Source organism: Vigna unguiculata, chromosome 3 (genome assembly GCF_004118075.2).
Source record: "Vigna unguiculata cultivar IT97K-499-35 chromosome 3, ASM411807v1, whole genome shotgun sequence".
In the NCBI taxonomy this organism is placed as follows: Eukaryota; Viridiplantae; Streptophyta; class Magnoliopsida; order Fabales; family Fabaceae; genus Vigna; species Vigna unguiculata.
This window is the reverse complement of record NC_040281.1, coordinates 7,498,116-7,565,000: the sequence shown is the minus strand read 5'-3', so window position 1 is coordinate 7,565,000 and position 66,885 is coordinate 7,498,116. Positions and strand designations below refer to the sequence as shown.

The 66,885-nt window shown below is 29.2% G+C and overlaps 6 protein-coding genes across 8 annotated transcripts in view; 4 read left to right on the top strand and 2 right to left on the bottom strand.

Annotated features, from left to right (window-relative positions):
* The first annotated feature begins 3,473 nt into the window (after nucleotides 1–3,473).
* LOC114179479 (ADP-ribosylation factor GTPase-activating protein AGD12-like) lies at nucleotides 3,474–9,300 on the top strand. Its single transcript, XM_028065829.1, has 10 exons — nucleotides 3,474–3,764; nucleotides 4,291–4,386; nucleotides 4,951–5,032; nucleotides 5,271–5,346; nucleotides 6,053–6,216; nucleotides 6,603–6,714; nucleotides 6,905–7,021; nucleotides 7,161–7,256; nucleotides 7,867–8,148; nucleotides 9,123–9,300. Exons 2-9 carry the CDS (start codon nucleotides 4,359–4,361, stop codon nucleotides 8,146–8,148), a joined length of 957 nt encoding a protein of 318 aa, XP_027921630.1. The 5' UTR covers nucleotides 3,474–3,764; nucleotides 4,291–4,358; the 3' UTR covers nucleotides 9,123–9,300.
* A 115-nt stretch (nucleotides 9,301–9,415) lies between these two features.
* LOC114179145 lies at nucleotides 9,416–10,091 on the bottom strand. The gene has a single exon (XM_028065378.1). It carries the CDS (start codon nucleotides 10,060–10,062, stop codon nucleotides 9,583–9,585), a length of 480 nt encoding a protein of 159 aa, XP_027921179.1. The 5' UTR covers nucleotides 10,063–10,091; the 3' UTR covers nucleotides 9,416–9,582.
* A 13,055-nt stretch (nucleotides 10,092–23,146) lies between these two features.
* On the top strand, nucleotides 23,147–28,230 carry LOC114179093 (nuclear transcription factor Y subunit A-7). Of its 2 annotated transcripts, XM_028065308.1 has the most exons (7): nucleotides 23,164–23,387; nucleotides 24,102–24,156; nucleotides 24,286–24,391; nucleotides 26,687–26,829; nucleotides 27,150–27,251; nucleotides 27,349–27,513; nucleotides 27,612–28,230. In XM_028065308.1, the coding sequence occupies exons 3-7, from the start codon at nucleotides 24,334–24,336 to the stop codon at nucleotides 27,798–27,800; spliced, it is 657 nt and encodes a 218-aa protein (XP_027921109.1). In that variant the 5' UTR covers nucleotides 23,164–23,387; nucleotides 24,102–24,156; nucleotides 24,286–24,333; the 3' UTR covers nucleotides 27,801–28,230. The 2 variants fall into 2 exon arrangements, with proteins under 2 accessions (XP_027921110.1, XP_027921109.1); XM_028065309.1 differs by lacking the exon at nucleotides 24,286–24,391 and having other exon boundaries at nucleotides 23,147–23,387.
* A 14,420-nt stretch (nucleotides 28,231–42,650) lies between these two features.
* LOC114179032 (translocase of chloroplast 159, chloroplastic) lies at nucleotides 42,651–46,850 on the top strand. Its single transcript, XM_028065221.1, has one exon. The coding sequence runs from the start codon at nucleotides 42,812–42,814 to the stop codon at nucleotides 46,565–46,567; it is 3,756 nt and encodes a 1,251-aa protein (XP_027921022.1). The 5' UTR covers nucleotides 42,651–42,811; the 3' UTR covers nucleotides 46,568–46,850.
* A 5,118-nt stretch (nucleotides 46,851–51,968) lies between these two features.
* Nucleotides 51,969–58,094, top strand: LOC114174879 (homeobox-leucine zipper protein ATHB-14-like). The gene is made up of 18 exons (XM_028059609.1): nucleotides 51,969–52,601; nucleotides 53,662–53,821; nucleotides 53,976–54,088; nucleotides 54,178–54,268; nucleotides 54,543–54,638; nucleotides 54,742–54,855; nucleotides 54,962–55,045; nucleotides 55,160–55,315; nucleotides 55,407–55,481; nucleotides 55,569–55,675; nucleotides 55,756–55,945; nucleotides 56,086–56,274; nucleotides 56,362–56,442; nucleotides 56,537–56,671; nucleotides 56,808–57,133; nucleotides 57,287–57,398; nucleotides 57,481–57,630; nucleotides 57,772–58,094. Exons 1-18 carry the CDS (start codon nucleotides 52,387–52,389, stop codon nucleotides 57,916–57,918), a joined length of 2,541 nt encoding a protein of 846 aa, XP_027915410.1. The 5' UTR covers nucleotides 51,969–52,386; the 3' UTR covers nucleotides 57,919–58,094.
* Nucleotides 58,095–62,993: 4,899 nt separating this feature from the next.
* LOC114178967 (pinin-like) overlaps nucleotides 62,994–66,885 on the bottom strand; it is a 4,244-nt gene continuing 352 nt past the window's right edge. Inside the window, exons 2-11 of one of the 2 annotated variants that reach the window (XR_003603415.1) lie at nucleotides 66,864–66,885; nucleotides 66,643–66,708; nucleotides 66,253–66,426; nucleotides 66,055–66,168; nucleotides 65,710–65,781; nucleotides 64,555–64,638; nucleotides 64,352–64,452; nucleotides 63,958–64,042; nucleotides 63,307–63,719; nucleotides 62,994–63,221 (exon numbers count right to left, since the gene is read on the bottom strand). The exon at nucleotides 66,864–66,885 is cut by the window's right edge and continues 83 nt beyond it. Coding sequence is in view for 1 of the 2 variants with exons in the window: in XM_028065126.1 (XP_027920927.1) it covers nucleotides 63,378–63,719; nucleotides 63,958–64,042; nucleotides 64,352–64,452; nucleotides 64,555–64,638; nucleotides 65,710–65,781; nucleotides 66,055–66,168; nucleotides 66,253–66,426; nucleotides 66,643–66,708; nucleotides 66,864–66,885 (1,060 nt within the window). In the remaining variant the exon portion in view is untranslated. Of the gene's footprint in view, nucleotides 63,720–63,957; nucleotides 64,043–64,351; nucleotides 64,453–64,554; nucleotides 64,639–65,709; nucleotides 65,782–66,054; nucleotides 66,169–66,252; nucleotides 66,427–66,642; nucleotides 66,709–66,863 lie in introns of both variants that reach the window. The other variant, XM_028065126.1, reaches the window with a different exon arrangement.

Genomic DNA, 66,885 nt, shown 5'->3' with positions numbered 1-66,885 from the left:
TGTATCATCATATCATTATATTGTTATATCGTTATATCATCATATTATCATATAATCATAACGTTATATCATCATATTATCATATAAGCATAACGTTATATCATCATATCATTATATTGTTATATTGTTATATCATGATATTGTTATATAGTTATATCATTTTATTGTTATATCGTTTTATCGTTATATTATTATATTGTCATATTGTTATATTGCCATATTGTTATATTTTCATATTGTCATATCGTCATACTGTTATATCGTTATATCGTTATATCGTTATATCGTTATATCGTTATATCGTTATATCGTTATACCATCATATCGTTATATTGTCATATTGTTATATCGTTATATTTTCATATTGTCATATCGTCATACTGTTATATCGTTATATTGTCATATCGTTATATTGTCATATTGTTATATCGTTATATCTTCATATTGTTATGTCATCATATCGTCATATTGTTATATCGTCATGTTATTATATCATTATATCGTCATATCGTTATATTGTTATATCGTCATATCGTTATATTGTTATATTATCATATTGTTATATTGTTATATTGTTATATCGTCATATAATGATATCGTTATATTGTCATATCATTATATTGTCATATCGTTATATCTTCATATCGTCATATTGTTATATCATCATAATGTTATATCGTCATATTATTATATTGTTATATCGTCATATTGTTATATGTTATATTTTCATATCGTCATAACATTATATAGCCATATCGTTATATTGTTATACTATCATATTATTATATCATCATATTATTATATCATCTTATCGTATATCGTCATATTGTTATATTGTTATATTTTTATATCGTCATATTGTTATATCATCATATTATTATATCATCTTATCGTATATCGTCATATTGTTATATTGTTATATCTTTATATCGTCATATTGTTATATCATCATATCGTCATATTGTTATTTTATCATATTATTATATCGTTATATTGTCATATCGTCGTACTTTTAAAATTATAAAATTATAATTTAAAAAATTTTAAAATAATAAAATCATTAAATTACATGTGAAGAAATTGAGATGTGACATAAAAAAAATAATAATTACATCAATCAATTAATAGCCACATCACCAAGCTAGCAAAAGAGTGAAGATTCAATTAAAAAATTTAAATTTAATAAAATCGATTGAGTATTCAATACACTATACAAATTTAATAGAGATTCAATTCAAAATTATCAAATTTATCAAGAACTTAGAACATAATTAAATCTTAATGTGAGTTTAAATATAACATTGGACGAGTTTATTTATTCTCCACGAGAAATAAAGTCATCTTATATATAAAATAAATTTCACCTAACAAAAGTGATTTATTAAATTTGAATTAAATTTAAAATCTTTTAAATATTAAATATGTGTTGATTTTAAAATATTTTTTCATTTCATGCTATGTATAATAGATGTTAACACACATTGGTAATAGGAAATTTATTTTAATTTGTTTTTGATATATTCTTAAAATTATTTTATACTATCAAATCAACATATTAAACATTATTAATTTAAATAATTATTTTAATGTGGTTAATTTTAAGGTTTAATTACTCGTATAGTATCAATTTTGGGGCTAGTGTATCAAATAGGTACCCGATTTTAAAAAAGTATCAATTGCATCCCAACTTTTGAAAATTGCTTCAATTAGGCCCCTTTCAGACAGAGTTGACTAACGCCGTTAGTCAACATGCCACGTGTCAATCTGTGTTTTTTTTATTTTTTTTTAAATTTAATTTAATTTTTTTAATTTTTTAATTTTTTTTTTAAATTTTAAAAAAAAATTAAAATGCCACGTGTCAAGTCCCTGTGTGTGACATGGCATTGTCAGTGCCACATGTCAGTATTACTATCAGATGTCATTATGTTGATTTCAATTTAGTCCTCATTTATGTTTTTTCGTTTCAATTTAATACCTACTTATGTGTATTTGATTCAATTTTGACCTAATATTTTTTAATAATTAAAATATTTTTTTATAAAATTAAAAGTAATTAAGTATAAAAGTTTTACAAAAATTAAGTATTTGATATTTATATTAAAATTTAGTGGTAAAAATCATTTTATTAAGTCATTTTTAATAAAAAGAAATTAGTATAACATTCATACCAATAGAAATTTTGATTTAAAATTAGTAAGACACAATATTGTTCTATTTTGAAAAAAAAAATATAACAAAACATGAGTACTTAATAAAAAAGTAATTAATAAAGTAATATGTTAAAAAGTCGTTTTTAATAAAAAATATTAGTATAACATTTATACGAATAATAAATTTGGTCTGAAATTGAGAGAAACATTATAAATATTAGTACTTAATTTTGTAAAAATATTTATACTTAATTATTTCTAATCTTATAAAAAATAGATTACAATAATATTTTAATTATTAAAAAAAAATTGGGACATAATTGAATCAGATACGCATACTTAAGTACTAAATTGAAACAAAAAGACATATATGGGGACTAAATCGAAATCAACACAATAAAATCTGATAGTGACACTGACACATGTCATTATAATGTCACGTTGACAATGTCACGTGTCACACACAGGAACTTGACACGGGGCATTTTTATTTTATTTTTTTTAAAATTAAAAAATTTAAAAAAAATCACATATTGACACGTGGCACGTTGACTAACGGCGTTAGTCAACTCTGTCTGAAAGGAACCTAATTGAAGCAATTTTCAAAAGTTGGGATGCAATTGACACTCTTTAAACACCGGGTACCTATTTGACACACTAGCCCTAAACTAGATACTATAGGAGTAATTAAACCTAATTTTAATTCTATTAAAGCGCACTATTAAATCGCATGTATTAAATCGCATGATTAAATGATAATACGAAAAATCATTGCATTAATGTATGGCAATTTTTGTTTTCTTAATCCTTAAATATTTCCCCCTTCACTTTTCTTCTCTTTTAAAACAATGGAAATTGACATTTTCTATCTTATCCCAAAGAAACACAGATTTAACATACTTACATGATCTTTAGTAAAATAAAATGTTTATCAGTTTCTTAATTCGTACATTAAGACTATAATATATATTGGTGAAAAAAGGTATGAATAAAATGAAAATCTATTATTCTGTTTGGATAGGCAAAATAAGAACGAAGAATAATGAAAAGCAGTATAACTTATTTTATCATGTTCTATTGTTTATTTTTATATTTTCTTAAATTATTATTTTCATTTATTTCCATAATTTCCAACTAGCTAATACAATCCAGAGTGGATTAATTAAACATGATTGAGATTAAGCAAAATTAATCTTTTTTAATCATGCAGTGACAGTTAATTAACTACAATAAGAAAAACAATTGTATGAACATTGGTGATGCCAACAAATTTTGACATGAAATGATGAAAAGACATATCACAAACCTTCCTTATATCTCATTCTCTCTTGTGGATTTCAAATTCACCTCTTTCGATTCATTCATTCACAGCTATTTTTATTCTCTTCTTCTTTTTTCTCTGTAATCTATCTTTGCACTCTCAATTTTTAGTTTCTCTCTCTTCTTTTCATTTTCTTCTCCTTTCCCTCGTGTCACCTCAAGAACATAATTCGTTAAGTGCAAACGTTCTTTCAGAAAAAAATAAAAAAATTCCTAACACCCAGAAATCCGACATTTTTTCACCCTTTGACGACCATTTGCATTCGCTGTAACCGAGGATATATCGAATTTAAGGTTCCTGATAAATTTTTGTTGTAGCTCTGGTTCAGTACTTTCTTTATGAACGTTCTTCTTCTCTGTTTTTTTTTGTTGAATTTTTGGGTTTCTTCAATTGAAAAATGAAAATGGGGTAAGAGGTTGCCCCCATTGTTATCATTTATATATTTGTTGCGAATGAATAATGTACGTAAATGCTTGCAAAATTCTAATTATACTGTAAGAAAGTTCAATATTCAACACGCAGAGGAGAGAACAATGATGATGTTTTCATATAATACCAAAATTTGCTTCTTTTCTAATTCTTGGTTTTGATGCTTGAACTTTCTATCTTCCCCTCCTTTCTCCTGAAAGATTAATCTGATGGGTAATTCTATTGATGACGTTAATTATTCAAATACTGGTTTTTATTTAAATTATTTTTTTGGGGAATTGGGGAACTAAAGATTACTGTAGAAGGAAAGTGGTGTTATAATAGGATTATGTGTGGCTTCTTGTTTTGTTGTTGTCTATAACGAGATCTTTCTTTCTGTGTTTCTTTCAGGTTCTTTATTAGCTTGGCTGCTATTACAGGAGTTGCAGTTTGAACTATTGCTGGCTTCAGAGGTGGCAATGAGTGAACTTGGAAGGCCTGTCTCAAGTATGCAATGATTCTTAATTTCATGCTCTCACGTGTTTAACTGTTTTATCCCTATTAAAGTCAGCATAAGAATAACTAACAGAAAAATGATACTTTGATCCATTTAACAACTATATCATAATAAGAATAATAATAATAATAATATGAATAGATGATTGATGAGTTAGATGAAGCTGTAATCTGGTGGTATATTAGGCTAGGATTGTTGATTTAAAAAAATCAAAAATAAAACTGGAAGGGGTACAAAGTTTTAAAAATAAAAATCATCTAAATGCAGTTTGAAAACCAAGGCTTGTGGCTGTTGTCTTTTTTCAAAGCCTTGATGCAAAATAAGCCTTTAAATAAATAGCCTTTTAGGTTCGGCAAAGAAGAAAAAAGAACAGGCTTATTTCTTATAATAGAATGAACTCAAGCTTCTTTTATGTTTGAAGAGAAACACCATAAAGATTTGATACCAATGAATCATGAAGAACAAAACAAACTCACTTATTCTGATTTCCATGTCTAATTGTGAAAGTAAAGTTATTTTCTTGAGAAGTTGAACGATTGGCAGGTCTCTTACAGGTAAAAGAAGGTTGAAGGATTTATTGCTTCAAAAAGATAATCGTTTTTGTGCTGATTGTAATGCTCCAGATCCTCAATGGGCGTAAGTATATTCACCTATGCACCTTTTTTTTTTCTTTTTCTTTTAGTGGTTTATGGTCATGATCACTGATTATAATACTCAAAACTGGAGTCTGAATGTTGACTATTTTCTTGAAGGATTTCTTATGATCCTTGTGACTAAGTTATAAGAAGCTAACTACATGAATTTTGCTAAAATAGAAAATATGGGATGCATTTTACCTCCTAATTGTGAATCATTTTTCTAATTGCTTCTGCAGATCAGCGAATATTGGAGTTTTTATATGCCTAAAATGCTGTGGTGTGCACAGAAGTCTTGGCGCTCATATATCAAAGGTAAACTGTTCCTGACCCACTTTACTTAGAAGGTTTTATTTTTACCAATGAATATATAAACTGAAATCCTTCTTCTTTTGTCTAGAACAAAATGAGAGACTAATAATAACCTACATACATGGCATGGCTAGTTATTTTTTGAAATGGGTTCAACTTGATTTGATGAGAAAAGAACAAACAACCACACTTACATGTCTGTAACTATGAAGTGGTCGGGTGAACTTTACTTTGTTTGGGTGCATTCCTTTGTTCATATCTACTGTCTTATCTTGTATGTGCTGGCAGACCAGCCATGTTCTTTTCACATTGTCATATAGGCTTAGTTTTTTCACATTTTTCTGACATGATCTAAAATAAAATGTAGAAAACTAGGTCTTTTTAATTCTGAATTTGTCCAAATTTATACATGATGCAAGTGAAATTTTATATCAAAGATAGCAGAACCAACCAACTTACAGGTACAGATTCTATCTGTAATAATAAGAAGTAAGAAATGAATCTCTGTAACTCTTGACTAAGAAGTAAACTAGCTATTTTGATGGCGTGCCTAAGCCACTAAGGCAAGGTGCATGAAGTTTTTCATTTTTTAAATCATATCTTGCCCTGCTTGTTTTTCAATGAGTTGTGTCTATCTAGTAAATAGTGTAAAGAACTAATTTATTTGGCCATGAATTAAAGCGTTAGAACATTTTACTTTTACTTTCAGGTTTTGTCTGTGACATTGGATGAATGGTCAGATGAGGAAATAGATGCAATGATTGAAGTTGGAGGAAATTCTTCTGCTAATTCAATTTATGAGGCTTATATTTCACAAGGAAGTGTAAAACCAGGACCAGATGCCAATCATGAGCTGCGCAAAAATTTCATCCGGTTAGATAATTTCTCATCATTCTTAGCATCATTTTGCTAGTTTTATAAATTTATGATATTTATGATCACCACAGAGTGGGTAAAGCTTTTAGGCTACTTTTGATGATATTGACATGAACATCTATGCTCTCTCTTTCTCATGTTTTTTTTTACCATTTGGCTTTGCTGAGTCATTTATTTTCAAGATTACGTTATTTTCTGCTACTATTTGTAGTGGCAGTTCATTGTCCTAGGTTGATCATTGACTGATCAAAGGTGGGGTTGGGATATTGCTCATTGCAGCATCATCAACGAGACCAGTATTTTTTTATTCACAATCTATGATACCAAAATTATCAATGCTCAAGTTAAGAGTGACATTTTAACTGTGGCAATTTTTACTGCAGGTCGAAGTATGAACGTCAAGAATTTGTTAAACCTAGTTTGCGCATTAAGTCGGGAAGAATGAATAGTAAAGGGATTATGGATAATTTGCGAAGTACTAGCGGTTCGCATGAGGTGATTATATTTCATATTTTATTTCCTTTGATTGGAGGAGTTGTGTTTGTTTGTTGAACATATGTTGTGTTAGCATATCAATGTAAAAACTACATCTCCACTGAGTTAAGTTGATGTTATACTCCGATGAAAGCTTTGTAATTGGAGTGGTTTTCCTTGGATGTTTGACTGATATTTATGGTCATGACAGGACGGAAAGGGAGGATTTATTGGAAATTTGAAGGTAAAAGTGATCAAAGGCACAGATTTAGCTATCAGAGATATGATGACCAGTGATCCATATGTTATCTTCACACTTGGCCAACAGGTTGGTTGTTCTCAGTTCTCATTGGTATATATGCTTGAGAAACTTCTTTTCTTTATGTTTTAATTTTAATTTTCATTTGAAGAGTGCTAGACATTGATAACTTTCTTTCTGAATTGGCTTTTTGGTGCTACATCTTCAGACTGTTCAGACAACTGTAGTAAAGAGTAATTTGAATCCAGTCTGGAATGAAGAACTTATGCTGTCTGTCACTAGGCCATTTCCATTATTGAATTTGGTAAGGTTGAATTTCATCTTGTCTTTGTTAGAAAATGGAAACAAACTCTTTGTCTATTCTACATTTCTGCTATATGCATCCAAATCACTCGAGCTTCCTTCTTCCTAATTCTTCAACAATGGAGTTCAGATTCTTTATTGGGTTTTTCTGTGTTGTCCTCTAATGTGCCTTCAAAATATATTAGTGTTGGTACTTTAAAAATCTTTTCAATATATTTTAAAACATTAAAATTGGTGCTTAGCAGTGTATTTTGAAGACACAGGCAAAAGAAACAGTACAGCAAAATCCAACAAAGAATCCAAATACTCAACAATGCATGATTCTTTTTTCATTGTAAAACCAAATCCATATGTTACCTCAACCAAACCCTACTCAAAGGTTCCTTCTCTCTTACACCCATTGCCTACATTGGAAATCAAATACTACTTTCCCCAACCATCCTCTAATGGGACTATAGTTTGGAGCAAGTAGCCACCCGTTTGGGGTATCTTATTTGGATCTGAATGTGTGATGCTTCTAGCTGTCTTTGTATGTGTGTGTGTGTGTGTTATGGTATGAAGATACAAAAACATGGGAAATTATCATAACCGCTGGTTACATTGCATTGCAGAAGGTATTTGATTATGACTTTTTTTCATCTGATGATATAATGGGGGAAGCAGACATTGATCTTCAACCCCTGATTTCATCTGCAATGAACTATGGAGATCCTAGTATGTTTGAGGATATGCAGATAGGAATATGGATGAAATCTCAAGACAATGCGCTTATAGATGATAGCGAAGTCAAAATTGTTGGTGGTAAAGTTAAACAGGAGATATTAATCAAGCTCCAGAACGTTGAATCTGGAGAATTAGAGTTAGCACTTGAGTGGATGCCTTTTGATCATTAGGTAAATTACTGTTAGTTAAACTTTCCATTTTCTTATCATGATTTTTCTTTTCTAATTCTGTGCTGTTTTTGGCCATCATTCTATGACACATAACTAAACATTTTGTGTTCATTTCTCTAATTCTTACAACTAAATTATTAAACTACACCTAATGAAGTTTTTGATGCAGAAATAATGGATTTTATTAGCTGCATGTCAGTTTCCATGTCTCTGTTTCAATACAAAAATGCATTCTTAAAAAAACCATAATATATTTGAGCTTAGATATATTTTTCCACTTTCCTCCCGCTGAATATATATCCCTTTAAGTTTACAAGCATGAACACTATAAAATTTCTGTGAGAAAATATATTTGTTAATTTTTGTCCCATGTTTCATTTTGAGCGAAATGTGAAAATTATTCCCATTTTCTGCATAATCCCGGTGTTGTTTAATAACTTTCTGTTTTACAATAGTAGTCATTTATGATTTTTTTTTAAATGATCAAGAAAATATTTGAATATCTATAGTTTCAAGAAAATATATAAATATTTAACTAAACAACACTTTAACTTTATTAACGTTTTCTTTACCTTGCTTGGTGCAGTAATACTATAAAAAGGTAAAGTTAAATACAAAAATGAATGATAAAAAAGGGTAATTACTTGACCAAGAGTGTTGTTTGAACAACATTAATTGCCCGAATAACCTAATTTTCCAAGATTTTGTTGATTTGAAATTTGACTATCTGTATGAGTGAATCAATATTAGATCTTAGATGCTCAAAGGTTTAGTTGCTGTAATTGTGCCCATAAAAAACAGTTTATCTGATTAAAAAAACATTTTTTTATCTTTTATATAAAAAAAACAATTTCTTTTGTCAGAAAACTTAAAAAAAAGTGACTACTTATTCAAATTTTGAGTACACAATGTTGTCATTCATTTTACATATTTTTTATCAATTGATGTTTATGTACATTTCCTCTTCATTACAGGAAACACTAATCTAGAACTGAACGAAGCATTCTTGGATTTGGATTGAAAGGAAACCGTATTTGAATTCCTGATCAGTAACAGTACGACGCGTCAAAAGGAGAAGAAAAAGAAGAAATTTTGGGAGGGCATTCCTGTGATATAACGAGCACGTATATTCCTTATAAGGTCATGTTTGTACACGCATTTTATAATTATTATTTTGTACTTTTTTTATCTTAATAATATTTATAAAAGTAATTTGTTTAATTATATGCGTTGGTTATTTAACAAAGAAGAATAGAAAAACGTGAAATAAATAAAAAAAGTATATATATTATATTATTATATAATAAAGTCATAAATCTAACACCGTTACGCTACGCTTTACATGCAACGTGGAATTAATCATACAACACTACTGAGAAAAATGAACGAAGCAATGAAAAATCAAAATCAAAATGTGAACAATAGAGCGCAATTCTAAGGGTTGCGTACCACCAATTGCAATTTGTTGTTCTCCACTTCATCATTTTCACCTTCATTCCCATTCTCGACGCGAAACGCTGCGTTTAGCTTCTTCTGCTTTCTGTTCCGGTGCTTGAACAAATAGATCAAGCCCGAAACCACCAGCAGAACCGCGCCGGCCACGCCGCAGACCAGGCTCGCCACCGTCAGCGCCTTCCCCACGCCGTCTCCTCCATGGCCTCCGGCGGACTGCCACCACGCAGGCGGGGAGGCGTCGCCGGAGTCCATGGCCCGCGGCAATGCGACGTCTGAGGAGGAGGACATGGCCGGCGAGGAGTTGGCGCTGTTGAAGAAGGAGCGCATCTCCGGCGAGGAATGTGCCCCCGCCGGTGAGAGTGTCTGGAAGGTAAGGCCGTGTTCCGATGGCCGGAGCTCCCTGGAAGCTCCGGCAAGAACAACTCCGGCGAAGAAAACCAGGGCGAAGGGAACGGCCATGGCAAATGAATTTTTGGAGTGACAGTGAAGTGAAACGAAGCATATAAATAATAAATATAGACACTGAGAAGTATAATGTTGAATACGGTGTCGTTTAGGAATGATGATTAAAGTCAAAGAAGAGTGGGTTTTGTGTCTGAACCTTTGAAAAACAAGTTCATGTGTTTTTCATGAAATTTTCTAGTAGTAAAAATTAAAAATGAGTAATTGATTTTTATTTTTATTTTCCTTTCGCAAATCTTTACAGTGAAGATTTTGAAGCATTTAAGTCTGTGTTTACAATGTGTCGGAGGAAAAGGTAAAGGTTGCTGTTCGCTCTCGCCGCTATCTTCTTTGTCTTTTTACTACTCCTTACTTTTGTCTTTAAGTATTCTCGTGATGTTTTTTATTTGAAATTTTGACTTTTTTTTTTTCTTCTGATTAAATAAGAAAACTAAATGGAAATTGCACATGCACAATACAACTTTTTTAAAGGAAATGGAGTATGAGGTATATGGTTTATTTTAATGGCAGATGAAATTTTTTATTTCTCGCTCCCTATAAAATAAATTTCAATTAAATAATAGGGTTAAATATGTTTGATCCCTCAAATTTTAGTAAATTTTGAAATTAATCCATATTCGAAACTTTATATTAATTTAGTCATTCATCTTTAGAAATACGTGAATTTAGTCATTCTTACCAAATTTTCTTAGGTTTATTTGACATTTTAAACGTATCTTATGATAATATTTGAGTTAACATTAAAGCGGAAAATGTGTCAAATGGGATAAACAATTCAAATGTTATCATGAAATACGCTTGAAACGTTAGATAAACTTAAAAATTGGTTAAAATGACTAAATTCACGTATTTTTGAGGATGAATGATTAAATTGGTCAAAAGTGTTGAAGATTGACTAATTTTAATTTTACTAAGATTTGAGGGACCAAAACATATTTAACCCTAAATAATAATTGTAACCAACCAAACCTTCATAATGGACAACCATTTAAGTGCGTGTTTGATTTTGCATCAAATTTTGATTTTCTAATGTAGAATGAGTATGTGTAGTGTTTGGTTTTCAAAATCAATTAAAAAATAAAAAATCAAGTTGAATGAAAAACAACTAATTCTTTTTTCTGCGTTGGAGAATTAATTCGCTGAACCAAACATATCCTAACTTCACCTAAATATTCAAATTTTGAAAAGAGAAATTTCATCTATAAAAGACTTGTCCAAGTTCACGTTAATAAAAGTTTTAAGAATGTATGAAAATAAGAAAATTAATTAAGAAAAAATTTGAGAAAACAAATAGAGTATTATACATATATAAGAGGGAAGAAAAAGTAAAGGTGAAGTGAGTGGGAGAAGAAATTGGAAAGGAAAATTCCGAAGATGATGGCGGGTTTTACTCTTCTCATACAAATGCTTTTGTGGAGAAAAGTGGTAGAAACAAGGAACTAGGAATAGTATAAAAGAACAAACAAATAAAAAGGAAAAAGTAACATGAAAAAAAAAAAGATACAATGCATGTACAAGAAGAAGAAAAAAAGATACACTCCTACTTGAACAACTTTTGTTTTAGTACTATTTTTTTCGTAGATTATATACCTCATCTATAAAAAAGATATGTCTAGGGCTTTATTCCCCATGGTCCTTCACTTACACTTTTTTTTTTTTTTCATCATGGATTGATCTTCATGCACCCTAGAACTTTCAAGAATAAACAATTCATCTATGGTGTGTGTTACTTTGGGATGAAAAGAGAAAGAAATTAATGTAATATATGAAATAGTTTTTGTTTATTGTAAAAGGTAAAGAGTTTTACATTGTTTAATTCAATTTAAAAGTTCTACATTGTTTAATTCAATTTCTTTTTAAGGATTTAAATAATAGTACACTTTTTTTACTTTCAAGATGGTGATGAGTAATAGGAATTATCGAATTTATTACTTGGAAGAAATTGAGACATGAAATAGTTATTATAAAATATTATAACTCATCACTTCATTGGATTTAACCTTTATTAATCATTAAATATAATTAAATAACAATACAAGACATTGATGTAATTAGATTTTTATTTTTTATTTTATTTTACTATTGATGCAAAGTGTAGTGTGTATCAAATATTAATATTTATTTAACGATTTATTTTTATAACTTTCTTACATTGTCATCTGGTAAAGTAGTGTTCAATCATTAGAAGAATTCTATACAGCCGTGGTATGTTTGAAAAGTTAATTATCTTCTAGAAATGTGGCTGCATGTTATTTTTAAGTTTTTATTTGCATCAAAATTAAAACTCTTGAATTTATTCATGGAAAAATAAATAAATAAATAAGCGTTGCAATTAACAAATAACAATAATTTTGTTAAATAATTATTTAATATTTAATTAATATGACTTTATTACATTCTACTCAAACAGAATAACTGAAATAATGTTGAAATTATTTTATCTTGAAAAGGAAAAAGGCTCGGTTAAACTTTTCCTTTGTTTATAATATAACGATAATTTATTTTAAAAATAAATTATTAACCACTTCATATATACGTTATTTAATTATTTTAAGTATAATTACATTGTATAAATTAGTAATGACGGATAGAATAGTATTTCAACTCGATTTCATTTTTTACAGAGCATTTTCATCTTAATTAGTATAGGTATGGATGTTAGTAATATCTAATTTTTTCAATTATATATATATATATATATATATGATATTTTTATTGTTTAGTTTGATAAATTTTTTTTTACACACTTTTCCTCATTTTTTTTAATGGTTTGGCTGGTTGTATATCCACAAAATGAATTTACATCTCCAAATACTTTTATTCTTATCAAAAACTTTGTACACTTATATTCAAATGGTATGTTATCAATTACAATAAATCGAATAGCTTTTAATCTCACATTTAAATATTTTTATTTCTTTTAATATTTTTTTGTTATTTTTTTTTATACAAGTATTTCTTACATAAGTATTTAATCTCATAAACCGTTGATAGTAATTGTTATGAATTTTATTTAAAATATTTATATTAAATTCTAATTATTATTAGTTTAATATTATTTTTTGTTCGAATTTATTTAAATTGTGTATTATAATTTTTATTAATATATAAAAATGTATATTTCATTATAATTTTGGGAAGGAAAGTAAAGAGATGTTTACATTATTTCTAAACTTGAATATATGTTTTTTTAAATACTTTTTTATTTTATTAATTATATTTTATCAATGTTTCTAAAAATTAAAAAAAAATGTAGTAATTATATGAAATTTTATTTGATAGTTTAAATTGAAATATATATAATTATGATATCGAAAAAACAAAAACAAATTCAGTTGTTATTTACTTCTTTTATAAAAATTAATTAATAAATATCGAAACATTATTAAAAATAAGTACAGTTATGAGTTCCCACACCCGTTGTCCCGTTATAAACCATAATTATAAATACTTAAACTATATTATTTATATCTCTATTTTTAAAGAATTTATGTGGACATATGTAAACTTTTAACCATTATGATTAAGTTAACTTTTTTGTTACAATAATTTTTACTATACCATGTTATACGTTCTCAATTAATAAAAGCCTGTTAAATAAGACTTTAACTAAATTATTTGGTAATATATCTATATTCATTTGTGTACTTATATATATATATATATATATATATATATATATATATATATATATATATATTTTGATATTTTGTTAAAGGTTCGATTATCCTATTACTTATTTATGAGAAATGTCAATATTTAACATTTTCCTTTGAAAATATTTTTTTTTAATTATCACAATTGATTAAAAATAGTAAAATTTTGTGAATTTGTCATATTTAACAAAATTTTATCTTTTAATTTTTTAATTTTAAATGAATTTCAATAAATAAAAATGTATGTTGAAACCCACATGTTTTTTTTTTTAAGGTATAAGAAGCAATGTTGGCTTTCTTTTAGAAAATTCAAATGAAAAAGTATTTTGGTTGATTGAAATATTAAAATTGTTGAGGTTTATATAACTATATATGTATTTTATATGCACTTGATATTTAATTACACTTTCAAGTATTACCTTTTTAATGAGTTACTAGAAATTTCCACATTACAGAAACCAAATAGATGAGTTCTGAGACTACTTACAACACAAATTTATTTAGTTACTCCTGATAAACTAATATTATTATCAAGTGATTATTATAATGTAATTTAAAAATAGTCAATAATTAAAATTATATTTTTGAAAGAGTGAAACATGCACAATTGGGCCAAGTTTCACGTATGAGGGCCCACTTTGTTATCTGTTTTTCTTTTCCTTAACTAAAAGAACAAAATGATGCAAAAGTTGAACACAATCCATTTCCCAATAAACTACCAAGTTGTGCTAACAAAATATATTGGTGAAAAAAAAATTAAACAAAAATATATTGCTCTTCAGTCAATTAAATTTTAAATAACTTACAATTTTTATTATTTTAATCATATTTCATTAAAAAAAGTGTTTATTATTTAATTTTCATTCAATTTCTTTCTCATTTTATTTTATATCTAAGAAAATTACATAAGTGTTTTTAATTTATCTTCTTATATTTAATTCATCATTCAATTCGTTTTTTTTATATCTCTTTCAATTTTTGATGCAAAAATTGATCGGCAAGAAGGAGACTGAAAGACAGAAATAATGATGGTATAATTAAATAAAAATAAAAATATTTTGAGCACTTAATAGTTAATTTTTTTTAATATAATTTTTTTTTCTTGTAGTATATCAAAGAAAAATAATCTACAATGCTTCGTGTAATTTTTCTTAAACATATTTTACAATTTTAAAAAATAATTTGGCATGAGGAAATTGTTTTGAGATTTTTTTTTTAGTAAAATGAGAAATCAATGACACAACCATGTCTTCACCAACCAAAATTCTTTGCCTAACAATATTTCAAAGCCTAACAAAGCCAATGAAGGAGTTGAAGGTTAGAGATGATAAAATGAGTTAGTTGGTTAAAAAGCAAGAACATCATCAATTTCAATGAACCAACCAACACAAAGCACATATGATATATTCTTCCATGCACACAAAAACAAGTAAACATCATCATCATTTTGAAAATGCATGCTACCTTTAATTATACCTTTCCATGTGTTGGATAATCAATCACCACCATGAGCCTTCTACAACAAATTTATGCATGCATCATCCCTAATTCAAGTATTTTATAATCAAGTTTTATTTTATTTATCATTTCTAATAGAAGGTTTATATTAGAGGACTTTAAACCTAACTTAATCCCATAAAATCGGTTTGTAAGATGAGGTTTGCACCCCATTTATACATTATAATCTTGTGGTGGGACTAGAAATTAATGGATGGTCCTTTAGCAGTCCGATTATGGTTGAAAGATTCTGATATTATGTTAGAAGTAGACTTTAAGTCTAACTAATCCCACAAAATCAGCTTATAAGGTGATGTTTGTATCCTACGTTTATACGATGAAATTGTCTTATCTCTAGTCAATGTGAGTTTTTCAACCGCTTATATTATGAAATTTTGTTTGATTTTATGTTATTTATTTTATTGTACTCTAATATTTTAAAACTTTTAATTTAGTATAATATTTTAGAAATATACATTTTACTTTTTTTAACCTGGTAGAACTTGAAAAATGATTTATTTATTTTGTTTAATTTTTTTATTTAAGATTAAAAGTCCTGAACTTTATATTGTAAAACTGAAAATTTAACTTGTAACCTTGATTATGATATAGCACTGAATAAAAACCATGATTGCATCTTTGAATGTTTGGTCTTTACTTTTGCATTACACACAAACTCACATGGCAAAAGAAGACCAAGTAGAGGATTTTCTTTTTCTCAATTTCATTGTTGAATATAATTGACATGCACCTAATTATTATATGAAATAATAACAATAATTTTGATCTTTTTTATGGAATGATTGAATAATCTTATTTGACTTTTAAAATTGAACTAATTAAAATATAAGTTATTGGGTTTGCGTGTGTGTGTTTTCAATTTTTAGTTTATAACAAAATAATTGTGTATATTTGGATAACTATTATAATTCTTTTTGGGTCTTCAAATTGAAAAAAAAAAATAGAAACAACTGTTTGTTCAACTTTTAATGTGAATTTCGAATCAATTATGAAAAATTGAATAAAATTCAAACATTCAGAGATAAGGTTTGTTTTAATGATTTTCTTTATTAATATTTTTATGATAGAAAATATGAAGAAAAAAATATATTTTAATTTTAAATAAAGTAAAATTATTTTAATTACAAGTTACAAAACAAAATTCTAGGAAATATAAAATATTATCTACCCATTAACTTATTAGTAAGCTAATTTTATTTATAGAAAAAAAAACTCCTTTTTTTTCTTTCTTTAAAAGCCTTTAAGAAAAATATTGCCCAAATATTTTTTTTTTCTTCTTTGTTGTTACGATTATCTTTTGATTTAATTGTACTTCTAAAAAACAATATTAGCAGATTTTAACAATAATTAATAATACACAAGTTAATTTGACCAATTTATCTCAATATGATCCTTTGCTTTTAATTCGTAATATCACCATTTACATTGCTATGTTAAATCGATTGTAATTACTTTTTATATCTTCATATTTTTCTCTCCACACCTTATTGAGAAATAAGAAAAATGACTTTTTAAAAATCCAAAACATCTTTTAGAAAATATTATTAAAAATTTATTAAGAAAATTTCTAAATTATACATTTCAAAGAAATCATTTAAAAAAAATTTAAAAAGAAATTTGTGTGATACATTCTGTCTGTTTAACATAAATGATCTAAAAGGTCGATCAGGTTGGCCCGTCATTTTTTTATTTATATTTTTTATTTTTTAATTTGTTTTCAAATTTTTTAATTTTTTTATTATATATATATATATATATATATATTAAAAGTATATTTAGTCATATAAAATATTTTATAAAATTTTAATTAATTAGTTAATGTTCTTAATTAGATAAATTAAAATAATTATTATCTTTATGTATTAAATTACTCTATTATAATTTATGAAGTTTGGATACGGACACAGACACATATGAAGTCTGGAGACGGACACGTGACATGTCATGTATATACATATTATTTTCAAACTCTCAATTAACACATTGTCAACTAACACATAAATGAATCTAATTTAAACAACTGAAAATTATTGATCATATAATATATTTTCCTTATTTTTATAATTATAATAGAAACTTATGTGATAAATTTACAAGTTGATGGGTTTTTCAAAAAATTATGGAATTTGTGGTTATTAACATTGTGTTGAAATCATGTCAAAGTCATGTTAAAGACAAAAAAAAATGTCTTTCAAATTGAACACTTTACTGATACGTGTCTTACGAGTGTCAGTGTCCGATACATGTCGAACACGGGACACGTCATTGATGAGGCATGATCGGGCTTCATAAATTATAACTAATAATCATAAGTTAATTTATAAATGTTAATGATTTTAATTTAAATTACAATAATATTATATATTTACACATTTTAAAAAATATAATATAAAAAAATCATCATTTTATTTTTTATAAGGGACCAACGGGCCAGATCTAGCTGGCCTGTATTTTGACCATTCAAATTGACAGCTTGGACAAGCCGAGTCAAACTGGTTGAAGGGTTGAAATCTTAAACCCGACTCATCCCTTTTAACATAAGCTGGCTATCTCGTCGAACCCAACCTATTTTGCCACCCTAATATTGGGTGATGACTTAACATATCTTATATAGTTATTCGGGTTTATCTTATATTGTTTTACTAATCATGTAATCAATCACACGAGTAATTGTAACAAATCAATCATATGAAAATCAATTCATAATTCGTTTATTTATGAAAATTTGAATGTGTGGCCATTGATATCATGAGGAAGAATTACTTTTCTCTTGGATATTAAATGTTGAGATGATATAGCTAAAGATATATTTAGATTCAATGGGTATTATTATTATTATTCTTAAAATTATTATGTATATTTGATTATTTTTCTAACATTTCATATTGTTATATTAATTTTATAGTTTCATGCATTAAATATGACTATTAATAATATTTTATGTGTTAGTTCTAAACATCTCAAACTTGCAAAATTTAAATTTGTTGTCCTTGGTATTAGGAGGAATAATTACTTATCTGGTATATTATATGATGTTAAAATACATTTAGATTTATATGCAATGGGTATTGGTCATGCCATTAAAGATATAAATAAATCATCTGAATTATTAATTTCCTCATGCAACAACAACATCGTGAAAAAAATATTTTACAAATATTATTTATTTAAATCATGTATTTTTATCGTTAAACGCTGAACAAAACAATGAGCTTTTGATGAAAAATCATAAGACTCGTTTACTCTCCATTCCCAAAATGTCTTTTTGAATTTTATTTTCCTTTATGATCATGTCCACAATCATGATCAAAGATTGCTACATTTTTTGAAATGGAGTAGAACTAATTAGGTAAGTTTTATGATTTTTCATTAAAAACTTATTATTTTGTTAAGCGATAAGAAGACATGAAATAAATTAAGAATAGTTGTGAAATCTTTTTTTTTCACAATATTGTTGTTGTAAAAGGAAATCAATCACTCAAATGATTCATTTATATATTTAATGGCATCACCAAGATCCATTGCATATAAATCTAAATGTATTTCAACATCATGTAATATCCAAGATAAATAATTCTTCCTCTTGATACCAAGGGCAACAAATTTAGATTTTGCAAGGTTTGACATGATTAGAACTAACACATAAAATATTATTAATAATCATATTTCATATATATATATATATATATATATATATATATATATGAAACTATAAAATTAATATAACAATATGAAATGTTATAAAAATAATCAAATATACATAATAATTTTAATAATCATAATGATAATAATAATAATAATAATAATAATAATAATAATAATATTTTTGATGCTCAAGTCAATAAGAAAGTTTGAATCTTTTGGAACAGAAGAGAATGAGTATGAAAAAGTGTGTATTGGTTGGTGAAATACTATGTGTATTTATAGGGTTTCAGAGTCCTTGTCATTTGTGTGATAAAAATATATAATATCAAGAGAATATCAAATAATATAAACAAATATAATAACTTACTAATTTATATGTTGAATTAGAGGAATAATAACAATAATGTGATACCTTACCTATTATATCAAATATTCTGATATATGTAAATATATGATATTAAGGAATATAATGACGTAATTAAACTACCAAAATTTAGTCACATATAATGTTAATGTATGAATATCTGCACCAACCGATATATCTCAAAATATCTTTCAATCACTTTAGGTCAATAAGTTAAATGGGCCACATTAGTTAACATATTTGTTGGGCCAGACATGTACAATAATAATAAGAATATAAGATAAAATTATAAATAAGGAAAAATTAGAAAGAGTCTAGATTGAGACACACAATATTGTCTTTAGACAAAAAACGTCCTTACTAACTTAGTTCGTTCAAACATTATGCTAATAATGTGTTATAAAATAAATCAAGCAAAAGAATAAGAAAAAGGAAAAAAGAGGACATAACATATCATGAAGACAATTATCAATATAAAATATATCTAAAAGGATATATACAAATCAAATAATAATACAAATACAAATATTTACATTCCATAAAGAATAATAAATTTTATAAGTAATGAGAGTAATCAAATAAAAAATCATTAATCCATAGCATAAGATTCATTGATTTCTGAAAACTGAAAATTAATTCATAAGGATAGGTATGCAAATAATATTCTTGAATGAAATTTAAATTATTAATAAAATAATAATAAGTTTCATTAGAAAAAGTTATAAAATAAATAATTAAAAATATTAAAATGTCATCCCATTTTTTTTTTACCTTTTTGGATTCCTCATTTTGATTAACTTTTATTATGCAACCAATTTTTTCATCCTTTCTACCTCCCATTTCATAAACAATAGGGGTATAATTGAGTATAGTGGAGCATATTGAAATTTTTGAGGTGCAGAAAATAATTTGTCAGATGCAAAAATCATAGGTCTAGATTGACTTGCTAAACTAAATGGACTTTGATTTTTTGGCTCCTAATTGACCTACGGCTTTTACTTCCTGCACTCTCATAATTTCTTTACACACCTCCAAAATTCAAAATGACTATGTTACCTTTTTTAAAAGTGACTTCCGCAATATTTTTTCAGAAAATTTTCAGAACAAACTTTGTCAAATTTTCGAAATAAGATTTTTCATAATGAGATTTTTGAAACGCATTAATTGAATATTGGAATAAGCTTTATAGAATAAAATTTTACATCGATTAATGTCATAAAATGAAAATTATCGGATAAGCTGAATTTACTTAAATCCCTTGGTGACTGTTTTTAAGTAAATGTCTCTTCAATCTTAACTTGTAGTTTTTTCGAGAATTTCGAATTGGGGAATTATAATATTTATATATTTTTCAATTTAAGAAATTGAGGAAAAAATTATTTTCGGAAATTAGTTTTAACAAGTTTTCCGATAAAATATTTTCTTAGAGATTCACAAAGGTATCAGAATCTAACTTTTCTAACATGAAATTATATATATATATATATATATATATATATATATATATATATATATATAAAACTCTTGTTACAGTATTTAATATGATAATGAAATCTAGAAAAATCAATAAAATAATATAAAGAAAGTATTTAATATAAAATGTTTTTTTTCAACTTTGTATCTTCTTCATTCATGATATAGGTTAAATTTCATACCGGATCAAGTGATATATAAATATAATTGATGATTAAGTTATAAAGATGAGAGAATTTAAATGCGAGGTTCTAAATGTCAAACTATGCACCTATAAATAAGAATAAAAATATCTATTTAATTTGCCTCTAATTCCTATCCTTGAAATGAAATTTATATTAATTATTAAATAATAACAACATTATGTATATATTTTTTAAATATTTTCTTTTATTATTTTAAAAATTATCTAAGTCTTGGTAAAGTCATAAAAGGAATTAATATTTTTATTTTGTGTAACGTATAAAACTTGACTCATTTTTTTATTTAAGAAAAAGTAATACAAATATAAAATAATTATAATTACAAATCAAGTTTCAACGTCATTTTTTAAATTTTTATTTATTTATGTACTCACCTTCAAAATTTTAGAGTTAAAATCCATTCGGACTATTACAAAACTACATGGTCTTTCCTCAACATCAAGATCTTAGCAACTTGATCTTAAATCTTCTTTTTGGACAAATATTTTTTGTTCTATTGTCTCATTTTCCTCGTAGATAGCATACCAAGAAAAGAAGACAAAATATGATGATAAAGAACTAGATTCTTATCATTAAATCAAGTTATAAGATTCTCTATGTGAGACATACTAAATAAAATAAACTCCTGTTGTTGATACACAAATGATTTTTTATAATTTAAATATCTATCATATTTCCGAAATTAAAAAAAAAAAATACTCTACCATGAAATTAGTTTATATCGTCATTGCCAATAAGTAAAACAAAAAAACAAGATTTTTGTAAAATAACAAATTCTTTTTAGATTCTTTAAATGAGCATTAAAGCCTAAATAATTAATGTTTTGAAGTTTTTATAAGACAAAATATAATTAGTCAAGAGAGAATCACATGACACACCGTTTAAATATATCCAATTAATTTCAAAATCTTATTTTTACTAATAAAAATACATAAATTTGTTTATGATAAAATTAATGCAAACATCATAAATTTTCTGAAATTCTTGTACGGGTGAATCTTTGTTGAGTGTCTTTAACTTCTTAAGCACATCTTATCGTTGAGAAACTCAAATGCTAGGAATATGAAACTTTATTTATTTCTTACTCCACTCCAACAATACATTTTTAACACTAAGAAAGGAAAGGAAATGAAGTTTTATACATGTAATGAAAATAAAAATTTAAAGAAGTTTATACATCCATGTTGCTGAATTATACTCTTAGGTTAAAATATCTACGTAAATTTTGTCAACAACTTCAAATGCAAGAAATAAATAATAATTTTATTTGTCGTTGAACCACGTGTAATAGTTTCAAACCTACGCAACTCTAAGCCACAATTTTGTCCTTCTATCTCAAATCTGCTTTTGCTACAGATCAAATTGTGGAATAAAGTAATAACTACAATTTAAAATTATGATTATAATTTTAAATTTCAAAACATTATTACCATAATTTAATTAATATTTGAATTTTTTTAATATATACAAATATATTTATAAAAATTAAAAGATATGGACTAAATCAATTAGGTCAGTGAATTTTCAATTGATCAAGTCAAGTCAAAGCAGATCAAATACAATCTAAATATCAGTGTGGACTAATTGGAGTTTTATAGATCTAGTAAATGAAGTATACTTAAACTATTTGACCAAAAATATTGAAGCTATTATGAATCTTAATTGAGTTCTTAAAAGGGCAAAAATAATAATAGAAAAATTACATAGTTTGTTATATAGAAAGAAAGAAAATACTTATATTTACATATTTTTGTATATTTTGTATTATGAAAATAATTTTTTTATAATAATAATAAGGTTTAAATATCTTTTTCGTCTTAATTTTCGTTGTTTGTTGCGGATGGTCCTCATTTTAACATAATGTTTAGAATGATTCTCATTTTTACTAAATGTTTAAAATGATCATCATTTTCGTAATTGTGTTTTATTTAGTCATTCTCTATAATGTCGTTTAAATCAGTAACAAAGTAATGTATAGTACACGTAACACACCCCAATGCAATGTAATACAAATAGTGTCTGCCACATGTAGAGTACTCTGTTATTGATTTAAAAAGCGTCACAGAAACCGACCAAATAAAATATGAATCGCGAAAATGAGAATTATTTTAAACATTCGATACAAATGAGGACCATTTTAAACATTATGTCAAAATGAAACAAACACTATGAATTTTCATAAGGACGAAAAAATAATAATAAAAAAAAAAAGTTGAGGAGTTTGAAGAGAATATTGTTGGTGAAGATCCAACCACACAAGGAGAAGAGAAAGAAAAAGGAAAGAGAAAGGAAGTATCTGTGGGGAATTGGAAGCAAAAGAAAGATGCAGCAGGATTTGGTGTGTGGATAGGGAGGGTCCAGCGTAGTAGCTGTGTACCCACAAACGCTACGCAACACAACACATTCTTCTTACACACCACCGCAACCACTTTCTCTCAACCACAATAATTCAACTGCTTCAAGGTTAATTTCCATTTCCTAAACCCTAATTTTCTTCCCTCCAATCAATCACCAACCAAATTCCCGTCTACCGCTTTTCGATTTAATTCTCCCAACATTTTTTTTAATTTTCTCTGTCTTTTCTTGCTTTTCAATTCCAAGCGAATGTGTAATCACAACAAAGATGTGAATTTGTCGCCCTTCACATGCTCTTCGGGTTCTTCCTGTTTGCAATTTTTAATCTTGAGCTTCTGGGTGCTCTGTAACTACCCCAACTGCTATTTTCTCACTCTAACCGGTTTTGCTTGCAATTTTTGGAATTGTTTGTTTGATTAGTTTGGGGGAATTCTCTTATTCAAATGTTCTGTTGTGTCACTTTATTTGAAATTTTGTGTTTCATGGTTGATTTTCTTTTTTATTATTATATATTTTTATTCCTTCTCCCCATGCTACAAGAGCCGGTGAACAACTGTAACAAATAGTTGCAAACTATTTTTATCTTCGCTTATTTGTGATCTGATCTCTACAGTACATCCATCTCTGATATGTGCTTTTGTCTGTCTTTATTCTGGTTTTATGGTATAACCAATATGTAAGTTCAGTTGAAGAACTATAAATCGTATATACTGTTAACTGTTTTAGTTTTCGTTTCAGCTTCTGTTACTCTGTTTTATATGTGTAGCATGTGGCTGTAATACTCCTAACTTCTTCTGTCTACAAATTCTATTCTGGTTCCAGGTTTGGACAGTGTTACGCCCTTCTCGAAACATGACCTCTGCTCACAACCTTACTGGTATTTTAACATGAACTTGGTGCAATTTATTATTTGTAACCTTTCCCATTTATGACGAGTGGATTAACTGCATGTCCCAAGTTTAGTTAACAGCATATTGACCAATATCATTGATGTTTTTGTGTCTAGTGGAATCGTTACAACAACAGTAACTCATCCCTGTCTAAGGAATTGTTAATGGAGAAGTTTCTACTCCACATTAAGTTGAAAATGGGAAAGATGAATAGCTACTGGTGTGAGTGCAGCAAATTTGCATTTAATATTGTTGTGTCATGAATTATTCTTTTTGTGACAATAACAAAAAAGGGTAAAAAATATATTTCTTAAAGAAAACATGATAATTTTCAGAAACAGAAAGTTAGGATCTTAATTTTCATAAAAACTTATGTTCTTACTGACTAGTAACTTTTAATCTTGTCTACAATTCATACAGGCAACTACACTGAATGTTACCCTTTTTGTATTCGTTACCTCTTGAAAATTATTAGTTTGCATTAAATGATATTGACCTCTCAGTATCATAGATCTACAACTCGCTGTCTTTTGAGGTTGCCTATCTCTTAATCTCGCAAGTCATTGAATTCATACTCTTGCACTGAAGCTGCATAATATGACTTATTTCTTGTATTCTTCTTTTGCTATTATGGTGTATGTTTACTGGTTTTCTGAGAAGCATCTTTGTTTTGATGTCACGCCTAAGGACTGCAATCAACATTTCCTTGCTATTATATTTTTAGTTTTTACTTATGGTTTCATGCTATCGTTAAGCATTTATAAAATCCTATTTTAGCTGTCATAGTATCTCATTTTGTTATTTTTAACAAAATTTGAACTTCTTAAACTTCTTTAAAAGTAAGTCCTGTAATCCTCGAATACTTTAACTTTGTTTTTAACTAAATCCTGCACTGGCCACCTTTCTGTCCTACTACATAATATGTTAATAAATGGCTTAAATATATTTTTAATCCCTCAAATTTGAGTTAAGTTTATCTTTTGTTCTTCAAATTTAAAATTAATCTTTTTAGTCCTTGTAATTTGGAAAAAGCTTGTTTAGTCCCTTGGCCCAATTGTCACATGCATAAATGTTGTCAAAAGGAGTACTTAATGATAAGATAAGAATGCAAAATCAAAACATGTGCTTAAGTATTTAATGATAAGATAAGGATGCAAAATCAAAACAGGTTGCCATTAGCAATTTGTTAATTATATAAATTTAATATTTAGTGATATTTATGGCTGATGGACTAAAAGAAACATTTTTCAAATTGCAGGGTATAAAATGATCAATTTTAAATTTCGAAGTCAAAAACACTTACTCCAAATTTGAGGGGCTAAAAACATATTTAAACTGTTAATATATTATTCTTGCTTTGTTGTTCATTAGAGTAGAACCAAGTAGAACCTTTCCTCAGAAACTCCAGTGTGCATTCTAGATTCTAAAACTTTATCATGTGAAAATGGTAAATTGTAAGAACTATGAATTTATTCATGTATAGTATGCTATATAATACTGATACCTGGAACAAGCAAAGCCTAAATGTCTATTTGATGTTTTCCCTCACTCTGCCTCACTGTAAGGTGTGGATTGTGAAGGGGTTTAGACTATGTTAGCTATTAAATATTATTCATATCCATCCACATATTGTAATTACACACCTTTTTTTTTTATTTATGGTTTATTCATTTCCCTGGTATCGGGTGAAAATATCAGTTCTCCCTTAAAGCTGTCTCTTCAAATATTAGGCTCCTTTGCATTCTAACTTAGTCAAAAATGAAGAATTTTTTTGTGTATGTTGCTTGAGAATATTTAATGATAATCTATTCACTTGCTCTCATAATACAATAGTTGCATATTTGCAAATTCAGTTCTTCTCATCTGGCTGTTATGCTGGTGGTGTAGACTACTGCCTTTTTCATTTGTGAAAATTATTTATTAATAAATTATGCTTTTTACCCCTCTCCTTTGTATATCCTTTTCAGCTTTGCTCATAATTATCTGTTTTCTTGAGTGATATATTCGATTTTCCCTCATTCAAGCTAATTTTTTTAGAGATTTGTAAAGACAATTAATGTGCAGGAGTTTGTAGCAAGATCCTCATTACATCGCAGAGGAAATTGTCCTCCACCAAAAAAGTGCACATTAATTTGAGATGAAAAGAGTGAAATTATAAGTTGTCACATGATTAGCAGGTGACAAATTTGGGCAGAAAAGTTCACCTCAACTAATGTTTTTGACAATCTCTGTTTCTTCTGTATTTACAAACTCAACTGAAATCTGGAGTCTATGTTCCATTTATCATAGATGTTTTTTGCATTCTAATTGTTTCACATGTATTATAAAATGCTATACTAGGTTCGTTTTTAAGATGTTTTGTTTTGTTTTGGATTTAGCATGTTTGCTATTAATCCTATTCGATTGGAATTTTGATGTTTATTTTTATTTTTTAAATTGAAGCATTTTACTTGTTCCTTCACTCTATTCGGAGAACATATTTACTGTCTGAACTTATGTAACAAAATGTTTATGCAGATAATGAAGATGAAGGGCAGCACCAGTCCGAGTCCCAAGTGCAGTCCCCGTCCGCGAATGGAATTTCTGATTCCGGTATTAGTACCCAGAATGTCAATGTACAGTATGCAACACCTGGCCAGCTTGGAGCTGGGCATGCAATGGTATGAACTTCGTCTCTCTTTGGGTTTCCTTCTGATTGTCTTAAAAGAGACACGTTTCTTTAATTATTTGACGTCATCAGTCCTCATTGAATCTCATCCTAATATTTGATTAATTCCAGAGTTACTACGGAATGGTTTGTTTTTGTATGGGCCATAGCCATTAGATACCTACCAATGTGTCTTGCCTGTTGTGGGTATAAGATAGACACCCATTGCCGTTGTTTTGTCATTGAAGCAAATTGAATCTGAATATTACCAAATCATGATGAAAATGTTCTGTACATGTTACTGATTTATTTTCCTTTCTTATATAATTGAAGGTACCACCTGTGTATCCATATCCAGATCCTTATTATAGAAGCATCTTTGCTCCCTATGATACTCAACCTTATCCCCCACAAGCCTATGGTGCACAGCCAATGGTTTGCTCTAATCTTTTAATGTTGATTCTGTTAATATTCTAGTGTCTCCTTGTATACTTTTCTTATCCTCCAATTATTGAATCATGTCCTGTTCCAGGTCCATCTTCAGTTAATGGGAATTCAGCAAGCTGGTGTTCCTCTTCCAACTGATGCAGTTGAGGAACCTGTGTTTGTCAATGCAAAACAATATCACGGTATATTGAGACGTAGACAATCCCGTGCTAAAGCTGAATCAGAAAATAAAGCTATAAGAAATAGGAAGGTATATCATTCTCTGCTTGTTTACATTTCGTTGTAATGGCACCAATGTTCTATTGTTGTAAGCTTCTTACTTCACTTCCTCTGTAATAAACGTTGCAGCCATACTTGCATGAATCTCGACACATGCATGCACTGAGAAGACCGAGAGGATGTGGTGGTCGGTTTCTGAATTCAAAGAAAGAGGAGGAGAACCAGCATAATGATGTGGCATCAGCAGACAAATCACAATCCAATATCAATCTGAATTCTGATAAAAATGATCAAACATCATCAGATAGGACATCCTGAAACTACAGAAATGACAATATCTTAGACAGTGGGGTGATCGATTGTATGTGAGAGGATCAATAATACCTGCCTTGGATATCCCACTATTGCTTCATTCTGGCTTTGTACAAACACTGTAGGTTTTGTGTGGTAGGTTGGTACGTTAGGATGTGGCATGATGCAGGTAAAATGTAAATTGAAGTGATTTATCAAATATTGGCCTTTGGTAGGTGAGATTTTTATGGTGAGCATTTTCTTTTGTATTTGGTACTGTAGAGAGATTAGAGATTGTCCGAAGCCATGTTTGGATTGGTTGGATCATGTTTATTTACCTTGCTGGAGGCAGTTCAAGGAGTTTCAAGTTTCAACCATGATTAGTGGTGAATATTTTTAGTTCTTTCTGTTCAGTAATTATTGATAGATAGATAAATAAGGTCAACGTTCTTACTGATATTGAAATTTATCCTGTTTTTGGTTATAACTTGTCCTGCCACGCCTGTTTTTAACGGGACAGATAAAAGAATAAATTTTACATGTATTTTAAAAAAGGATGCATTTGAATTTAAAAAATATATATATAATTCTCATAGAAAATTAAACATCTGTGTTAGATCTTAAAATGGGGAGATTGCTAATCTCTATCTATAGACATTAATAAGGAATGAGTAAAGCACTGACTAGAGGTTTCTTAATGAGGAATGAGTGAAGTGAGCATTTCTAATGCAGAGTGTTCTATAATTTTACTAAATAATATACTAGGAATATACTATCAACTGAATGTGAATAATGATTATTTTATAGAATATTCAAGAATGTGAATAGTAATTAATTTATAGAATATTCAATTTATGTTTTAAATATATTGGATAAGGATAGGTACATAAGCTCATGAATTAAGAATCTGAATAGAAAGTAGCTTGAATACTTTTAACCAAGAGGAAAGAGTTTTGAATCTAAGTAATTAATTTGTCTTTATGACTTCACACTATGCTAAAATTTAAAATAACTTACTATTATGCATATCATATTAAGTTAATGTAATGTTAGTTATTATCATGTCAAATTATTTAGAGTGAATGTTGGGGCTCATAATAATAATGACTTCATATGCTATTGTTTATGAGTAGTAATTTGTGAGACATGAGGGATTTTCATAATTCTCATTATAATATGTTTCGTATTTCAACTTATTTTAGATGTTATGTGAGCGTGGATTTGTGGAAGAAAGTTAAAGTAGATCTTCACACATGGTGAATTTGCGGGAAAAGGTTGAAGTAGATCTTCACACACGAGGAAAGATGAGGTGGGAAAGTCAACTCATTGAATGTAAAAAATACTAAAAAACCTTAAGATGATCAAATGTATCTTGAAAATCAAAGAATCAAAAGTTGAAAGGTGCATGAGAATCGATTCGTATCTATCGATTATCATCTGTCACATGTTGGTTAATTCTGAAAAAAAAATGTAGGAGAATTGATTCTGGGAAATTTGTAATTCTGAGTCCCTTTTTACGCGAATTTGTAAAGAAAAATCTCCAATTTTTTTTTTGTGAAACTGGGTTAAGTCGTTAGGATGGAGGACGACTTTCAGGGTGAAGTCGTCCTCCACCATGACGGTTTCTATTTTTTTTAAAAGATGGAAGTCGTCAGGCGGAATGCCGATTTCTTTTTTTGTGCTAGTGAAGTCGTCTTTGCAGATGACGACTTCATTTTAGTTTTTTTTTTTTAACCGTAAATGATAATAAATTGAAATAAAAATAAAAATAAACATTAATATATATTTAAAATGATTATAAATTAAAATACAATAATTTAGTAACTTGAAAATATTGAAACATTCATCTATGTCCTCCGGTTTCACATGTTGGTCTTCTTCTGGGTCTGTTGGGACGTCTTAGTGGTTGTTGTTGTTGTGGTTCATCATCATCATCATCTTCATCTTGATGACTTTGGACATTTTGTGGAATTTGTGGTGATTGGAAAGGCATTGATGGAGGATAGAATGACATTGATGATGAGGATCCTGGATAATAGGCATGGTGGTGTCATGGTTGTGGTTCCAAACATATGTGATGGACCAACACCAAAAAACTGAAAATTTATAAAACATAAAATAAAATTGCAACGAAAAAAAATCAAAAACTGAAACCGGCCTCCTGTCGGACGACTTCACTGCAAAAACCAGCTGGAGGCCGGACGACTTCACTACAAAAACCGGCTGGAGGCCGGACGACTTCACTACAAAAACCGGCTGGAGGCCGGACGACTTCATTTAAAAAAAAAAGAAGAAGGGAAACCGACCTTTGGGAGGACGACTTCACCTTTAATGTCGTCCTCCCCCTGACGACACGACCCACTTTTACAAATAAACTTTCAAATGACCCTTTTTTACAAATTCTTGGTCAAAGTGACCCAGAATTACAAATTTCTCATTGATTCTCCTCTCTCCTTCGTTAATAAGAATCCATTCACTTATGTTATTTATTGCACACTAAGTAGCTTTGTTAATTCACCTGATATTATTTTTCATCACTAAAATCATTAAGGTTTTTGACAAGACTCTCTGATTTATACTTACACTCATTTGATGTATAAGTTTTAAGATTAAATATATTTTGCTTCCAAGGTTGGGAATTTGATGTTTTCAACCACAATATGCTACATTAATGACGATGCACGTGTTGATGATATTGATCTGTCTTGTGTTTAGGTTGTAATGTATGGTTTGAATGTGTTGTAAATAGTTTTTTTACCATTGCTCTTGCTTTGGTTAAGTATGTAATTCATTTGGAAGTTTTTTAATCTTGCTCCAAATGTTAAATTTTGTTTTAATTAATTAAAAAGTGTTTTGATATTTTTTTAATATGCAAAAACTTATTGGATTTGTAAGAAAGAATCTTTTATTTAATTAAAGCACGAATTAATCAATTACAACTAATCAAACAATTTTAAAATATGGTGGATAAGATGTTTTCATATATTAAGACGACATTTTAATTTATTTAAAACATTTGTAACTGGATTAAAAGTTTGCACTAAATGAGTTTAAATAATTTAAAACATGTTTTAGTATATTAAAAGTGACAATTTATAGTAGAGTTTGCTCAATCAATCTTTAAGCAATAATGTACGAAGAAGTTTTAAATTATTTATAAATATTAAGATAAATTCTTCCAATTAGATAAAAACTTAATTACTTTATTAGTCTTGTGATAATTATAAGTAAAACACAATGTGGCTTAGGAGTGGCAAAACAGACGGTCAAACTTAGTTTAGTTTGATTCATTACTGGTTCGTCAAAAATGGGTCGGACCGGACTGATCCATTTAATAAAAATGGGTCAATAAGAATAACTCACCCCGTATAGGATTGGTTAATGGGCAGATCGAACTGATCCGTCACTTTTTATATTACTTTTTTAATTTATCTTTAATTTTTTATTATTTAAAAAAATGTTTATATATACATATAAATGAATATTAAAAGTATATTTAATCATGTAAAATATTTTCTAAAATTTTAATTATATAAATTAAAATAATTATTACATTTACATGTTAAATTATTCTATTATAATTAATTATACCTTTAAAAAATATAAAATAAAAAAATTAATCTCTTTAATTATTTTTTATTTTAACTTAAATTTTAAAAAAATAAGTCAACGGGCCAAGTTGGACTAACCCTTATTTTGGTTTGTCAATTTGATAGACTAGGTGGACCGGATCAAAACAGACTTACTCATTAGACCCAACTCGTTTTGTCACCTCTTGTTATGGATTAGTTTTATATCTTTTATTTTCATCTCATGCTCAATTTATCCATATGTTCTTGTTAGTTTTTCTAATATTTTTAGTAAGTAAGATTTTGACTGGAACTATTAAGAATGTTACTTTGATTAATTTTGTCGTAGTACAAGATTTTATAGGGTTCACACTTCTTATTGTGTGTATTAAATATTTCTTACTTTTTAAAGAAAAGTCTCATAAAACTTAAAAAGTATAGTTAATTAGTTAAAAAAAAATATTAAGTAACAATATAATTTTCATTACATTTTTTTTTAAATTGAAAAAAATCTTTAATATTGCAACGATTCAACGATGGTCATATTATAAAAAAAGGTTAACAGTTTTATAAATAAAATCGTATCATTAATATATTTTTTAATCTTCTTTTCCTTTCAATCGTTTTTTTTATTTATTTTCGAAGTACATAATATTTTATATTTGATTTTTTTTTTAAATGCTAATAGAAAAAAGTTATTCATGAGTTAAAATATTCCTTATCTTACATCTTTATATACTTTTTTCTCTCTCTCCATCACTTTTCATTACAGTCGAAGATGCATCTCCAAAGCTAGCATTAGGCTTTCTAATATTTCACTATCTTCTTTTTTATTTCACTGTTTTCTTACCTATTCGTGAATTTTTCACATGAACATGTTTTTTTGTGTACATTATAAAAATCAGGTCAGAATATATTAAAAACATATTTACAATTTGATTCTTCAAAAATCGAGTTCTGAACTGATAAAATAAAAATATAATAATCTATGTGAAAAAAAATCCCAATTTGTAGGACTCCAAGTTTTTTATTAATATTAAACAACACATATTAATATATCTATATTTTATCAATTTCCAAACAAATAGAAATATATATTTTTTGTTAGAAAGTAAAAGATAATTATAATATTGGGTTGATGAAACAAGTGTGGAATTTTGACCTTTCAATTAAGATGAGGAATAAGAGGAAGAAAGTAGAAACACGTACCAACCAGAAAACAACAACACAAACATATGTAATATATATACAAACAAAACTCATTTATTAAGAATTCTCATCCATTGCGTTATCCTTTCCACACTACAAAACATGTTCTTCATTTGTAGCTAATCACAAACTTTTTTACTTTAAATCTTAAGTATATAGAGTTTTGTTTTTTACATGTAATATAATGTTTCTGATAAAAGAATACTTCAAGTCTAAGATAATGATATTATTTATAAAAGAATATTCTTAGATGAGAGCTTTCATACTAAAAATATTTTTTAGAGTTTTTCTTTATCACTGGTTTGTCTTCTTTAATATTTTCTAAATAATATTTATTTTAGAATGTACTAGAAAAAAAATAGATATTGTCACTTTGTTCGTATTTTTTTAATTTTTTTTAAAATTTGAGTTAAGATCATTAAAAAATATATAATTAATTTTTAAAATAGTTGTTAAATATAAAATTAAAAAAATAAAAACATGTACATAAAGTAAGTTTTTAAAATGAACGATAAGGACATAAGAAGTTTTTAGAATAACAATTAAAAATTAACTATTTATAAAATAATTAATTTTTAAAATAATAAATAAAGATAAAGTTGAAAAAATTAGATGTGAATATAAATATCTCTTTATGTATAATTATATATTAATCATTATTTTATTCTCTATAACTAAATTATCTTAAATTTGTGATTATAATACAATATATATATTATTCTAATTTAAACGCATAAAGATTATATTTAGGAATAGAATTAGAATTGAGTAAAAGAAACGAAAAGTTAAAGAATCGCTGAAAATGCACTCAAAGAAGAAAAGCTCATAAATGTGCTTCAAGAAGAGTGGTTTCTAAAAAACTTTCACATTCGATATAGCTATTCTGATTTATATGGAGATTGGGAAATTTCAAAATATTATAATTTTTTGTCAATAATTAAAAACAATTGTATCATAATATAAAGCATTTATCATAAATCTCAATATAATTTATATTAGAATTGTCAAAATGATTTCTACTAATTAGGCTAAATCAACTTAGTAAACTAGATCTTTTGTAAGTTTTAAAAATTTTGGTTGGAACTAGTCAACCACATGTTGGTATATTAAATAGGTTAGCCTACTTAATTTAAAAACAAATAAATATTTTATAGATTTTTTTACAAAATTAAATAATAATTTATCACTAATTCTTAAAATTATAAATGACATAAATCATTAGTCGTACAAAATACTAACAAATAATTTAAAAGTAAAATCATGGAAGAATTTTCCGTTGTTAACATAAATAATATTTTAGAATAGTGATTGATTCTGACAATTTTATCTCACTAGAATTACAAATAGAACATTGACTTATTATTATTATTATTATTATTATTTAATGTAAACGTTTTATCATTTTTAAATTCCTAATATAATACATAAGTGTGAATTAACATTAAATAATTATTAAATTAATTTAAAAAATGAAAAATAAATGTAGGAGAAGAGATTTGTGGACAGATTTGCTAAAGAGCTTATCTTTCATAAATCTTATTAATTTAAAGTCACTATAAAATTCTCATCGATTTATAAAATTAAAAATTATTTATTATTAAAATAATAATAATTATAAATAAAAATTATAATTTATTATTAATTAATTATAAACTAATTTATTTTGGTAGTCAAAACTTAGATAGTTAATTTTTAGTGACCAATTTATTTTGATAGTTAATAAATCTTATCAAAAAATTTTACCAATGAATTTATTACCAACAAAAATATTAGCCGATAATTTAAATTATAAATTCTCTATAAATTTGGGTTTACTTTTCGTTAATAAAAAATCGTTGATAATTACAAAAATTCTTGTAGTGATTTTTAGTTGTCTTTTCTAATACCATTTGAAACACAAATATACACTACAAGAAAATCATTAAATGAAAACCAATTTAAGAGACCAAAATTTAGTTATTATATTAAAAAAGTTAGATATTGTAATCTAAAAAATTATCTGTATCTAAAATAGTATATATTATGAATAAAGTTATAGTTGTTTTGTGAATTATAGTCTAAATTGTTCTCTAACATTACATATAAATGTTTTAACTACTCACTTTTATGGGTTTGAAAGCATTGTTTAAAGTTGTCTCTAATTTAAAAGTATAAACTAATTTATAATCAATAATAACAAAAAGTTAAAATTTTGATAAATAGTGTTAAAGATTAATTTAGACTTTAATTCACAAACTAATTATTATTTTTTTATTTGTGATACAGACTATTTTAGATACAAATATAAAATAATATCTAAGTTAGTCGATATAGTTATTAAATATTTTTCTATCTCTGAAGTTGGTTGTTTTGTTTTAATTATAAATTTTGTTACATCGACCATAATTTTATCTTAAGATATAAATGTCTAGAATAGAATATTATAGAAGAACGAATAGTTATTACTTTTTTCTTCTTTCACTAATCACCATAATCCCTTAATAAACATGCTCTCATTAATCTTAGATGTGTATTTTTGTAAATAAATAAAAAATTGAAAATAAATAAAATTGTTTTTGTTTCCTTATATATAATAAATAAACGTATGTGTAATATCGATGCAATCCTAATTTATATGTTCATAAATATTGATTTATTAAAGGTTTTAATTATAATTTATTGTATATATTTGAAAGCACTTAGTTATCATAAATTTTAATTATATATAGAATAAAAATTCATCTTATGTTGTATTTAAATAACTTGTATTCATTTAAAATACTTGTATGAAAGGATTAATTATCCAAATTAATTAAAACCAAAATGTTATTATGCCTTAATTTATTCTCTTTATACTCGGCTTACAAGAAGCATTTTAGGAGATGAAAAAGAGACCCCACCATTTCCATTTTTCAAGCACTAGATTGAGAGTGTCCCTTTAAGTTTCTGTGATGCCTCTAATTTTTGCACTTGCATAAGTTTTGGATCAACGAATTCAAGTATAAGTTTAATTTTTCATTAAGGAGAAGTGATAAAGTTAAGAAATATTCGAAAAATATATATACAAACTCAATTTTTAAGTTTATGAAAAATAAATAGTGTTAATTTCTTATGTAAATTAAATTTATGTTTTATTGATGTTGTCTCTCTAGTTAATCTCTTATAAAGATCCTTTAGCGATAACAAAATTAGTGACTTGTTTTTGTTATCAGCTTATATCAATACAATATGATCACTGTATCAAAAGTTTTCATGACAAATTCAAACAAGATTGTTTTGAAGAAGATATTATTGGGAATCTAAATAATGTTGAGAAATATATTAAATAATACCTATATATTATTATCTTAAGGTTTTGGATGGAAATGAATGTCAATTTCTTATATTTATGTTTAGCTAGTGTTATTTCTTTTTAGTAAATCTCCTAAAAAATTAATAATGAATAATAATAAAAAACTTAAGAAATAAATTTAATGTATATAATTTGAAATTCCGATGGAAGAACCAAGATTTTAAATTGAGATTGATTTTTAACAAAAAAAGAATGTAAAGTATATGTATTGACCTTACATTATTATATAATGGTGTGTGTATTCCATCAATCCTATGCTTAATATTGTATTTTGAAATATATTATCGATCGTGTTTTTATTTAGTGAGTGGTGCAACTGAGAACAGGGTGGCGCAAATAGCAAAACCCTATACTCTGTTTTCATAAGATATGCGATATAAATTTTTAGAATGTTTTTAACATGAAAAAATGAATGTGGTTTAACAAATGATACATGTGGGTTAATATGTGCATTCTCTTTAACAAAATTGGAAATGGTAAGTTTATTTTATCCTACTATATTTCTTTTAAGAATTTAATTAGAATACATGTAATACTCTCATTTAATAGTATAGATTTACGTGTATTAAAATTGTTAATTTTTGTAAAAATTAACTTAACGTTATATCTAATATCGCTTTTAATTCACTAATAATAATAATAATAATATTATTATTATTATTATTATTATTATTATTATATATTATATTGTCCGATAAAGATATGGCATAATAAACAAATTAGCAAAGAAAAAGCTTCTACGTCCATCATGCATATATATGCAGCGAATCAATGTATATTACAATTTAATGTTTTTTTGCTTATAATCATAGGTAAATATTAAAAGGAAAAAAATAACATTAATAAGGAAATGTTAATTTCATTTTTTTTGGCAATCAATAAGAAAATTTGGCTTAAAATAAACAAGTTGATTCATTAACGCGGATTTCTTGTCTTTAACGCGGATTCACGTTTATTTAAAAAAAAATGTTTAAAATTTTTAAATTTACTTGAAAAGCTATTTATTTCTTTTAAAAAAATATTCCAAACCTTTTATTCCCAATTTATATTAAGCATAAAATAATATTATGGTCATATAATCAAGTACACCTTGTTTTATGCCAGCATCAAGAGGTGAATAAATGTAATATTCAGTTTTTTTTTATGACACGTAGATTTTATCAGCGATTTTTGATTTCTGTTTTATGTAAGTCTTTTATAAAAGTGTTTACTAAGATTATGAATGTAGAAAACAATCATATTCCAGTTTAATTTTGAATGGTTAAACAAAAGGAAAAAAAATACTTTTAAAAATAATTAAATATATTTTTAATTCTTAAATTTTAACACAAAATTAAAATTTGTCCTTATTTAAAATTTGATATATTTTTGTCTCAAACTTTAAAAAATGAATTGACATAATTTTTTAATCCAATGACATTGAACTTTTTTAATGTGTCTAAAGTATTTCACAACTTACATTTAAGTTAGAATGTGTCAAAACAATGTAAATCATTCGGATACTAGCACAAAATACGTTTGATATATCAATTTTTTTTAAAGTAATTAGATTAAAATGAGTATATTTATTCATTTATAACTTTTTAGGATAAAAATATTTTTAAAGGTTTAGATAAGGACAAATTCTAATTTCACTACAAAGTCTAGTTCCAAATTTATTTGACTTAAAGAAAGAGACAATTTAGTCCTGAAAGCATAAATATGTAATAATTTAGTTGTGATATATTTCATTTAGTTACTAAATGTGTAGTGAAAAACAAGTATATTCTTAAAAAAATATAATTTAATATCAAATTATTTCTTAAAATATTACAACTCAATAACAAAATAGGCCCACAAAATTTAACTAAATGAAATTGTAGCCAATTTTACTGCATAGAATATTGGATTGTTTATTGTAATTAAACTTTTACTAGTTTACATATTTAAAAACTATGAAGTTTTAAAAAATCAATTAAAAGTGAAAAACAATTTTATAAAAAATACTCTTATTTTTATTATAAAAAATTAAAAACTATAAATAGAATTTAATTTAAATGAGTTTCATTTAACAAAAATTTTCATCTCTCTAACACCTTGTTCTATGAGCCCATTTTACCTCCAATCTATGATTTAACCTCTCCTTTCATATCTTTAAATATCTGAATTTATCTTAGGACTTCGGTTGTCAAGAGCAATAGATCTACTCAATCAAATTTGTCTATAAAGTAAGTATTCTTTTTGCTCTTTTTTTCAGTCAATTATAAATTTTGTTGCATGTGACTTTTAAGGGGTAACATGTGGCTTTATACAACTTTATTTGATTATCTACTTTTGTGTGATCATGAAAGTGTGTCAAGATCATTAATCTGAGATTTTTATGTGTAGTTAGAGCTTCTTGAGGATTTTGGTCTAAATGGAGTCTGTAGGAGTAAAGGTTCTTCATCTAAGGCAAGGGAAACTAATTTAATCTAATGATGTATTTGTTTTAAAAAATGGATTGAGTAAGATGATTAATTTGAACTGTATGGTGGAGTTGATTTGACTTGCTTAGGACTACCCAATTTGATCTATCTAACGATTATTTTAAACTAAAACAAGGCATTTTAAACTAAGAAAGTACTACAATTACATAAATCGTCAAGTTGGACAACCTATTCAAGTCCAATTAGGAGTTAACATTTCAATAAAACGTTAGACGATATCACAAAATCGTAGGGCATCACTCACAAAAACCAAGACAATGAGCTCCAATGTTGTGCACATTGAGCATCATCCCGCCGCCATGGGGTGCTCACAAGTCAATAAGTTCCAGTGATCTAGGGCGTCAAATCCCACCCTTGGTACATTGAACTCTCTGAAGACGGGGGAGGGTTACGAAGTTTGGCATTGGGCATAGGACCTATCGTTGGGTGTTGTATGCCTCATGTTGAACATTTTTTTTTCATTGGACACCACCTAGAAGTTCAATTTTGAACGCCCCTGGGAAACATAACACTGGGCGCCACCCTATTTGTGCTCAAATTAAGTTTTAAAGCTTTCTTTTTTAAGTGTATATATGGATATATTATGAATGAGGGGTGATTTTAATATGAAATGTATTTTGTTTGATTGTATGGATGAGGATAGTGTAGGGATTTCCAAAGGAGGAAATGCTACATTGATCACGTGTTATAAGTGTATTGAATGTTGATTTTATTAAGGGACTATCCTGACACTACTACAATCTTATTCATCTAAAGGAAAATGTGTAGTTGTGAGAGCTAAAGGAGGTTCATATTTGGAGTTTTAGTGGTTGACCAAACATGAAAATATAGAATTGATTCTGTCATGCACATGATCTCTGGAAGGGAGGTTGCCCCCGACCTTGATATATAGTTATAGCCCGTATGAGACAGGGATGAGAGAAGAAAAATGCATGATTTTTGAGTATACTCAATACATGTGTCTTCGAGAAGTATAGTCAAATGTTAATATTATGTGAGCCATTATGGGCATGCTATGTGGACATTTGATTTATGATTGATATGATATTTGATGACTGATTTGAAAAAAAAAAAAATTTGAGTATACTTTGTTTTACGTTGACAGATGATATTGGGTGATAGACAACAATGAAGTTGTTAGTATTAGGGATATATGTGACAATGTAGTGCTATTTATGTATATATGTTTGTTTTTTAGATACTATATTTTCCTTATAAGTGTTATATTTTGAAGAACATATGTAAATAATTGACTTTAGAACTACTTGGGAGATTCTACAGATTATATAAAATATTATAAAAAAACTAAATAATAATATAGGACGTCAATGCTTTATATATATATATATATATATATATATATATATATATATATATATATATATATAAAAGTAAATATTATATAACTTAGAGTTATAATTTTATGAGGTTAAATATGTTTTTGGTTTCTTAACTTTCATTTAAAATTGGAATTAGTCACTATTTGAAACTTTAGTCTAATTTAATCTCTTAACTTTAGAAATGTATAAATGTAGTCCTTTTAATTATGAATTTAGTTCTTTTAACCAAATTTTGTTAAGTTTATTTAATGTTTCAAACACATTTCTCAGTTAACATTGAAGCGGGAATGTGTCGAACGGTATAAACAACTCAAACACTACCATGAAATGCGCTTGAAACATTAAATAAACTTAACAATTTCCAATTTAAGTGACTAAATTCACATATTTATAAAGTTGGGAGACTAAATTGGACAAAATTTTTCACACATTTATAAAGTTGGAGGACTAAATTGGACAAAAATTTCAGAAAAAGATTAATTTCAATTTTTATTAAAAGTTAAGGGACAAAAGACATATTTAACCCTAATTTTATGTTACGCAGTAAATATTTACACTTACTATAGTTCATCAAATATAACAAACTAACTATATAACTATATTTAGTGAGATATTTCTTCTCAATAATATATCTTTAATTCATTAACTCGTTAACTTAAAATTTAAAGTTTAAGATAAAAAATAATTAAATTGTTAGTTATGAGTTTGAAAAAAAAAAAATCCGTAAACATGTATAAATTGAAAAAAAAAGGTGATGAAATATACAAATGAGTTTTTCATGACTTGATCCAACGACTTGTTAAACAAAACAATGATATCTCACATCATCAACCAAAGTTATCACACATATGATATTGTGATTATAAGAAATCATTTTGTCATCACTTTTATATTAATTTACTTTTTTAAAAATATAACCAAATTATAAAAGTTCAAAATAATGAAACAAAATAATAAAAAAATCACAATAATGAGACAGAATAAATTATTTACTATTAAAGTTTTAAAAAATTGAAATTTTTTGGAGGTATTATATCCATTGTGAAGCTATTATAAATTTATTTAATCTTTATCCTATTTTAAAAAAATTAAATTTTCCATATTAATTTTAATTATTTGTATTAAACTATGATGCAAAGATACGATACGTGTATCAGATACGACACGTATCCGATACATCATATGTTTATTTTCAAAATAATATACGATACGTGATAAATATGTAATATATGAATATTGAAAAATTTTATAATAATTCATACAAACACAATAAATAATAAATATATGATTGTTAATGTGCGAATCCAAATTTCCTAATTAGAGACCAATTATTTTGTAGCCAATACCTGGTAGCTAATGTTAATGACTAATTTAAAAACCAATTCATAATTGAAATAATTTTAATTATCAATTTATAAACCAATTATAATTTTTTAAAACTATTTTAGTTGTTAAATTAATCATTATATAGTGACTAATTATTTTTTTCACTAAAATTGGTTATTATTCAAAGATTTTATCGTAATGTACTGCAACTTTATAAATTGGATATTTCATTGATAATTATTGTTAAAGTATCATAAGATATCGAACACGTTACATGTTAAATACGGATTAATAATCCAAGTTGAATTATCAATGCTATTAAATATATAATTAAAAGTAAAAAAAAAAACCTTTAAATTACAAAATGAATTGATATACCGTAAACCAATTATAAAATATTTGAAAATATGTTAGAACACTTATAATGCATTGGCCCATCGGCTTAAATACAATATTTATCTTAATTTTGTGAGCCATCTAATGTAATATACGTTCAATTACTATTCACTAAAATTCACTCAAATGGTAAAGTTGTAAGTTGTCAAATCTAAGTTTTAAGTGGATATATTTGATTAGTTCAATTATGGATTTGTATAATTATATTAAATATTATATAATTGTACTTTTTAAATTTTATTGGTGATTAGATATTTTAAATTGACTCTGTAAGAGTAAAATTTTGCAGGAATAAAGTATTTATGTAGAAGAATATATATGAATAAAAACTATAAAATGTATTTTATTTTTGAGTTATTAGAGCATGTGTAGTTTTGATTATGTTTTCTATTTCCATATGTGACAATTTATCACAGACTGTATTCTTTGAGTTTCACTATGAATTCTGTTCTTTTTTACAGTTTTTATTATATTTTCTACTTTCCAAATTCTACAGTCTAGTTTTTTTTTTTTTTTTTTTTTTTTTTTTCCGGTAAAAGAATGTTACCCATACAAGCAATTGTGTTTGTATAAGAAAATGAACTCTTTAAGCACTCACATAAAATACAGTCTTAAAGGATAAAAATATATACATGTGAAATCAATTGAAAGATGAAAAATTTAAGTGCACGTGTTACTGTATGACACGTGTCATGTTAGGGTGACTGGGACTATAAAACATTTTCATTAATGAGTTTTAACACAACCGGTTTGAAATTATTTCTGTGTATAAATATTTATGATGAATAGAGAAAAAAAATAATTACCACTTAGTTATAATTTCTGTTTAATTAAAAACTTTGATAGTAATTAAAATATTTAATTATTTTAACCTTGTAATCTACTAAATTTTTTTGAGCATAATTTGCAGAAATAATTTGTATAAATAGGAATTTTAAAGATTAAATACATCACTAAGCCTAATTAGTAATGGGATGACAAATAATTATTGATTAATTTGTTAATTAGTTATTTTAAGTAATAGTTTGAATAAACAATTACCAATATCAGTCGGTGACTGACAAATTATGAAGTGCAGTGAAGAGAGTGGGTAGTGGGGTGGCGCAGTAGCGTTTGGCGACAATACCAAAAAAATAATAAATAGAATAAAAAAATAAAAAAATAAATAAAACAAAATAAATATCCTTATGCAAAAGAAAAGGTTGGTTATATGTTTGTTGATTGGGTAACATTTGATGATAGATAGATAGAATTGAAAGATAGATGAATATATAACGGTGGCTTAGTTTTGGGAAGAGCTTAAAACCCTTTCGCTGCGCCTCAACCCAATCCTAAAACCTTATCTCTTTCTCTTCTTCTTCATCTTCTTCTTCTTCTTCTTCTTCTCATTCTCTCAATCTCCATGGATTCTTCAGAATCTTCTTTTCCCCAAACCTCTGTTCTTCTTTCTGATCAATCGCCGTCTCTTGACACCGCCTCAGACTCCGACAACGACGGCTTTGTCAGTGGTGAGGAGGGGGATTTTGAGCCGGAGTCCACCAGGCCCATTCTTGTGAAACCTTCTGTGCCGGTTGAGGAGTCTAAGCTTGATGGGCCTCTCCAAGAGGCCCACCGGCCCATTGCTAAGGTCACCGAGGACGACGATGGTTCCGTTGAGGACGCGGATGATGACGTTGCCGAGGGTGATGCGGACGGTGTCGTTTGGCAGAAGAGCGGTGAGAGGGAGGAATCGGGGGAGGCGGTGAAGGACGGGGATTTTAGCGATAGTAACGAGGTGTTTGTGGAGGCTTCTGGCGGTGATGATAGAGAGGCTCCTTTTGAGAATGGAGTGGATGCTGATAAAGGGTTTGAGGGTGAGGGTGTGGAATTGGATGGGAGAGGGGAGGAAGAGAAGGCGGTGGAGGAAGTTCATGACGGTAGGACAACTCATTTGGATTCTGTGGTTGTTGATGAGAAAGGTGAGGATGAGGGTGGTGTTGTTGAAAAGGATGGTGGTGGTGGTGTGGAGGCTGTTGTTGATGGTGTGGAGGTTAACCTGTTGGGGTCTGGGGTTGTTGTTGTTGGGGATGAGCTGGATGTTAAGGAGTCTCAGATTAAAGGTTTGGATGAGGCGGCTGGGGTGAGTTTGGATAATGGTTTTGATGCCATTGATAAGGTTGGTGAGGTTGATGATGATGGCGATGTTGTAGTTGGTGGGGCTGATGAGTCTGTTGTTCAAAATGTTGATGGCCCCGATGGTGTTATTGGTGGGGACGGTGAGCCTGGAGAAAATGGAGTTAGTGGAGATGGGTTGAAGAGTGACATTGTTGTACCTCGTGAGGAAGGAGGGGGTTCGGAGTTTGTTGAGCAAAACGAGGTAAAGAAGGAGGATGATGTGGAGGGGGAGATTGAGAACCATGTAGAGGAGAAAGGTGACGATGAGGTGGAGGGTGGTCATCATGGTGAGAGGGAGATTGAGGGTTTGGTTTCGGATGAGAAAATTGAGAGCTCTGGCGAGAAGGTTGAGGAGGTGGAGAATGTTGGTAGCCATGATGATGACGACGAAAGAGAGATTAATGGTTCGGTGTCGGATGGGAAAGGAGAAGAAGTTGAAGAAGTGGTATATGGAAGCAATGCTGCCGCCGCCAATAAGTTCTTGGAGGATTTGGAATTGCAGCAGCAATCACGGGCCAGTGGGAGTTCGCGGGACGAGGGAATTGATGGCCAGATTGTTACTGACTCAGATGAAGAGGAGACTGATGATGAAGGGGTTGGGAAAGAGCTGTTTGATACTGCTACATTGGCAGCACTTTTGAAGGCGGCGTCTGGTGGAGACCAAGATGGCGGCAGTATCACAATAACCTCTCAAGACGGATCGAGGCTATTCTCAGTTGAGCGCCCTGCTGGTTTGGGGTCATCTCTCCAGTCAGGTAAACCTGCCATGAGGCCAACTCGTCCAAATATTTTTAGTCCTTCAATTAGTAGAGCTAGTGCCGTCACTGATAGCAATTTGAGTGAAGAGGAGAAAAAGAAACTGAACAAATTGCAGGAGATTAGGGTGAAATACTTAAGACTTGTTCATAGGCTGGGTTTTACTACAGAAGAATCAATAGCAGCACAGGTGCTGTACCGGATGACACTTGTTGCAGGGAGGCAGAGTGGTCAAATGTTTAGCCTTGAGTCTGCAAAGGAGACTGCTACCCGGCTTGAAGCGGAGGGAAGAGATGATTTGGATTTTTCTGTGAATATACTTGTTCTTGGGAAAGCAGGTGTGGGCAAGAGTGCTACAATAAATTCAATTTTCGGTGAGACAAAGACCTCCATTAATTCTTGTGGGCCTGCTACTACCGCTGTGACAGAAATTGTTGGGGTGGTTGATGGAGTGAAGATAAGGATTTTTGACACACCAGGCCTCAAGACTTCTGCATTTGAACAAAATTTCAATACAAAAGTCCTGTCTGCGGTGAAGAAACTGACTAAAAAATCCCCCCCTGATATTGTGCTCTATGTGGATCGCCTGGACCTGCAAACTAGAGATATGAATGATCTGCCGATGTTAAGATCAATTACTAGTGTCCTGGGTTCGTCAATATGGCGAAATGTTATAGTCACGCTGACCCATGCTGCCTCTGCTCCTCCAGATGGGCCTTCAGGTGCCCCTTTGAGTTATGATGTATTTGTTGCTCAAAGATCTCACATAGTTCAACAAACCATTGGGCAAGCTGTCGGAGACCTACGTCTCATGAATCCAAGTTTAATGAATCCAGTTTCTCTTGTTGAAAATCATCCTTCTTGTCGCAAAAATAGAGATGGTCAGAAGGTGCTTCCTAATGGTCAAAGTTGGAGACCTCTCTTGTTGCTCTTATGCTTCTCAATGAAGATTCTCTCTGAAGCTGGTAATGCTTCAAAAGCTCAAGAATCATTTGACCACCGGAGGCTATTTGGTTTCCGAACTCGCTCCCCACCACTTCCATACTTGTTATCTTGGTTATTACAGTCACGTACCTACCCAAAACTTCCTGCTGATCAGGGTGGGGCTGACAATGGTGATTCTGATACTGAAATGGCTGACTTATCTGATTCTGATCTAGATGAAGATGAGGATGAGTACGACCAGCTCCCACCATTTAAGCCTATGAAGAAATCACAGGTTGCTAAGCTTACTAAAGAACAGCAGAAAGCATATTTGGAGGAGTACGAGTATCGGGTGAAACTTCTTCAGAAAAAGCAATGGAGAGAGGAGTTGAGGAGGATGAGAGAGATGAAGAAAAGAGGTAATGCTAAAGTAGACAACTATGGTTACCCAGAAGAAGATGATCAAGAGAATGGAACTCCAGCTGCAGTGCCAGTTCCATTGCCGGATATGGCCTTGCCACCATCCTTTGACAGTGACAATCCAGCCTACAGGTACCGTTTCTTAGAGCCAACTTCCCAGCTCCTGACAAGGCCAGTCTTAGACAACCATGGCTGGGACCATGATTGTGGTTATGACGGTGTAAACATTGAGCATAGCCTAGCCATCATCAACAAATTCCCAACTGGTGTTACTGTTCAGATAACAAAGGATAAGAAAGATTTCAGCATCCACTTGGATTCCTCTGTTGCTGCAAAACTTGGAGAGAATGGATCAGCCATGGCAGGCTTTGACATTCAAAACATTGGAAAGCAGCTAGCTTACATTGTTAGAGGAGAGACAAAATTCAAAAATTTCAAAAGAAATAAAACTTCTGGTGGGGTGTCTGTGACATTTTTGGGCGAAAACGTATCTACTGGGGTGAAAATTGAGGATCAGATTGCTGTGGGGAAACGCTTGGTATTAGTCGGTAGCACAGGGATTGTGAAGTCACAAACTGATTCTGCTTGTGGTGCCAATCTTGAAGTGCGGCTCAGAGAGGCAGATTTTCCAATTGGCCAGGACCAGTCTTCACTGAGCCTTTCTCTGGTGAAGTGGAGGGGAGACCTGGCGTTGGGGGCCAATCTTCAGTCCCAATTTTCCCTGGGACGTAGTTATAAGATGGCTGTTCGTGCTGGATTGAACAACAAGCTCAGTGGACAGATCAGTGTGAGAACAAGCAGCTCAGACCAGCTTCAGATTGCCCTCGTTGCTATATATCCGATTGCCAAGGCTATCTACAAAAACTTCTGGCCTGGGGCTAGTGAGAATTATTCCATCTATTAGATTATGTCTTTTTGCTTGCGTTACTAGTTAAGGAACAGTAGATTACGAGCTTATGATATCATGCTGCTTCTTTTCATGAGACTGCCTTCAATAATAAGCTATTTTAGATTCGTCTAGACCACTGTATTAGTGCTTTTATGTGCCTGAAAATTGTACTGAAATTGAGATGGAACCTACAGGGAATTGATCATTCGTAGTTGTTCTGTTAGCATCTATTGAAATTTTGAATAATGTCGATGTCAGATTATGCTGTTTTTCTTAATCTCTTTCTTTGTTGCTATAACTAATGTTTATTGGTTGTAAATTGTCACCTGTTTGAAATAATGTGTTAATATGATTATTAAGCCTAGTTTGATTGGTCCGGAATGTGGTTTACAACTCCATTTTATTTATATCTTTTCCTTGTTTTTTTCCTAATCTAAAGCATGTTGCTGCATTCAATAGGCAACGCATAATTTGCTTCCAGTTCTGGGAAAGGTTTTGTATGTGAATTAGGAATCAGTGTCTTGGTAATGCTTCCTCGAAGAAAAAAAATGATACTGTAGCAACTATCATTTATCAAGAGCTTGTGAAATTTAAGTTGCTCTGATCATAGTAGGATCTACAGTCAGGTATAGTCAACTTCCTTATCCATAGCCATAGCAAACATTTTTAAATGCTCTTAGTGTATAATTAATTTTTTTAGAGAATATATTTTGCACATTCTATCATAAATCATGATGAAAGAAAATTTTGTTGACTTTTACAATAATCATACTAAAAGTGATAATACTGAAGACTTCTTTATTAGTTGACTGATTTTTTTATGTTAACATTGTATGGTTATGAAACTTAAAAAAAAGTTAGATATCTCTATATGATAGTAACAATGTTTGTCTTTTGACATTTAATTTTGCATATTTAACTTTCCAAGTTCAGCAAATGAACTAAAATGCAATGTGAGGTTTCTGTATTCATTTAATTCATTAAAGTATATTAGTATGGGATGAACCAGTGGTAAATTTGAAGCTTCTGGAGGAAGAATGATAAGTGCCACTAGGGTTACCCACCGAATGCCCAACCTTACTGATATTTTCATGTCCATTATACTAAGACTTTACTTTACGGCACTGCTTGGATTCTCTGCACTGTTTGTCTGTCGTGTTTTTAAAATATATCGATAATTATTAATTTTGAAATTTAAAAATATATTAAAAAGTTTTTAAAATACCATATAATATATCTTTAATGTTGAATAGAGGACGTTTCTAGAAAATAATCGTAGAAAATGTAAACTTGTACCTTTTGTAATCTTTCTCTAAGAGTGTGTCATTTTGTAGAATGTGAAAAGATTGATGTCGAAGAAAGAAACTCTTTTTTTATATGAAGTGTTGTGGTAGGTGTAAGTCAACAAATCTGCATATGTCGCTCATGTACTGAACAATGTCAAAACATGATTAATAAATCAAACAAGAAAGTTATATACTTGGTTGAACCCATTTAAATATTATTTAGATTGCTGTAATCTTGAAGGTGTTTTAAGAATAAGGTTAAAAATACTTTGAACTAATAAAGACTTTGGTTAAAGAGGTGTGTTTTATTTAAAAATAAATAAACAAAGTCCATTACTTTTATGGACTTTTTAGAGTAATGTTGGGGTTTTTGAAAGTTTGACATACCTTATTATTCTTCTACTTATAAGACTTATGTAGAAATTTATATGGAACAAATTACAAAGTATGAAGATTAAAAATGCTACTTTCAGAGGCATGAGATGAAGACATAAATAGGTAGACTAAAGTTATATCATATAAGTCTAGTTTTAAGGTTTAACTTTACAATAAAAACTCTAAATAGAACATGAATTCATCCTTTAATTAATTTATAGAGTTTGAGTCTCAAAATATACTATGGCTGATGCATAAGATTAGTATCAAACTGATAGAATTGATGTCAACCGGGTAAAATCGATCGACTCAGTAAAAAAATTGATACTCACAATCTTATTTTATTTTCTTAAAAGGATATTAAAAAAACCCAAATTATTAAGTATGTTTTTAGCCTACATATAAACTTGTTATTATTAGAAAACACTGATGTACATTATTGAAATTTCATTTTAAGTATGATATATTATATTATACAAGTCTAGTTCTAAAGTCTAATTTTATAATAAAAACATTAAATAAAACATAAATGTATCATGTAATGGTTTATAGAGTTTGACTCATGATATATTATGGTTCTTAGATCTGATCACACCAGATGAAGAAGAAAATATATGAATTTTTCTATAAGATAAAAATAGTTTATTGTAGATTTTTTTTTAAAAAATTCTTTAATTCGTCTATAGATTAATTTTAACTGAAGAAATTCGTTTTATTTTATAAGGATTTGTCGAAAAATTTATAAAAATATGACATGTTATTGAAGATAATCATTTGTGAATTATTTGTTTCTTCATCCAATGAAGCATTAGGGTCCTCAAAATCCAAAAGGGAAGTGCTGCCATGTTTCTTGTAACAAGTTATGGAAAGTGCAAAGTTTTTGTTTTCTTATTTACCACAAAGTGGTTGGATCAAAGACAACTTCTTTGTCATCTTTCTTCACCTTATCATTATTAATACTGCTTAAAGGTTCCATGACATATTTCAACAATTTTTCAACATATAATTTGCTTTCATCATTAAATTACAATCAAATAATTATAGACTTACACTAATAATACGACTAAAAGGGTTTGAATTAGAGATAATTAGAACTAATATGATATTCATATTTATGTTATTTTTTAAATACCTTGACTGTGATTAGTGTTAAACTTTTGATTGTGTTATTATAATATGTGTTCTTTGTTTTGGATGCTTAAGAAAAGTATTAAGAGATTAGTTAAGTTTAATGGATTTAAGATGAAGTTAGTTTTGACCGGTGTTACTGAAAAAACAAAGGATGAATAAAAATATCAATTTATTTCTAATAATTACTGAAAGAAAAATAATATTATATTTTAAGATCCTCCTCTATATTTTATTCAATTTCTTAAAAATGAATTAATACCCCTCATGTTGAATTTGCTAATTATTATGAAAACTAAATAACGTCGGAAAAAGAAAAAAAAAACTGCCAAGGTGGTTGGAAATAACAAGTCTGAGGCAAACCACAGTGAAGCTAAATTTTATTTTGTGGGGAAAAAAAAGACAAGAGAAATTATTTATATTTCTGAAAATTGTTTGTCAATAACAATTAAATTAACCAATAATAGAATCCAAACTCAACATTAGGACATGTACATATTAATCTATACATGATAACTTTCACTATGTCATGATATATGATATTTTAGTTATGTGTTACCTTTCTTCTTGAGTTTTAGAAAAATAGTCCAAACTAATATTGATTTCAATTCCTACATGTAAATATCATCTTTTTGAAGTTTATAGTATTATATTTTTAAATGTATTATTAATTTACATAGATTACAAGAGTTAAAAGTTTTTTTATATCTATATATAAATCTTTATATTTGGAATATAGTTTGTTTATTATGTATAGTAAAGTGTAATATTTTTTATCGTGATTTTATTTTTTGGTCTTTATGTTTTGTATTTTAATAATATTTTATGTTATTATAAAGGATTAGTGAAATTTAAAATTTAAATATGTTTAAGATGTCAAAGAATGAACTTATTTTTATGAAATAGAAATAAATACAAAATAATTAATACTAAAATTAATTTAAATATTATAAAAAACAATATAATTTTCTAAAATAATATTACTGAAGGAGACATGGTGTACTAAAAAATTAAATTCTCGTCCTATTATTCTCATTTGATATGAACATCCACAATTTATGAGCATAACATCAAAATACAATAAATGAATATTAATGTTAAGGGAGGCACTATCCAACCCCCATACAATTCCTTAACAAACCTGACATGACCAATGATGCTACTGTTATTATTTTGTGCCAATTTATTCATATCAAAAAGTACAATTCTTATGTATAAATAATATTTACAAATTTAATATATTTACGTTGGATTTAAATATTTTACACTTATTTCTATTTTTTTTTGGCGGATCTGAATAATATATTTTTTAATTTTAATATATTTTTTGGTTAGAGATGTCAAAACGGGTTAGGTTTAGCCTGTCAAGAAAATAGTGGATCAAGTTGAAATTTTCACCTACCAACCTACTGTAACTCGATTCGTCTAACCCGTCAGTTAACGGATCAAAACAGACCAGTTCGCTCTGGCTCGCCAATCTTTTTTTTTTTAATATTTTTGTTTAAAATTAAAAACAATTAAAAAATAATAATATTTTTATATTGTATTAATAACTTTATATATATATATAATAGATTTATAAACAAAATTTTTAAAAAATTAAAAAAAAAAAGAGACATGTCAACCCGCCGGCCCATTAGCCCGTCCTAAGACGAGACGAGTTATAATATCCAACCCATTTATTGGTGATAGACAAGCTCAATCTAACTTATTTTTGACCGATCATATATAAACCGAACTCATCCTTTTTGCCACCTTCTATGTTTCAAACAAAAAAAAAATTGAGATCTCGAAATATTTTCTTAGGGCTAACAACGGTTGAAAGTGAAAATAATTTTTAATAATATTTCTTCTGTTGTTCCGCACCGCATTTGACCTAAACCCTCACATGCTGCTTTCAACTCAAACTCATGCACATCCCCATCTCTTATCATCCATGCACATCTACCATACATGCATTGCATCACATGCATCATAAGATCACATCACCATTCGCTTTCTAACCTTTTTCACAAAATCATGGATTCACCCCTCTATCTAAATTAAAATATTTCTTCCATTTTCTTATAAGTAACAACCATTTATCAAATTGGTTCATAACTAATATTCATCTAAAAATTTGGCATTTACTTTCACTAAAGTCTTTCCCTTCTAACCATTTATTTTTTCTCATTTATAGAGTTTGTACTGAAATTTACTATCATGATTTCTGAATTTCATATTTTAAATTAGTGAATATATTGTACCAACTCTTGCTTTAATCGACCCAATGACAAAATGTACTTTGCCAACATCTTTGTCTGGGATTGTTAATTAATTCGCACTCACTTTTTTTTTTAATTTATAAGGTGTTTGGTTTAGAAAACATTAATGGTTTTGTATTTTTTTAAATAAAAAATTTTTGTTTAAATAATTAATTATATAAATATAAATATAAATAAACAAACAAATGAAATGAAATATGTGTTGAAACTAAATTGTATAGAAAACTTACAATTACAATTAGAACATGTCATCATAAGTTAAAATATAAAAAAAAAAAACAAAAAAAAGAAAATCAGTTTTTTGCATCTTCTGCTGTGCTTTTGTTGGCAGGGCCTAAAAATGAGCTCCATGTCCTTTCATTTGCCATTCTCTCTCTCTTTCATATAATTTGTTGCTTTTCATTTTGGCATCACACAGTATCAAAGAGAGAAAGAGAAAGCGGTTTTGCAGAAAATCCAAGTGAATTTAAGGAGCCACCACTGTTCCAACCCTGCTTGTTTTTTCGTCTTTGCATTCACTGTTCCACACGAAAGAAAAAAAAGCTCTTTCGTTCCATCTCTTTCTGTCTCGAGATTGGTGTGTGAAGCAGCAAGACAAAGCTTTCTCTCTCACTTCTCTTCTTTAACTCTTGAAACCCTGTTCAAAGTTTGGATTTTGAGGGGAGTTGAGGGAGCAACATCTATGAAGGAGTGTGGAGGCTCTCTGGGGGAAGAGGGCAAAGAAGAAGAGGACTCAAAAAAGGTGTCTTTTTGAATCGAAGAACGTTTTGGGTTTGTTGTTATGGCTCTTTGTATGCAGAGAGATTCGGTATTGAACAGGCTCATGGATTGTGGCAAGTATGTGAGGTACACTCCTGAACAGGTAGAGGCTTTGGAGAGGGTGTATGCCGAGTGTCCCAAGCCTAGCTCTTCCAGAAGGCAACAACTCATTAGGGATTGCCCTATCCTTTCCAACATTGAACAAAAGCAGATCAAAGTATGGTTCCAGAATCGCAGGTAGAGAAGACAGATAAACACTCATTGTTTGTGGTTTTTTTCTTTTATGTTTGTTTTATTTTTTCTGATTGCCATTCTCCCTTCTTCTTCCCTTTGTTCTTTTCATTTTTTTCTTCTTTTGTTGGGAATGCTCAAAGGTGGATTTTGAGCTTCTTTCATAGTATACTTCCTCTTCAGTGAGTTTTTTTTGCCCTTTCTGCAAACTTGCTGTTTCGTTATTTGCATTTTTTTTTTCGAAATGTGCTACGTGGGTTCAATTTTAGAGAAAGATTCCTTCTTGCCGTTGCGAAAAGCTTTGAGCATCCCCTTTTGAGGGAAAGATGTACATGAAAAGTTACTCCATTTTTGCCGTTTTACTTGTAGATATCCCAGTTGTGAAGATCGATCTTTTTTTATTCTTTTGTTCATAAAAATGTTTTTTATTTTGAGCTGATTAATGGGAGATAACGACATCTACTTGTTCGCTTAACTGCTCTCTTCTGACCACTATTGTTTTTGATTTAGACCATCTCATGATGTTTCTGTAGAGGGTGCTTTGACAGAAATGTTCATATAATCATTTGGCTTTAGTTTTGGTATTGGTCATGGATAAGGCGAAGGAATGTGACAGCTGATTCTTATGACTTTTCCCTCTAGATTAATTATTTTTCACCGTTAACTTCCTTTTTGTTTTCATTTAGGTAATAATTTTTATGGCAGAGAGAATTTTATGTCTTTCTGTACACTCTAAATTTTGTTCGAACTACTTTTTATCCCTGCATTAATGTTCTTTAAAATTGAAATGCATTCACACACACATGTGTGTGTGTGTGTATCATGTTTCCAATTTGTCATGTGCTATGACAAAGTTAAGCAAAATGTTTTGGTCTGTGGATGGTATCCTAATTTAGTATGCACTTCTCGTTATTCTCATTTCACATGTCTTTGATTTGAGGACATGTCTCTGAAGACCTGTCAGAATATATATTAGGAAAGTTTAAAGAGTGAAGTGAGTATACGATGAATGAACATCATGCAATGTTGTTGTTACTTGCTTACACTTGTCGATGTTGTTCTTTAGATGTCGCGAAAAGCAGAGGAAGGAGGCCTCTCGTCTTCAGACAGTGAATAGAAAGCTGTCGGCGATGAACAAGTTGTTAATGGAAGAAAATGACCGTCTGCAGAAGCAGGTCTCACAGTTGGTTTATGATAATGGATACATGAAACAACAAATACACACTGTTAGTAACTTTACTTTACCTTTGGGTGATTGCCCTTCTAAATTCTCATTCTGAATGTTCATTGGTGTTCCATTCTATGTACACTATTGTGTTTGTAGTGTACTGTTTTGTATTGTTGTTGCTGAAGAATCTCATTTTCGTGGTTTCTTAACAGGCATCTGCTACTACTACTGACAATAGCTGTGAGTCTGTGGTAGTGAGTGGTCAGAACCAACAGCAAAACCCAAAAACTCAGCATCCTCAGTGGGATGCCAACAACCCAGCTGGGTAAGTACTCCATATATGCAAGCAAATTTGTTCAAACTTATATTCATTCATTTGTTTCATGAGTAGTTCCTAATTCTGTATTCTGCCAGTCTTTTTGCAATTGCTCAAGAGACCCTGGCAGCTTTTCTTTCCAAAGCTACTGGAACTGCTGTCAACTGGGTTCAAATGATTGGGATGAAGGTGTGACCTACTCAATAACTCTTCATGGCCTTAGCTTTCATGATTTTTATGTTTGTGAATCCAGATTCTCTACTGAGTTTTTTGGTGTTGATCCCTGATGAACATTAAAAATACACTATGTTGATACTTTAAAAATCTTTTTAATATATTTTAAAATTTCAAGGCCATTAATGTATTTTGAAAACACAACATAGGAACAACACAGAAAAACTCAATAGAAAATACAAATTCGTATGTTTGTATACTTATGTTTTTGCTTTTCATTCTTTTGAAGCCTGGTCCGGATTCTATTGGAATCGTTGCTGTTTCCTCCAACTGTAGTGGGGTAGCAGCAAGAGCATGTGGCCTTGTGAGCCTAGAGCCCGCTAAGGTATTTAGCTTTAACCATAATGCATTTCTACTGAAGATTTATTTTCTTTGCTGAACAATGAAACATTGCTTCACTGGCCTAATTGCATTCCAAATCATCTCAGGTCGCTGAGATTCTCAAAGATCGTCCATCATGGTATCGTGACTGTCGATGCCTCAATGTAGTAAACGTATTCCCCACAGGGAATGGGGGCACAATAGAGCTCATGTACATGCAGGTCTAGTGATTGTTTTATGCAAATAGAAAGTATAATTGCATTATAATGTACTTTTGAATTACTTCCTCTATTGGTCTGTTGATATTATGAAATTGATTTTTATCAGACATATGCTCCGACAACCTTGGCAGCTGCAAGAGACTTCTGGACTCTAAGATATACTACAACATTGGAAGATGGAAGTCTTGTGGTACTGAACTGAGATGAATCTTGATTTTTTTTGTTTTTCTTGATTTAGAACGTGACTTCTTTCACTGGGAGAATTTGTCTTGACAAAACTGTTTATTTATTATTTGCCCTGCAGATTTGTGAGAGGTCTTTGACTTCTTCAACCGGCGGCCCAACAGGGCCTTCTGCTTCAAACTTTGTGAGAGCTGAAATGCTTCCTAGTGGCTATCTAATTAGATCCTGTGAGGGTGGTGGGTCTATTATTCACATTGTTGATCACATTGATCTGGATGTAAGGACAATGATGCAGTTCAATTCAGTTTTGAATTTTCCATATCTTTGAACTCCATCTTTCAAGTATGTTAACTTCTTTATTGATGTAGGTTTGGAGTGTTCCTGAAGTACTGAGACCCCTCTATGAATCTTCAAAATTCTTAGCTCAGAAATTGACTACTGCTGTGAGATTCTTACAAGTAACACTGATTTATATATTTGATTCTGTAAACATTTATGAATTAAAATTTTTAAATTTATTGTACATACAGGCCTTGCGACATGTGAAACAAATTGCACAAGAATCAAGTGGAGAAGTTCATTATGGTGGTGGTCGTCAACCTGCTGTCTTGAGAACATTTAGTCAAAGGCTTTGCAAGTAAGGCACTTTGTATTTGGTTAATCACTCTGTCTTCATCAATCCTTATTGACCAATTATTTGTTTGTATTTTGATTCAGAGGGTTCAATGATGCTGTCAATGGGTTTGTGGATGATGGTTGGTCGCCGATAGGTAATGATGGGGTGGAAGATGTGACCATAGCCATAAACTCATCTCCCAACAAGTTTTTTGGTTCCCATTACAATACATCCATGCTTCCAACATTTGGAGGTGGGGTTCTGTGTGCCAAGGCATCAATGCTCCTGCAGGTATATGATGATATATCCCATATAAACTCATGCGAAATTATCATTTTTGACTAAATTAAATCTGGTATCAATTCAAAGAACTCTTTTGGAATTTGGAGTATGTATCTCCTTTATACTAAATTTACATTAATGGTTTGCAGAATGTTCCTCCTGCTTTGCTTGTTCGATTTTTGAGGGAACATCGTTCTGAGTGGGCTGATTATGGGGTTGATGCATACTCTGCTGCATGTCTCAAAGCTAGTCCCTATGCAGTTCCTTGTGCAAGACCTAGTGGCTTCCCAAGCAGCCAGGTGATTTTGCCACTTGCTCATACTATTGAGCATGAAGAGGTATTCATCTTTTTTGAATCTATGATTGATGAACTTGTTTCTATATTTCCTATTTATATTCTCACGCCACCCACTGCAATGGTGCAGTTCTTGGAGGTAGTTCGAATTGAGGGTAATGCATTTCCCCCTGATGATGTAGCTTTGGCGTGTGATATGTATCTATTGCAGGTAAAGCCATTTTTTTTTATCTTATTTAAGCAGGCACTGCTACTGTTTTTTTTTCTGTGCATGTTTTTACTTGTTATGCAATTTGATGTGACAGCTTTGCAGTGGAGTTGATGAAAATGCAATTGGAGCATGCGCACAGCTTGTGTTTGCACCTATCGATGAATCTTTTGCAGATGATGCTCTGTTACTTCCTTCTGGTTTCCGCATCATACCACTGGATCCTAAAACTGTATGATGCAGCATTTGTTTTTGAACTGACTTGGTCTTGTAGTCATTTTTCTTAAGTAGCTTTTTGAAGGGATTCATGAACATGTTTTGTCTTACACATGAACATGTTGTCTAACATGAATATTTTTTGGTTTCAGGATGTTCCAGCTTCAACTAGGACATTGGATTTGGCATCAGCACTAGACACAGGATCTGGTAATGCTCGTGCTGCTGGTGAAACTGATCCTAACAACTACAACCTTAGGTCAGTGCTCACAATTGCATTCCAGTTTACTTTTGAGAACCATGTACGGGACAATGTGGCGGTTATGGCTCGCCAATATGTGCGCAATGTTGTGAGATCAGTTCAGAGGGTTGCCATGGCAATTGCACCCTCCCGGCTCAATACAGAGTTAGGGTCAAAATCACTTACTGGTCCACCAGAGGCTCTTACCTTGGCAAGATGGATCTGCAGAAGCTACAGGTCTCTATTCTTCTATTACCATTTCATTTTCTTCTCTTGATCAGTCTTTAGGATCAGTAAAAGTACACCAAAAAATGTGATCATCTGTGATTTAACTGTGTTCTGTTATTCTCTGAAAAAGGCTTATTTTGAGATAAAGAGTGTTTCTTTCAGGCTTCACACCTGCACAGAGCTTTTCAGAGTTGAGTCCACATCTGGGGATGCAATCTTGAAGCAACTTTGGCACCATTCAGATGCAATATTATGCTGTTCTGTAAAAACTAATGTAATATATTTCTTGAGCAAGTTCTTGTCTTGAACCCAACAAACTCCATCAAATAATGTTGTTGGCTGTGAAAATGATGCAGGCATCTCCAGTTTTCACCTTTGCCAACCAAGCTGGACTTGATATGCTTGAAACCACTCTTGTTGCTCTTCAAGACATAATGCTGGATAAAGTTCTTGATGAATCTGGCAGGAAGCTTCTCTGCATTGAGTTCTCCAAGATAATGCAACAGGTATTTCTTATTGGTACTTGTACAAACTTTTCTGCATATTCCTTATTAGTCTTGTAACTACAACTAGTGTGTGTGTTTTCTTAGAAGGAAACTTAATTTGTGCTTATCTTATGATGTTTTTTTTTTCTTTTTTCATTTCAGGGTTTTGCATATCTTCCAGGTGGAATATGTGTATCAAGTATGAATCGACCAGTGTCGTATGAACAGGCCATTGCATGCAAAGTTTTGGATGATAATGATTCCAATCACTGCCTTGCCTTTGTGTTCATGAACTGGTCTTTTGTCTAACTCGTCTTTTCAGATATTTATATTATATTATTACATCTACTAATTTATGTCAACTACTGTACTCATATACTCCCAACAACGTAGTATCTAATGTCTGGATTTCATCAACACTTTTGTTTTATCTGCCATTGATATCTGCATTTGGTTATTAATTTATGTAGAACTTTTATGAATCATTTCATACACTCTCTCTCTCTCAAACACACACACAAGTCAATGTTATGATTGTGTTTTACTTGTTTGTGAAGTTTGCCTTTGTCTCGACACAAATCAATGCTATGAGTGAGGTCTTATAAGGAAGGTTTTATGACCAACTTTCTATCAATTTATGGTTTGTATATCTATTTTAAGTCCCACTAAATCCACTTTTCTCTATCACTGTTCTTTCTCTACACAATTGATGTGAACCCACTTGAACAACATTCTATAGAGATCTAGAACTTTATTTATAAAAATTAGATTTTTTTTTTCCTATGATTTTTTTTCCTAGAATTAAGAATGTGTAAAACATATGAATTAACATCCTATTGTAAAACTAAATCGAAATCTAAATGTAATTTGGTAAAAGTAGTCACTACTACATTGTAATAGTGGATTGCTTATAACTATTAATAATAAACGTTTTATTTTACACTATATATTTCAGTTGCTCTTTGATTTAGTTTTATTCAAGAATAACTTGACTTTTAAAACTAAATTAAAATAATAGTTCAATTCAATTTTTAAACTATTTATTACCCATTCGTTTTGGTTAAAGTAAATAAATACAAAATATTGGTTTCCATGAAGTCATTAGCTGTTAACTAGTCTTCTCAATTCTCTTGTACATCATTTTAAACATTTATATTGTTTTCTTTGCATAAGATTATGTTCGAAACGTAATAAAATACCAAGTATAAATGAATTTCTCAATAAAAGAAATGAAATCATCATTTATCGTATTATTAAGGGTTTTCTTTTAACTCCTTATCAATATGTCTAATCTAGTAATGCTAGATTTTAAAATCTAAACCTTGGAGTATTCATCAAGAATATTTTTACCTCTTATTAATTTTAATTTATAAAAAATTAACTTCTCATATTTATGATATATTCAATTTCTAAGACAAATATTCTTCAAGATACAATAAACACTTAATAAGCAAATATCTTCCCTAATTCTTCTTTGTGGTTAAAGAAGAGCTTGACTCTCCAATTTTTGTATATATAAAGTAGTATATAAATTTTTTTTCTTTTTTAAATTAGTATATTTTATATATTTGACTCCTCAAATTTATATATCTATAAAAAAATTTTGAAACTTTTAATTTTTATTTTCTTTAGAAAATTTATCACTGTTTTTTAGTTTAATGTTGTTACATATCTGAAAGTTAGAAAATCAACTCATCACTTTGTTAACTTATTACAATTTGAGTGCAATGTTCATGCACTTTTTTTTCTCTTACTATTTCCACAATTTATATAACACATTTGTTCATATACGTTTGATGAATGAATCTGAGTTTTGAAATTGTGGAGGCAATAGAATCTCCCCATTGTCATGCAAATTACCACACTTTTCTTAAAATTTTGACAATTAAAATAAAAAACTAAATGAGAAATGAGATAACAAAATTACAGCATAACCTAATTAATTGATATGGACAAAAAAAGAGAAATTCAAAGTGTATAGGTATCATTATTACTCTTATCTATGTAGTCAAATCAAGACTGTGAAATTCTGAGCATATGATATCCAATTCATGATTTTACCTTATTTCAATAATTACACACAGCATGGGCCATTACCATTTTCGCACTAAACTTTACACAACACTACATACAGGTAACTCCAATTTCTCACTCATGCTCATGCTTTTCTTGTCTTTTTCTAAACTTTTCTATTTATTTAGATGGTGCAATTTTTTCTTATTTTTTCATTCATCCTTAAATTAAAAAAAAAAATCAATTTTTAACTGTTATTTTTATTTTTTAATATAATTTAGTGTGAATTATTAATTTTTTAACAAATATAATGATATATTAATAATAATTGACACTAAATTACATTAAAAAATAAAAAATAAAAGTTAAAAAATAAAAATCATATTATCATTATCCTTAAATTAAATGATGATAATTCAACACCTCTCTCATGTTTTGTACATAACTTCTTTTTTTTTCCTCCGTAAAGTGGAATAGTTAAACATAAAAAAAATAGTTAAATTATCAAAACATGCATCGTTTAGCATCTTACTTTGTAATGAATGGTAGTAACATATTCATAGTTGTTTGTACATTTTTAGATACTTAACTTTAAATTAAAAAAATTACTTATATTTTAATTTCTTCTAAAACTTTTTAATTCATAACTAACCATAATAAATAAAGTGAACACTTTGACGATTAAAATCTCCTTTTATTTATTTATATATATATATATATATATATATATATATATATATATATATATAAATTTGAGTGAGATTAAAAATGCCAAAGAAAACACACATCGTTGTCTTGCAGCTTTGCAAGCAGGATTCAAAAGACTTGACAAATGAAAGCACCGGAGAAGAAGAAATGAAATAGTGGGGTAGGATTCTTCTCTTTCCTGTCTCATCATTTCTGATTTTCACTATTTTGAAGACTTTTGTTAAGTCAATTCTCTTTGCTCCAATATCTACTTATTCTACTAATATTTATTTTTAGAAGAATTTTATATTTATTTATAATTCAATCTCGGAATGATTTAAGTATATATTTTTCGATTTTTGAAAACGTTTTTTAAAAATAAAATTGTAATAAAAATTTCAGATTTTATATTGGATACTATTTTAGATGTCATAATTAATATAATTATTTTATTATCTCAATGAATAAAAACTTCTTTAATATAAAACTCATCTTTATCTTTTTTATCAGAGCTTATTATTAGAATCACCGTAAAAATTACTCCAACCTCATCCGATTAAAATCGTTTATAAAGTAAGTTTTCTTTTTTATTATTTTCTAAAGTTTGGTATTTTTGGTTACATGTGACTCCTACTTAAATTATTCCAATGTTTGTGTTTATGATCTAGAGTAGTGATCGAATTTAGATAAAAAAATCAGGGGTGCCAAATTAGACTTTTTACATATAAATTATTTTTTTCTAATTTAAAAAAATCTTCATTTCTTCTACTCAAAACAAACATATATGATAGTAGAATCCAAACATCCAAACCAAGGCACCCAATTGATTTTTTACTAAAAAGATAGTAAGATAAGCAATATGACATCCTTAAATGGCAAATACTCTAACCATGAAAGAAATAAGTTAAACTAAGTATATTGAAATTTTCTTTAATGATCATCTTTATCAAACCACGAATATTTTTTTAGATGCGCTTGCTATGGACTTCATTTTAGATTAACCTTTCGTACCTCATCAATTTAATTTAGTAGGTGTTGTCAAATTTGAGGATGTTTCCTGGAATCACATCTTAAAGAATTTTCAAATTTGTTATATGTAAGAATAGAAACTTTAGAGACTTGATTTTTATTTGCTTCAATTCTTAGATTCTCATAAAATTTTCAAGTTTAGTTGATGTAGATGCATTCTTTACATCTTCATCACAAACCTTCTTCTTAAAAAGAGAATCAATTCTTTTATTCTATATCACAATATTTTTAATATAAATTTATCAAATCTCATATATTTAGAAAAGGATAAATTTATCATTGCCCATTGGTACACAGTAGACAAGTGTGTTTTCTTTCATGCAATTAGGCAATTGGAGAATTTCTCAACACCCAAATAAAATCTCAAAACCAAGACTTAATATTTCAAGAAAATTAACAACTTCTAAATTATTTGTGTCCCTTAACTTAAAAAGTAGATTCCTAATAATGCTTTTCCCTTACACAATTTTAAATCCTAAAATAGCTCTATCTACATAAAGAAGAGTTCAATTAACGATTAGAACATGATTTGATTATCTCTAACACATGAAGATATGCTTAAAATGTAGAAAAGTCACATACAAGAAGAAAATAGATCGCTTAAAAAAAGGTAGAAAATAAACTTAGTCAAAAGAAGAAGTTGATCTATCCAAAATGTTCCTTGGTCTCTCAATTTCACTGTGGTACAATTTAATTTTGAAAAAGGATGAGAGATTAAGGATGGAAATTGAGATAGAAAGAGGGAGAGTGAAAAAGAAATGGAGGTAAGAGAGAGAAACAAAAGAATGAAGGAAAAAAATTGTAGAAGCGAGAAAGAAATAGGGTGGATGTTTGTGGTTTTACAAGTTTTAAGAAAACTTTTTTAAACTTAATATAAATAATATAATAATATATCAATATAATTTTAAAATATATATAAAAAATAAAATGAAAAACTTTGGGAGGTGTGGCTCCCCAACCATTACCAACATTTGTCTAAAGGTACTTTCAGATCATTAAGCTTAAGTTTTGTGTGAAAATAGGTTCACCTGTGAGTTTGAGTTGTTGAAGAAGTGATTTGATTTTATGAAGGAGATCGTTCAAGGTAAAGGAAATTAGAAATTAAGCTGTTTATTATGTATGATTGCTTAAAAATTATTTATCTACGTATATGACGAAACTATATACTTAATTGAAGGAATTATGTTGCCTAAGAACTTGAATTTGATAAATGAGAGGTAAAATAATTAATAAAACTTTGAACGAAAATAATTAAGTTTTAAATTAGTCTCTATTGGTACTTTTAAAAATGGTTTGGAACCAAATGAAATCAAAAGAAAGAGAGAAAACAATAGCAATTAGAACTGGTAGAGCAAGTCAGATTATTTGCATTCTAAAAATCAAGATCAGAGAGCTCCAATTATTTGTAGCACTGGTCATCCACTTCTTACCATCAAGCCCTAATGTGTGTGATGTATAATTTTAGTAATTTTTTAATTTTCCTTTATTTTCTCTTTCTAGCTTAGTATTTGAAACAAAGATGTGTACAAAAATGATGTATATAATGATTAGTTGAAGAATTTTTATTTTTTATAAGACAAGAAACAGAGATTAGTGAGTTTGGTAGTTAGTTACATACTTGAAGGTAAAATATTCTAAGCCAAACACAAATGATATGTACCAGAACACTGAAAATCACTTCTGTCACTAAGAATCAAACCACAACATCTAAATATTTACTTCATACATGAGGGGTGTTTCACCCTACAATTCAATTTTGTAGCAATTGCCCAAGGGAAGAAAACTACACCAAGCTTTTAAATCTTCAAACTGCTTCTAAAGGATGTTAGCAGTACAGAGAGAACAAGTGTACAAAGTTCAGGTTAATACCAGAAAATAGAAGGCTGCAAAGTCCAAATACGTAAGCTTAAATAGCAAGACATAAAATACAAAAACAAATAACTCAGAAGAACTAATGAAAATTGTGACCTTGTGCGTGATCACTTCCCTTCTGCGTTGTCAGCATCAGCTGCAGGATCTACAATGGCGTTACCTGCTCCCTACTTTGTTGTTTCATCAATCCTTCTACCAGAGTCATCGTCTAATTCATCATCCATCATGTCATCCTCTCCCACATTTATATCTTCCACATCATCATCATCATCTTCATTATTGTTTCCATCTGGGATCTTTCTTTTCTTGGGACCATGCTCCAACCTATGAGTATCCAACTCTTTGTCCATAGTCTCCTGTAAATTCTGGTCATTGTTTGCTTTCCTTGCGTTCCTTGCATTCTGCCATCTCTCCAAATCCTTCTCAACATTGGCAACGTACTGTTCCCCAATCTGTTTCTGGTACTCAGACACTTCCTCTCTTCTTGCATTCTTCCATTCTAGGAATGCCTGCAGATTGAAAAGGGTATACATATTACCAAGGAAAAGTAAGATATGTTATAAAATGCCAGAATCCTGAATCTAGTGTGATAGTGAGCAAGCACTCGTAAACCCCAATTTAATTAACAACAGAAAATAACATCATTGTTTGAGATTTAACAGGTCAATCATGGTTCCTGTCCATGGTGCTCAAAAATGATGTTTTAAGATGAAGAACAAGAGAAATCAAATGTCTAAATTTGGGAACCTCTTCTTTGCGCTTCTCCAGTGACATTGGATCTTCATCCAAGGGCTTGTTAGGCAAATAGTAGATTGGAGGTTCTGCTTTAGTCCTACAAACATACATGAAATAATCAATCAAAGAAGAACGAAAAAGTTCAAATAAAAACTTTCACATGTCTACCTAAAATCCTGCAATTAGCAGGAAACATCCAGTCATCAAGTTGAGTCAACACTACAATGCACATGAGTAGAAACTTATCTTCGTCTGAATAAAATGTGAATATGGACACTTTTGGACCAAAATTAAAAATAACCTGCATGGTATACATGATTTGATGTCAGATATAACTACACCAGATTGGAAGATACTACATGATATAGACTCATGCCTCATTAGTTTACAATTGAATAGGGCAAACCTTATAAAATTGCTTAGTCTTTTATGATGCTCACTCCAGCGAAGAAACAGCAACTCCAATTTCTTTTCTTCTGTCTTAGCAGACACACGAGCCCTAAGGGTCTGATGAGAATAAAGGAAATAATATATTTGTTAGTGAGGATCAACATGGAACTTTGTTGACTATTATGAATAGCAAAATAATAGTTATCATCGAAAGCCAACCAAGTCTCTCCTTCGTTTTTCAGCAAGTTGTTCACGCTCTTCTTTCCTAAGCCTTTCACTTTCTTCACGTGCCCTTTGCTCCGCCTAGGAAATAATTTCAAGGTATATGAGATTATTCTGAGCTTTGGATGCTATTATAAGTGAGAGAGAAGATAAAGTGGCAAGAAAAATTCAGTGATTGACATGTTGCTCAGACAGCTTGAAATCGTCATAACATAAAATATTCCATTGAAAAATCCCTCATATAATTATATGATGGCACATTGCACCCAATCTGGTCACTGATTCACTACTTCGTTAATTTTATCCTTGGTCAACCAAATTGGAACTTAAGTTAATCAAGAACTCTGGCTACATTTTCAGGTACATATCACAGTCACATCACATGAATGTACACGTTTCCATTAAAAGAAGTTGTAACAGCCTTTTTTGGGACTTTGGTTTGGACCATATAAAACTTGTCCATTCAATTGGTGGCATTATAATCCCAGCCGCTAGTCATATGAGCATCATACACTGTCACTAACCACTAAGATTGATGGCAAATTTGGTTAGGCTGGGTGAAAAATTGATATAATGTCAATAGATTAAAGAAGGAAACTGCAACTGGGTCCAATAATCTGAGGTAGCCAACGGCAACATCAATTTCATGCATATGACAGAAATAAAGAGAAAATTTAATAAAAAGCATTATTTAAAATTGACTTACATATGATCACACCTAGATATGCCATTGTTATCAATGTAAGCGATTACTTAATAAAAGATAAATGTGTATTTCTATGTCGTATAATAACACATGAACACACTTTCATGTCGTGGCTATCAATGCAAGGCAATGGCTTAATAAAAGATGAAAACATAACAAAACCCAGTTGACAGCATAAAATATCTACATATTAGGAACATTAAAAATGATTATTTATCTAAACCAAAAAGATCTAAAAGTATTCATTCATCAAAATGTTTCAGTAAATATTTTATAAAATACCAAATCATATTGCCATTAACAAAGGTGATAGTCACAATTTATCCAGAGGTATAGTTCAAAATTATACATAACCTTGTAAACAAGATAGGCTCACTGAATTTTTTTTTCAAGGACGTTATTATATTTACAGACAGTGATGCCATTGGGCACTGCAAAGAACTTACTCTTTGCAAGGAGTTGGATCTTCGCATATATGCCTCTGTTCCCGAGAGTTGCATGTCTTCCTTTCTGAATTTCTGAAATAGTTCAGAATACAGGACATGTAAAATATAGAAATAATAATATGAACAAATGGAGTTGATGAATAAATCAGAGAAACATGCTTACATAACGGAAAAACACTAGTAAGAACGTTAAAAGTGACATTAAAACATTGTGAGACAGAAAATTCAAGTTAAAAGCATTTACTGAGAGAGCGATGAGTGACAGAATTTAAATCTGCACTACAAATAAACAACAGATTTGAGCTTATAGAGATGTCCTAAAACCAAGCAACTATTTTAACATACCTCCAGAGTTCCCAGAAGCTGACCCAACATTCTTTTATTCCTATTAACCAAACTGGGATCCTCATTCTTTGGCAGTACCCTTGGAACATGTTCCGCGGGGGGAATATCAGAAACCTGGCATGTACAACCAGCTAAAGTTTTAGATATACAACTTTAAACCAACAATCACCAGGAAGATAACACATTTCTCTTTACCACCTTGGAAGTTCTTTGATTGCCATCTCTCTTAGACCATCCACTTTGGTGAGAATTGAAAAGGTTCCTATCACTCTGGATCACTGCACCAGTCCCATTCACACCTTCAATAGCTGAATCCTTTTCCTTTCCATCCTGTCCTGCATCAGCATCTTCAGGTAACTCGCCATCATCCACCTTCACTCCCAAACACAGCTTGAGTTAAAAACACATCCTATATTGTGGGAATGGTTTTTCCCTGAGCTAACACCACAGCTGAATTTTGAAGCAACACACCCACCCACTACTCCAATATGGGAAAATAAAGCCCCAAAAACACGAGAGGGAAAAAAAAAACTTAAAAATCAAAGTACCAACCAGACACAACTAGATTCAAGAAATAAGTAACAACACCTTAACCACAGCGGATGAAAGCCTACGTTTCGCAGGAGGTTGATCTTCGGATTCATTCCTGTCTCCCTGAACAGTAAATTAAGAGTATCAACACAATTAACTCTAACACCATGATATTAATCTTTTCACACTCAGTACAGTACTGAAAAAAAAAAAAAACTGAAGAAATTGGGAAAGAATCTTAATGAGAGTGTTAAGAGAGGGAATTCAGAAACACTAACAGAGCGAATGAAGGGTCTTTGG

Bases quoted from the DNA above. Each gene is read 5' to 3' on its own strand.
- LOC114179479 (XM_028065829.1), top strand. From the start codon at position 4,359: ATGAGTGAACTTGGAAGGCCTGTCTCAA. The intron at 4,387-4,950 runs GTATGCAATGAT...GGTCTCTTACAG, and splicing joins ACTTGGAAGGCCTGTCTCAA to GTAAAAGAAGGTTGAAGGAT. The intron at 7,022-7,160 runs GTTGGTTGTTCT...CTACATCTTCAG, and splicing joins TCTTCACACTTGGCCAACAG to ACTGTTCAGACAACTGTAGT.
- LOC114179145 (XM_028065378.1), bottom strand. From the start codon at position 10,062: ATGGCCGTTCCCTTCGCCCTGGTTTTCTTCGCCGGAGTTGTTCTTGCC.
- LOC114179093 (XM_028065308.1), top strand. From the start codon at position 24,334: ATGGAGAAGTTTCTACTCCACATTAAGTTGAAAATGGGAAAGATGAAT. The intron at 26,830-27,149 runs GTATGAACTTCG...ATATAATTGAAG, and splicing joins TTGGAGCTGGGCATGCAATG to GTACCACCTGTGTATCCATA. The intron at 27,252-27,348 runs GTTTGCTCTAAT...GTCCTGTTCCAG, and splicing joins CCTATGGTGCACAGCCAATG to GTCCATCTTCAGTTAATGGG.
- LOC114179032 (XM_028065221.1), top strand. From the start codon at position 42,812: ATGGATTCTTCAGAATCTTCTTTTCCCCAAACCTCTGTTCTTCTTTCT.
- LOC114174879 (XM_028059609.1), top strand. From the start codon at position 52,387: ATGGCTCTTTGTATGCAGAGAGATTCGGTATTGAACAGGCTCATGGAT. The intron at 54,269-54,542 runs GTGTGACCTACT...ATTCTTTTGAAG, and splicing joins TTCAAATGATTGGGATGAAG to CCTGGTCCGGATTCTATTGG. The intron at 56,443-56,536 runs GTAAAGCCATTT...TTGATGTGACAG, and splicing joins GTGATATGTATCTATTGCAG to CTTTGCAGTGGAGTTGATGA.